Source organism: Coffea arabica, chromosome 3e, assembly GCF_036785885.1.
Source record: "Coffea arabica cultivar ET-39 chromosome 3e, Coffea Arabica ET-39 HiFi, whole genome shotgun sequence".
Lineage (NCBI taxonomy): Eukaryota > Viridiplantae > Streptophyta > Magnoliopsida > Gentianales > Rubiaceae > Coffea > Coffea arabica.
This window is the reverse complement of record NC_092315.1, coordinates 12,627,718-12,699,806: the sequence shown is the minus strand read 5'-3', so window position 1 is coordinate 12,699,806 and position 72,089 is coordinate 12,627,718. Positions and strand designations below refer to the sequence as shown.

General features: G+C 34.6%; 5 protein-coding genes and 1 pseudogene across 11 annotated transcripts; all 6 read right to left on the bottom strand.

The window, feature by feature from the left end:
* Positions 1-2,239: 2,239 nt before the first annotated feature.
* LOC113736513 (putative late blight resistance protein homolog R1A-3) lies at positions 2,240-8,708 on the bottom strand. 4 transcript variants are annotated; one of them, XM_072084755.1, is made up of 2 exons: positions 4,890-8,708; positions 2,240-2,675 (listed from the first exon to the last, which is right to left on the bottom strand). In XM_072084755.1, the coding sequence occupies exon 1, from the start codon at positions 8,596-8,598 to the stop codon at positions 4,915-4,917; it is 3,684 nt and encodes a 1,227-aa protein (XP_071940856.1). In that variant the 5' UTR covers positions 8,599-8,708; the 3' UTR covers positions 2,240-2,675; positions 4,890-4,914. The 4 variants fall into 4 exon arrangements, with proteins under 4 accessions (XP_071940856.1, XP_071940857.1, XP_071940858.1 ...); XM_072084756.1 differs by lacking the exon at positions 2,240-2,675 and having other exon boundaries at positions 4,797-8,286; positions 8,371-8,708; XM_072084757.1 differs by lacking the exon at positions 2,240-2,675 and having other exon boundaries at positions 4,797-8,168; positions 8,371-8,500.
* Positions 8,709-20,041: 11,333 nt separating this feature from the next.
* On the bottom strand, positions 20,042-24,543 carry LOC113736512 (putative late blight resistance protein homolog R1A-3). 2 transcript variants are annotated; one of them, XM_027263531.2, is made up of 2 exons: positions 20,629-24,543; positions 20,042-20,418 (listed from the first exon to the last, which is right to left on the bottom strand). In XM_027263531.2, exon 1 carries the CDS (start codon positions 24,335-24,337, stop codon positions 20,654-20,656), a length of 3,684 nt encoding a protein of 1,227 aa, XP_027119332.2. In that variant the 5' UTR covers positions 24,338-24,543; the 3' UTR covers positions 20,042-20,418; positions 20,629-20,653. The 2 variants fall into 2 exon arrangements, with proteins under 2 accessions (XP_027119332.2, XP_027119334.2); XM_027263533.2 differs by lacking the exon at positions 20,042-20,418 and having other exon boundaries at positions 21,252-21,387; positions 21,498-24,543.
* A 7,883-nt stretch (positions 24,544-32,426) lies between these two features.
* On the bottom strand, positions 32,427-36,820 carry LOC113736511 (AAA-ATPase At3g50940-like). Its single transcript, XM_027263529.2, has 2 exons — positions 34,934-36,820; positions 32,427-33,238 (listed from the first exon to the last, which is right to left on the bottom strand). Exons 1-2 carry the CDS (start codon positions 35,948-35,950, stop codon positions 32,600-32,602), a joined length of 1,656 nt encoding a protein of 551 aa, XP_027119330.2. The 5' UTR covers positions 35,951-36,820; the 3' UTR covers positions 32,427-32,599.
* Positions 36,821-36,905: 85 nt separating this feature from the next.
* LOC113736510 (ras-related protein RABA5c-like) lies at positions 36,906-45,897 on the bottom strand. The gene is made up of 2 exons (XM_027263528.2): positions 45,149-45,897; positions 36,906-37,454 (listed from the first exon to the last, which is right to left on the bottom strand). The coding sequence occupies exons 1-2, from the start codon at positions 45,480-45,482 to the stop codon at positions 37,132-37,134; spliced, it is 657 nt and encodes a 218-aa protein (XP_027119329.1). The 5' UTR covers positions 45,483-45,897; the 3' UTR covers positions 36,906-37,131.
* A 1,818-nt stretch (positions 45,898-47,715) lies between these two features.
* LOC113736499 (transcription factor bHLH128-like) lies at positions 47,716-59,908 on the bottom strand. 3 transcript variants are annotated; one of them, XM_072084754.1, is made up of 7 exons: positions 59,165-59,908; positions 58,869-58,964; positions 53,338-53,621; positions 52,659-52,790; positions 52,105-52,170; positions 49,503-49,571; positions 47,716-48,454 (listed from the first exon to the last, which is right to left on the bottom strand). In XM_072084754.1, the coding sequence occupies exons 1-7, from the start codon at positions 59,667-59,669 to the stop codon at positions 48,377-48,379; spliced, it is 1,230 nt and encodes a 409-aa protein (XP_071940855.1). In that variant the 5' UTR covers positions 59,670-59,908; the 3' UTR covers positions 47,716-48,376. The 3 variants fall into 3 exon arrangements, with proteins under 3 accessions (XP_071940855.1, XP_071940854.1, XP_027119319.2); XM_072084753.1 differs by having other exon boundaries at positions 52,659-52,796; positions 59,165-59,906; XM_027263518.2 differs by lacking the exon at positions 58,869-58,964 and having other exon boundaries at positions 52,659-52,796; positions 59,165-59,898.
* A 2,809-nt stretch (positions 59,909-62,717) lies between these two features.
* On the bottom strand, positions 62,718-70,377 carry LOC113736671 (uncharacterized; annotated as a pseudogene).
* Between the last annotated feature and the right edge of the window lie 1,712 nt (positions 70,378-72,089).

Here is a 72,089-nt window from a genome sequence, read left to right as displayed (position 1 = left end):
TTTTCGTATAATCATCGTGTGGTAAAATGTACACGACTCCACGCTTTGAAGAACAGTGTCAAAATGATTATTTATATTAAAAGCCTAAAATGATTTTATTAACTAACCTTGAAATTCTAAGATATAAAAGTCTTGGAATCTAATTCTCCTTCCTCCTCTCAGCATTTGAAAAAAAAATTCCTACTTCTTCCTTGTTAAAATAATTTTAATATATATATAGGGTAAATTACACTTTTGTACCTTATAGATTTTTTTTATATACATAACTCACCTACACCTTTAAAAGTTATACATAACCATCAGGCCACTTTACCATCCTCTGCATTAGATCTCCATCGATTCTAATATTAATTTTCTTGACTAACTTTATATCACATGAATTTCTGCTGGAATTTGACCTGTTAATTGGTTGTTGTTGTTGTTGAGTAGTAGGGTTTTTTTTTTTTTTTTTTTTGTCAGTAACGATACATTTGTATAATCTATTCTATCCTAATCTAGGGGGCCTAAGAAAACTGTTGTAAGGGCTAGTAGGTATACAGACCCAACTAGATCAAGAGAATGTTATGGCATAACTCTTAGATTTTTTTCACTATAGACCCTCACCTACAGCCTAAGGAGGGACTTAAACCCCTCTCTGGTGGTCACTGGCCATTGGCCCAGTGGTTGAGTAGTAGGGTATTTAGAAATGTACAATTTGCAAGTTTACAGGAATCTCACCTTTTATAGAAACAGATCTCACCCACTGCAGAGCAAGCAAGTATTGAATATTTCTTTTGGAGTTTTTTTTTATACTCAATAGGCTGTTGAGAAGAAAGGACCTGCACCCCCCATTTGCGTTTCGTTTTGAAAGATTCAAGGCAAGAAATTTTTATTGTTTTTGGACTATTTATCCTCATATTTCTGGGAAGGACCCTGCATCCGCACCTGGGCTCTGTTTTTTTTGTGATTTGAGACATTTTGATGATTTTACCGTCCAAAGCGTGTAGAATAAAAATTTATTCCACTTCTTACCATGATGCAACCATTGAGTAGGAAAAATAAATAAGGACTTTAAGTTAAACAGAAATTTCCGACGTCACAAAACTGATTCCGTTAATATGCTTATATTTTAACGTAAAGTTATGGATTTCCACACAATTTTTCTTAAATTAAAATTTTCTTTATAACTCCACACACTTTTAATGTAAAGTTATGATTAATGTGCTAATATGCACCATTATATTGGATTTATTTCCAAACAATGTATTATCATAGTTACAGAAAATGTACACAAAGTAAGTGACAATGAATTATGTCTATATATAAAGCCATCAAATTCGAACCATCCTGATGCTAGAACATATGAAAAAGAAAACCTGATAAACTCACACTTCTGAAGACCAAGAGTTCGAGTTATTTAGCAAATTGTAGGATAAATTAGATATAACTCCCCTGATGCAAGAACATATGAAAAAGAAAAGTAGATAAACTGCACTTTTGAAAACCAAGAGTTTGAGTTATTTAGCAAATTGTAGGGTAAATTACATATAACTCCCTTATAGTTTTGCACAATGTCAGATAATCCATCTAAGGTATCAAAATAGTCACGTAACCCCCTATGATTTTATATAAAGCGGAAAATGGACGAAATGCATAATCAGTTACAGCGATTAGACCACACTTGCTTTAAAAATGTGTATGATAAAATATTACACTGTTCACTTAACTCTTTTATGATTTGCATAAATATCTATTTTATCCCCTCATGATATTCGTATTTATCCACGTAATCCCCCTATAATTTTATACAAGGTGAATAATTCGTTGTTTGATTTAACATTTAAATAAGGACACTACTAGTACTATGCCCTCGGGGTAATTTTGGTATTCAAGTTATTATAGAACATAGGCTTTGGATCTTTATGTCATCTTTAACCAAAAAAAGGGACAAGTGTGGAGTACCTAAAGCTTTTCTGAAGTCCAAATATCATTTGCTTTTTCCAAATTAACCTCAACTTAGTAATTAAGTGACAATGAAGTTTTTACATTTCAATACGGTTTCTTAAGCAATGTACTGAGTAACATAATTACTTGGGTATATGATGACAAGCATATTGCCTTGCCCCCACGTAAATGTTAATTTTTTTTTTCTACTGCAAGATTTAGAGGAAATAAAGTCTTCTATTAAGCTGAAATACTACTTGATTGTGTTTGGATAAAAATATATCGTAGTTAATTTAGATAGGAGCTTACAACATCGCAATAATAATTTCTTTAGCACGAGTAATGAGTTGCTTGCTTAGTAAAAGGGCAAAATACACAAGTGATAAGTTTCTCAATACAAATTATCTGAACAAAAAAAAAAAAAAAAAAAGAAAATTCCCTCGAAAAAGTTGAAGGTAGCACGGCATTATCAAATTGTCATCCATGATCCATCCACTATAATAAGGGTATATGGAGGCATATCAAAGTGGTGGGCTCACTGCTTCCGAACCTTTACAATTGCCGCATACCTTTCCCTCACAATTGGGCATTGGTTCCAGGGAAGAATTTGATTCGTGTCCCTGTTTTCTTCGAGAAGAATTATGCTCTTTCCTTGTCTTTACTTTCTCATTTGACTAAAAGTTAATCTCTCGAGCATATGGGCCGAGCAATGACTTTGCCGAGGATAGGGATAAATGAGCTCCAACGACAGGCTAAGAGTCAAAAAGTTAAAGAGGAAGAACGATGTCGTGAATATACTTTTGGTCGCATATTTAACAAATCACCGCTGAAAAGCCTATAAAAATTATCTTACATGGTGTTTTTAAGCTTCAAATGAAAATTGATAAGTTTATAACTAAAATTTATAAGATCTATTCTGATGAAATTAGCATAGGAGCATAAGCGTTGCACATAGTGGGCATTCTTTAGGAATACGTACTAAGATATAATTTTTTTTAAAATTAAGTAAAAAGAACAGAAATTTAACTATTTAAATTTCATATTGCTATCAATTTTCTCCTCCCACAAAACATATAAATCATTTGTTTAACAAAACCTTATCGATGGTACGTCTTAGTAGCAAAGTATAGAAATGGGTTAGCTATATTGTCAAAACAATTATGTTCTTGCCAGAGCAATTTCACTCTAAATAATAGTAATGCCCTCACAGATCAAGAGTAATCATGTTTTGTATTGTAAAGATCCACCGAATAAACACAAGCGCCAAAATTGAAAACCAATCTAAAGTGGGACTTGGCTCATCTCTAGTTGATTCTCTCTCCATTTTCTGCAGTACTCATCTAGATGTATGACAGGCATTTTCATTTATTAACAAGAGTTAGAATTAGTTAAATTTAAATTGATCATGTCCTTTTTTAGTAATTGAAAACATGTGTCATACATCTAAATGTGCATTATACGAAATGAAGAGAGAATTCATTAGAGAGAACCCAAATCCGTCTAAAAAATCATAATCTCAACCTTTGGAAGTTCTGTAAAAAGATAACATACTCATTTATAGTCTTGATATACTAGCACAAAGTGTTATAGTCTTGATTCGCAATAAATAGAAGGCGAATTTACCCTAAAGAGAAGCAAAAAATAGACTACGAGTTGAAGCCCATTCTCATCAATTCATCACAAATATTCAGAACAAATCATAGTTGAGATTAGAAACTAGAGAAATGCATCCGTGAAACAGTTGCTAAAATTTGGGCCTTACAAGATCAATACAATGTGGGTTGAGGTGAGAGAGAGTCCAAAATATCCCATAAACATTAAGGGTCTGTTTGGTTGGAAGTAAAATGTTTTCCTTGGGAAAATATTTTCCGTAGAAGTAATTTTCCATGAAAATCATTTCCCTTTCATCATTTTCAGGTGTTTGGTTAGCTTATTGAAAATATTTTCTTACTTCATTTTTCTGGTGTTTGTTTAACTTTTGAAATATTTTCACTTTTATCTCTATCTTTACTTTCTACACATTATAACTACATACTTCTTCCCATGCAAAATAAAAAAATTTATCTCATTGTTTAACTTTAAAAAATCTTGGAGAAATGTATATATGAATAAAAAATATTTCCTTAAGCAATAAACAAATTGCTGGCTATTTAGTGTCAAATATCAATCACATGCAATACTTATTGTGACATATATCTTGCACTCTCACTGCTGAAAGTTTCTCTAGAAAAGAATGTCCCTATTATACGTTATTAATTACTAGCATAGGATGAGCAGGATGAGGTTTTTTTATTTTTATTTTGAATATACTAGGGGGAGGGTTGGGTTGGGTTGGGTGGTACGGGGGAGGGAGTGTAAGGAAGAGATCTTGGGTGGGTTCGAGTCCTCCTGTTTACACTAAAAAAAAAAACCATACTACAAGATGTTTTCAGTAAGTTTGGAACATACTACAGGCGGGATGCATGCATTTCCAAAAACAACTTCAGTAAGTTTGGAAGGGAAGTTGTTTTCCATAAGATGAGTGAAAATATTTTACATAGGAAAATGTTTTCAGTAACTTCTGTGCAACCAAACACGGGAAATTAGGAAAATATTTTCCCGGAAAACATTTTCACCCGAAACAAACGGACCCTAAATGAGTCTATTTTTCAGCTTGAGAGGAGCATATGGGCTTACTGTTTGTTTTGATAGTTTCAACGTTTAATCGTTTATGTTTTTACTTTGTTTTAGGCCCGATGTTGGCAAAATGTGATTCCTATTTTATCCAATTAAATTTCATTCATGTATTTAGAAAGAGTGAGATTACTTTTTTGGTTCTTCGCATCACAATGTGCTCGTGCAAGCATTACAGGCAACTACTGAAGTACAAAAAAGCTACCAAATGGTAAATATAATTAAACTTGCTTAAAAAAAATGAAAAGCATGATTATTTCTACAAGCCAATTGATGGTGATGACAAAACATACCAGATATTGCACCAGCTGATGCCCTTCAATCTATGATGATGATCTTCAGATTCTCGTTTCCATTATTATATTCCTGTGCTGCTTCAATTTCCCGTACTAAAGATTTGACGCCATCTCCGCAAGAACTCACCTTAATTTCTTCAAGAGTAGATATACTCTCTAAACAAGCAGGCATCATTTTCAAATTAGAAATATCGTGGAGCTTTAATTGCTGAAGGCACGGGAAGTAATCATCACTGTCAGGGTCTGCCTCTGTCCACTCCGCAACTTTTACACATTCCAAAGTCAAGACCCTGAGTTTAGGGAATCCTCCTTCCATCAGCTCCCATTTTTGGCCCTCCATTGACCGCCATCTTAATTTTAGGACTTCAAGGTTGGGTAGTCGTTCAATCAATGACATTTTACTACAGGGAAGACCCAGATCGTAAAGACACAACTTCTTCAAATTCATGGGAAGGGGAGGCTCAACATGTTCCCATGAACCTGAGGAGTAATTGCCCCGCCAGGTGAGTGAATCTAGGCATTCTAGTCGGCTCATGTTCAACACTCCATTTCCAGTCTGACGATCGGAAATTTTAAGTCGGCGAACGTTGGGAATCCTTCTCAATAAGTTCTCTCCCTCTTCATAAAGACGCAAACAAGAGAGTGTGTCTAAATTGGGTAAAGTGGAGAGGTTTTCAACACCGTTGTCATTGGAAGGCAGACGAATAACGAAGCCAGTCCACAAACATACATGCCTCAACTTCTTCATGTTCCAGATGCTATCTGGCAATGAAACAATCTCATCAGAATTTAGACAAAAGGTTTCCAAATGTGAGAGCTTGGCTATAGATGGTGGAATGAATCTCATGCGCTCTGCTACAAGGGCTAAGTACCTCAAACAAAGAAGTGATTCGACTTCAGCTGGAAGCTCCTTCAGCCTTAGGTTAATGCCCTCTAAATTCAGAACGTTAAGATGTTTGTAGATGCAAAAAAGGAAGGAGATATTAAGCAACTTAAACTTCTTATATCCTGGAGTAGCATCAAAGAATAGCAGACTGGCTAAATGCGGACAAAATAGCCTTGACTTTATAAAATCTTCTTCACTGGAGCAAATGGACAACCGAGGTAGGTTGGGAGGCTCATTAAAGGTAGAAAGCTCATCATATCCTCGCAGGACCTGAAGGAATTTCTTTTCTTTCGCCTCGCCCTTACAGAACTCAAATATCAAATCGTGAACGTAACAAGTTTTGACTCCACCAATGGATCTGTTCTTACCTACCATAACTAGGTTTCGGCCAATTAGGTCCATCAAATATTCTTCTGCAGTATCCTCTGATCTCTTTCCTTCAATTATTTCCACAAACCCTTCTGCAATCCATAGACGCATCAAACTCTTGGCACCAATTTTTTCATCTTCTCGAAATGCAGCAAAATACAGCAAGCATGCCTTCAAGTGATATGGTAGATGCTCATAACTGAGCTCCAAGGACTTCTTCCACTGGTCTGTACCAGACACCATGGTTGAAGTTAAACTTTCAGCAAACTTTTTCCAAACCAAAATATCATGCTCTATAGTTGCTAGGACTCCAGCTACAACAACAAGTGCAAGTGGCAATCCCCAGCACTTTTCAGCAATCTCCATTCCCAATCCATGCAATGCTTGAGGACATTCTTCTTCTTCTCCAAACACCTTCTTCTGCAGCAATTCGAAACTTTGTTTCTCACTGAGTGGGTGAAGATAGTGAGGTTCTCCACCATATTGAACCTGTGAAGCTACATTAGAAGATCGACTAGTGAAGATGATTCTACTTTGGTTTTTGTCATCTGGGAATGAAATTCTCAGCTCATTCCATACCTTAATGTCCCAGACATCATCAAAAATAACAAGATACCTCTTCCGCTTCAGTTTTTTGTAGAGCTTGTCAAGAAATTCATGTTCATTCAAGTTTTTAAGCACTTCATCCATCCTAGACTGCTCTTTATCAGAGCACAAAATTTGTGTTAACAAGCTTTTCTTGTTATATTCCTGAGAAACAGTACACCAAAGGCGAATGTGGAAGTTATAGATAATTGAATTATCATTGTAAACCTTTTTGGCTAAAGTTGTTTTACCAAGCCCAGCCATTCCCACAATGGGAACAATTTCCACATGTTCTGGTCCGCTTACAAGTCGTTCAATTACTTTTGCTGCCTCATCGTCAAGACCAACCATGATTTCACGAGCTATTGGCATTTTACCTTTTGATAGCATGCGGCTGGAAGTCTGGCTAACTTCTGGTGCTCTTAAGCTATGAGAGGAATTAGGAAGACTCTGTATAGTACTTGAGACACTGAGCTGATCCTCAAAATGCTTGATAAGTGGTTCAATTACTTTTTCTGCCTCATCATCAAGACCAACCATGACTTCATGGTCTATTGGCATTTTACCTTTTGATAGCATGCGGCTGGAAGTCTGGCTAACTTCTGGTGCTCTTAAGCTATGAGAGGAATTAGGAAGACTCTCTATAGTTCTTGAGCCACTGATCTGATCCTTAAAATGCTTGATATGGATGTTGGCATTGGCCAGCATACCACAAAAACCAAGAACCTGGGTGGATCTTGAGAAGCTAACTTCTCCTTCTATCACTCTGCTCAGAGTGGGCGCGAATATTATAATGCCTGCCTCACCCAGGAGAGCTCCAATTTTTTCATTTTGTTCATCCATCATCTCATGATGCTCCCTTAAAATGCTTCTCAAAAACCTCAGTCCTGCATAGAGTATTCGCATTTCATCTTTCATAGAATCCACAAAGCTAGAGCTGCAGCACAACAACTCCCAGAGACGACCTATCAGAGAATCATTGAAGTTGTTCAATATCCGCTCATCCATCACTGCTCTATGTAATGATGCTGAGGAGTTTGACGCTGCAAGTACTTCCTTATAAATCTCGTAGACATGAAAATCAACCGCTCTGATGCTGAGGAGTTTGAAGCTGCAAGTACTTCTGTAGTAGAACTGAGGATTGTGCATTTCCTCAGCATTTTTCCAAAAAGAACACATGTAAGAGAGGCGTGCTGCGGTCAAAGCCACCACTTCAAAGTGAGCCAATAGCAAGGCAGGAATATCTGCGGTTCCTCGCATTTTGGCAAAGGGAATGAAGCTTTTCAAGAATGTCAGCTTTGCTTCAAGATCTTGGACTTGAGCACTCAAAGCAGCAAGCAAAGGATCATATTGATTAATTCCCCAATTCATATAGTCATTTGTCAAATCTGCTAGATTTTGGAGGATGAGGTCTATGAATTCCAACAGTTCATCATCTGTCATACAAGAATTCGATTGAAATGACCTGCTGCTTGCCAAAGCAAAGTAAATTTGGATGATTTCTTGCTTGAGTGATATGATCTCTTTCTCAATTGCGTGTGACACTCCATATATCTCAAAAAGGGAAAGAGAGTGAATATCCTTCTCATATTTGTGAAAGGTATCTTCGATACAAGATAAGAAAGATGGAAGACTCACCTTCTTCACAACGTTGTCAGATTGCAAGTACAAATGAACAAGGCTCCACTTTCTAGCGCACATAAGAAATGTTTTGAGAAATTTCATGTGTTTGATTGCATCACGAAGATCCGAAATAACTCTTGGACCAACATCCGAAAGAAAAAAATTGTATAGGAATCGGTTGTTCAGAAGCAACTCTAGACCAAGTAAGACACGATCGACGCTGCAAGTGGAGGCCATCTCCATCTCTTATTTTAAGAGAGATTTTCGTCAGTTTCACTCTCAAATTTTAAGAGAGAAACAAATCTCACAAACTGCAGAGCTAGCAAAGTATTTCTTTCCTGAAAATTGCTTATTTGTTTCTGGTGAGAAGGTGAAGAAGAGTATTGACACAACCAACCATTCAAATTCAACCAGGTGGAATTGGCATCAAGGTGGACCCCAGGCAATGATAATCAATTATTCAACTAGGCACCCAAAATCCAAATTTATCTTGAACTAATTACAAATGGAGGAAATTGATAAACAAGATTAGTTGACTCTGTCATCAACATTTTATTAGGGAAATTTGATATTAGAGGTCACATAAAAGCCTATGTTTTAAGACAATAACATATGCGCGTCCCTGTTTTCATATGTTTGTTTTTTTGCTTCAAGCATCCACAGTTTAATATGTTAAACTTTAGGAAGAACAGAAAACAAAGAAACATCAAAATATAAATGATCCAAGAGACGTCACAATATAAATGATCAAAATATAATGAACCTTCAAGCTACTAGCTCTCTAATTTTCTTCCATTGTTTTCTTTCTTGAGCAAACCACTAAGTTCGATCACTTTCTCTTCTAATTATCTCGTTTTAATAATCATGACCATTGATCTTGGAGATTAATAACCATGACCAACAAAGTAAAAAGTATAAGAAAAAAAAAATTGAGGGCTTCTTCAACCCTTGAAATTGTGGCAGCAGAGAATTTGGGATTTCTGCAATTTCTAGTGTCAATTATATCATAAAATATATGCATTACAATAATAAATGTAAACTCTAAGATAATAAATATAAACAGTAAAATGATAACTTGCAAAATTAATGTTACCAATATACAATGGTCAAAGAAAATGATTGGATTAAAGAAGTGAAAATTGCTACTAATTAGTAGTAATACTTCTTTTCAAGAGTCAGGACTTAAATGCACGCTCATTATTGTACAAAATTATCTACTTATTTCATAAACACATTTTTCAATCACTTTTTTTATTTCATATATATCACATCAAAAAAATAGTATAATACTTTTTAAAAAAATTATTCCAAATAATCTCATATTCAAACACAAGTATATGCCCATTTCAATGTTACTTGGGCCACTGGAAATTAATTCTAGTCTTCTCATTACTCATTAGTCTTCCTTCCACATTCTGAAGGACCATTTGGAAAATGGGAGAGATGGGAGACTGGCTGTTCTTCGGGTCAGGCACGGCTAGGGAACCATCCCTTTCCTTGCTTTTTAATACAGGGTTCATCGGTATGATACCACAGACCTATTTTTAAATGTTTGATATCAATTCTCAGTATTTAAGTGGAAAACTTCCACGATAGTGGTATTAGTGGTAATACTCTGAAGAGTTAGAACCGAAATGCAGGCTAATTAGTAGTAATCTGGTCAAGCATGGCTAGCAGATGATCCCTTTTCTTGTTCTTTAATTCAAGTTTCGGCCTTCAATTAAAGGGCAATATTTTAGATGGGAGAAGATATCATTCACAATGTGTAACCGATACCTGGCCTTGTGATTCTTACTTGCTCCATTTTTTATATGTGGGCAACTCTACTCAAGTTTTTGGAAACTCAAATAATACAGTGAGAGAGGATTTGAATTCAAAATTTCATATTTATACTTTTTTCTCTGAACCACCCAATTCATCTATTTCCTCTTGGCCAATTGATATATGTCCCATGAATATTTTCATATTCTCTTTTGATTAAATTTAAGGAATAATTTCAAAAACTTTCCCTGAGGTTTCTAACAATTTCAATGAGATCCCTTGAGATTTTAAAAATTACACTTATCTTCCTTGCCCATTTAAAATGGCAATATTAGTTTTACCATTTTAATAAAACTCCCCTTGTTGGGTATGCATATCGAAAGAATGATATTTATAATTATTTTTTCTTTTTCTTTTCTCTTCTTATTCCTCTTTTTTTTTCATATTTTACAAGTAAAACCACAGAACTATAAACTATAAATATTGCTTCTAGTCGTTATCATTACCAAATGTTGAATTAGTGACCCCTTTTTTTGACAACTTTGAATCTGATCTAATTTTTTGTTGATCTTTTTTTTTCTTTGCACCAAAAACAACAGTGATTTAAAAAGAAACTGTCCAAAACTACTACTAAATTATTGATACCTCTAACATTCCAAAAATCTACAAACTCTAAAACAATTATGATAATACTTTCTTCTCCAACCTTCAGGGAATATGTATCCCTAGTAAAGCACTATGTACAGTAGCCTGTCATAGTGATAAAACTATTGTAATTTTTTATTAAATAATAAATAAAGGTATTGAAAATTTGATGCTTTTTTTTTATATTTGATGCTATATGTTTACAATTGTTTTGGAAAGCAATATAAACTATACAAACCAAGGACATTTTAGGATGTTCATTTAAATTTTTGACCAGTTCTAGGGTTTGATTACCAAATGTATCAAATCAAGGGCAGTAAGTACAATTTTTAATAATTCAAGGTAGCTCAGTGAAATTGTTTAAAACCTTAGAGGACGTTTATGAAATTATCCCTACTTATAATCAACTTTGAAGTGCTACAATCAACATAGTGGGCAACGAGAATAAACGCCTAACTATGAAAGTACATGACTTGGAATGATTATAACAAAACCATTAATATTCTTCACCTAGGTTGCTGAAAATTATTGGGCCACACAGGATCGGTTAGAGGTGGGCTGAAGTGAGAAAAAGTCCACAACACACCACAACTTTCAACCGGGGAAGTTTTGGACTTTTTATTTGGTGTTCGAAAGGCTTAGTATACGGTGTTCGAAAGCCGTACAATTTTGTTCATTGAACCCTAGTTTTGGCCCTTTTGGGGTCAAATATGGGGTATCCACAATTACCCTTTATTACACCCATGCATTATAAACTCTCCCATAGTAAGAATATAATGCCTATTACATGCATAACAGTCACTACATGCATAATTGAAGCAAAAAAAAGCTGAAAAAGTGGGTCTAATTTGTCCAATTATTCAAAGCTTTGCAGCAGTTTCATTTTATCCAATTATTCAAAACTTTTGCAGTGGTCCCTTGAATTGAATCCAATTTTCAACATGTTTGCAATGGTAAAATAATGGTAGCGTTGTTTCAATTTCACCAGTTTGCAACAGTGTTTTTTTTTCACTTTCAATTCTCGAAAATTTGTCTATAAATATTGTTAACATTTTCTCAATTTCTTACTCTCCCACTCCATCATTTCTTCTACTGTATCATTTGTTTTCATTAACCTCTTATCTAATTTTTTAAAGTGTTGGGTATTTGTTTAATAATTATCTAATTATTTTTAGAAAATAACAATGTATTATTTTTGAAATACATAAAAATATATACTATTAGTTTTCAAAAATTAATAATATTATTTTTTCAGAAAATAAAAAATTTTTAGAATGCAAAAATTTCAACAAAAGTTAATAAATTTGTTTTCCAAAAATAAATGAAATTACTTTTCAAAAAATAGATTTATTTATTTATGAGATATGTGTTGAGAACTATTAAGATAAATACTTGATTTGATTATAGGTCCATGCTATTATACTATGTAGAGTGTAATTTACAGTGAGTGATAATATAATGAAAGAGGGAATAATAAAGTGATGATATAGCATATGAATTGCACTCTTTAACTCTAGAGTGCAATTCATTGTAAATGCCTTATGACACCTTCAAGACTCTTTCTTGTTTTCATATATTTTTTTTGCGAAAATAATTCAAAACGTCTCTCATATTTTATAAGACGACTTTTTTCGTCCCTCACTTTTAAAAGTGTAATTTTACGTCCTTTACAAATTCACATTGATCAAATTTGGTCCCTACCTAGGTTTCCGACTAGTTTTTGGTCAGAATCCACCACGTGACTTGCATGTGATCATTTTTTAAGGGCAAAATTGTCAAATCAAATTTTTACATAATCTGATTCATAGTCCCTCACATTTCACAAAATAAATTTTTTTATCCCTAATATTTTACAAAATGAGTTGTTTCGTTCCTCACATTTGAAAAAATGAATTTTTCTATCCCTCATATTTTTCAAAATGAATTTTTTCATCCCTCATTGATCATGTATACGAATAGCTTTTTTTTTTTTTTTTATAAACCCACTTATATGCCTATTTATTTTACCTAAACAGTATGAATGACATATAATTTATCACTATTGGATTTCATCAAAACATGCTAATCGTAGTTATACACATGCTATTCAATAGATATATGTATGGGTGATAGGGCATTATTTGATAGTAATTTTATTACTCATTTCCCCTGTTATACCTATCAAATATTGTGTTAATTGCCAATATTTACTTATATTTGGTACTTGGGTCTAATTCCAGGAATGGAGTAGAAAACTACCAAAAAGAAAGGGAACAAAAGACAATTGGGCTAAGGGCCCACCTTGTGTACTTCATTGGCTCAAGTCTTACGGGAGAGAGCATTAGTAATCTCCTATGGCTTTTAAGAGGGACATCAGCGGGGACCACGAGGAAGAAAAGGCTTTTCTTCAATTGGGCTTTTGAGAGAAACACACGAGGAGAAGCTTTTTCCTTGTAATCTTTTGCTTGTTTCCCAATTGCTGTGGGATCAGAGACTAGATAGTTTTTAGTCAACTTCCTTTTTGTTTCTCTATACAGAAGCAAACGGGGAGTTTTTTAGCTTTTAGTTCAGTTTTTAGTTTTCTTTCTTTTTCTCTCTGACTGGCCTCTGACACACGCCAGGTGTTTGACAATATTCCCCAACGGGGAAACATCTTTTATTCCTTGCTTTCTAGTAAAAAGGCAATGTTGTTGCAATCATTTAATTCGTGTGGTGATTTAATTATGCGGCGTGGCTAAACCTTCAATCTAGTCAAGGGTCAACTCGACGGCGCAGTCCCGAAATTCTGTGAGATCTAATTAGTTTTCACGCATTCCTCAATTTATTAATATTTGCATGCTGTCTGCTTGAATTCTCATGGGATTTATTTATTAATTGGATGTCAATGGCCCGATGTTCAATGTGATTTATTAATCTCGTGCCAATTTAGTCAATTCAATCCGTAATTGTTTGATTGATTAATATTAGTGGCAACTAGTGTGTTTACACATCAGGGGGGCGTGCAATCTAATTTAAATAACCCTCGTAGCGTGTTATTGATTAGGGCTAGGTTTTTCTAGTTGTTAATGCAATTAGGAAATTAATTCCTATGGTCGTACCTAGGAGTATTTTCTGATTAGGGGTAATCAACGGTCGTACCTTGGTTATCAATAAATTAAGGAAAAATTGGTCGTCAGACTTCGTCAACGGCTATAACTAGCCTATTAATACATTAAGTGAACCTCTCTTGTATCAATGATCGGATAATTGGACTGTGCCTGAGTAGTTGTATCCTTGGTTAGAATTTTTATATATTCTTGATTTAATTCCTTTTCGTATTCGTGCTAGTTAATCATTTGTTCCAGTGAATTATTTAATTATTTTTAGTTTAATTCCGATAAAATCCCCCTTATTCCAATTGGAATTTTAAAAGAAACAAATATCACCAGTCCCTGTGGATTCGACCCTACTTATCACTGTCTACAGAAGTTATATTTTGCTTGAGCAGGTATTTATTATTGTACAGGTTCGGCACCTGTCAATTTTTGGCGCCGTTGCCGGGGACTGGCGTTATTTATTTGTTCCTTTTTAAATCTAATTTGTTTTTGCTTGCTTTCTTTCTTTCTTTCTGGTATTTTTCTAGTTTATGCCTCGTTCTTCTCGTACATGCGACTTAATTTTTGACCCTGAAGTAGAGAAGACTGCACGCCGAACTAGGAAAGAGACTAGACAGCTCAGAGAGGAGCAACCCAGTGGTGCACCTCAAGGACTGGATCCGGAGGTGGAATCGTTAAATCTGCATAGTGATCACTCGAGTGATTTGGACCAGGAGGAAGTCACCATGGCAAATGCACGGACAATACGGGAGATGGCTGCTCCAAACTTGACCGAACAACCTCTCTGCATAACTTTCCCTCGCCTTAGTGAGAATGCAGCTTTTGAATTAAAACCTGGTCTAATACATTTGTTGCCTACTTTTCATGGTCTGTCAGGTGAGGAACCCCACAAACAATAATTTTTATGGGTTTAAAACTAATAATTTTGTATGAAACCCATGTCTATATTTATATGATTTCACCAACCTATTCAATATTTGTGACATTTCTCTTTTGGTAATAATTTATTTATTGAGTTGTATAATAAAGTCATCTAATTAATGGGTCCTAACTCGAATTCTATAATTGTGCTAACAAATTTCAGTTTAAATCTAAAATTTCTACTCGACATTTTTAAGACTAACAGTTGAATTACTTGCCTTATGATTGTGTTAAAATATAAAAGTGTCAATCACTTATTTCTTTTTGTCATACTTTTCCTTTGTTTATTTTTTCTATCCAAATTTAATTCGATATAAACACTCGATAATATTTAGGATTAAATGTCTTCTTTATTTTCAAATTTCAAGTAAAAGAAAATAAATATAAGTGAAAAACCAACAATTTTTTTTAAACTCATGTATATATCTATTTGATTTCACTTGAGCAATACAAATAGTGTGTAATATATCTCTATTTGATTTCACATGTTATTCGTACTGTTCAGGTGAAATCAAATAAATATATACATGGATTTAAAAAAATTATTCACACACATGATCAATAAAAGATGAAAAAATTCATTTTGAAAAATGTGAAGGATGAAAAAATTCATTTTGTGAAATGTAAGGGACGAAAAAATTTATTTTATGAAATGTAAGGGATTACAAATCGAATTATATAAAATTTGATTTGATAAATTTGTCCTTAAAATATGATCACGTGCAAAAGCACGTGGTGAATTCTGATCAAAAACTAGTCGGAAAGCTAAGTAGGGACCAAATTTGATCAATGTGAATTTGTAAAGGACGTAATACATTTTTAAAAGCGAGGGACGAAAAAAGTTATTTTGCAAAATATGAGGGACGTTTTGAACGATTTTTCCATTTTTTTTGGGGTTAAGCATCCAGATTTATCTTGCGCTACTCCTATATTGTGGGAAGGAGAGTGCCCAAAGGAGTTGTGTGAAGGCACAAGAATATAGATACACGTACGATCATTATTACAAGTACATGAATTTAGAAGTTATATGAAAGAACTAGTAAATTCCAAGAGATACATGAATCTAAGAATGAATCTAAAAGGGAATGAATGTATTAATGAAGCTTAGGAAAAATGCATGGAAAACACTTAAATTTAATGCACAATTTCCAACACAAATATGTTATAATCAATAGGAAAAATGACCGGTTTCATCCCTCACCTTTCACAAAAATATTCTTTTCATCCCTCACTTTTAAAACGAAGCAATTTCATCATTAACATTTAAAAATTGAAGTTATTACATCCCTGAACCCAATTTTCAATCTAAATCAAATCACTTATCAACTTGATTACAAATTTTGGGCGTATAATTGGTAGATCATTTAGTTAACTCAACTTGATATTCAATTGAAATTTAATAAGCCACAAAAATAAAAAATTATAACATAAAAAAGAACAATTAATTTTTTCCTACATTATCATTTTATACACTGACGGGTTTATGTACCTGTCACATTATTTCAATTTAAATTTAAATACCAAATTTTGTATTTGTGATATACATCTAGACTCGCAAACGTATATACTAATGATGCATGAAAAGATTTATCCAAAAAAGAAACCCTACTATTCCAGAACAAAGAATGACCTTTTATGTTATAATTTTTTATTTTTTTTGGTTTAATAAATGTCATGTGAATGTGATGGAGTTGACTGAATGATCCATCAATTCTAACTCCAAAATTTATTATAGAATTATTGGATAGTTTGATTCAGATTAAAAATTTGGTTCAGGGATGTAATAGTTTTAATTTTTAAATATTAGGGATGAATTTGTTTCGTTTTAAAAGTGAGGGACGAAAAGAATAATTTTGCAAAATGTGAGGGATGAAATAGATCATTTTCCCTAATCAATATGCTTGTTCACATTATACACTTCTATCTAATTTGAATGTCTAACTTCTCTAGCTATTTCTTCCATAAGAATATTAACTCTATTTAAACGAAGATTTTAAACTAGAAATATTCGTTTGTACATTTTATACACCAAAAAATGATGGTCATATGTTGTAAAATCTTTTTTGAGTTCACTGGGCTAATGTAGCAAAGTAAGTTCCTCATTTTCTCTAAAAGCGAAATATGTTTTCAGCTTTCTCTTAATATCTACATTGAAATATCTATAATTGAGTTAATTAAGATACTCGATAATTACTAGTATGAAACAAAATGAAAGTTAAAGCTTTACTTCAATAAACGAGTTGAAATATATAAAAATCATGTATCAACTATCAAGCTTTATTCTAAGCGCAAAGGGTAAAGAACATATTGATGGATAGAGTACGAGTAAAAATTGCAGTTTTTAGTCCTATGTATGCTTGGCTAGTCTTACTATAGCTTAGTATGTTTCACTTTAGATAATATTTTCTTCCTTAAGAATTGCATACTTCTCATTTAGATCTTCAATTCTTAATTTTTCTTGACATATTTGATCCCTCTTATTTCTAACATTATACTCTTGAAAGGCATGTTGGATGCTGGAGGAGTGGACTTTTAGTGCAAAATTCATAAAGATAAGAGACCGAATTTAAAAATTTAAAAGGTAAGGACTAAAGTTAAAATATTTATACCTTAAAGAATCATGTATGGTAAAGATGCAATATGGGGAACTAACAATGAAATTATTTTGTCATACGAGGAACCAAGACTGGTTCTTCCTACATTTTCTTTAATTTGTACTTTGCCCCATATGTGGTAGACAAATCACATCATAGTTTTCTGCCTCCAGAGAATTTGAAATGTATCACAATGTGGCTTGTTATATAATGAGAATTTTAGTGTATCAAATGCTCTTGAAAGAATTGTAATATACGAAATAGTTATGTTCGCATTTCTATTTTTTTGGAGTTTTTTCTTGAAAAATGTATTATAGCAATTTAATGTATGTATCAAAAAAGTAATTGAAAAATGTATTTGCGAAAAACGTAAATTATTTACACACACTAATTTGCTTGCATCATCAACACATTTTCCAATTACCTTTTTATCTCGCATACATCATATCAAAAAAATGCTACAATACTTTTTCACAAAATTATCTCAAATAATTTACAATCCAAACACAAGGTTAGAGTAAAAAAACTAGGTTAGAATAGATTATACAATAATTATTGTCTCTGAAAAAAAAGACTAGGTTAGAGTAAAAATGTTGAAGAAGGATGTCATGAATATACTTTTGGTCACATATATAACAAAACACCATTGAAAAGCCTATAAAAATTATCTTACATGGTGTTTTTAAACTTCAAATGAAAATTGTTAAGTTTATAACTAAAATTTATAAGATCTATTTTGATGAAATTAGCATAGGAGCATAAGCGTTGCACATAGTGGGCATTTGTTTTAGGAATAGGTACTAAGATAATTTTTTTAAAATTAATTAAAAAGAATAGAAATTTAACTGTTTAAATTTCATATTGCTATCAATTTTCTCCTCCAACAAAACATATAAATCATTTGTTTAACAAAACCTTATCGATAGTACATCTTAGTAGCAAATTATAGAAAAGGGTTAGCTATATTGCCAAAACAATTATGTTCTTGCCAGAGCAATTTCACTCTAAATAATAGTAATACCCTCACAAACCAAGCGTAACCATATTTTGTATTGGAAAGATCCACGGAATAAAACAAGCGCCAAAATTGAAACCCAATCTAAAGTGAGACTTGACTCATTTCTAGTTGATTCTCTCTCCATTTTCCGCAGTATTCATCTAGATGTATGATACGTATCTTCATTTATTAACAAGAGTTAGGATTAGTCAAATTTAAATTGACCATGTCCTCTCTTAGTAAGTGAAGACGTGTGTCATACATCTAAATACGCATTTTATGAAATGAAGAAAGAACTCACTAGAGAGTCAGCCAAATCCTTCTAAAGTTATGTCAGCAATTTCTATCATATTTTGTATTGTAGATTCACAATTAGACAATTAATCATTTCATAGTTGAGAAGGGTCCATCTGACGTCGTCTTACAAATTTGTTCATTTTCATTAGGTAAGACCTACAGCTTGGGCGTCCTAGTTTTTGCAAGTGGAACCACATTATTGTTACTTGTTACCCTTACTTTCTCATTTGGCTAAAGTTAACTAAGCATTAGCCAGCATGTGTGATGAAAGTGGGGCATGACTTGAAAAGATTATTAACTGACAGTTAATATCCCTAACCTATAAAAGACTAATTGAGACCTGATTTGCTGTAAAAAATCATAATCTCAACCTTTGGAAGCTCTATAAAAAGATAACATACTCATTTATAGTCTTGATATACTAGCACAAAGTGTTATCAAGTAGTAGTAAAGAGAAATTTACCCTAAAGAGAAGCAAAAAATAGATTACGAGTTGAAGTCCATTCTCATCAATTCATCACAATTCACAAGTATTTAGAACAAATCATAGTTGAGATTAGAAACTAGAGAAATGCATACGTGAAACCGTTGCTAAAATTTGGGCCTTACAAGATCAATACAATGTGGGTTGAGGTGAGAGAGAGTCCAAAATGTCCCATAAACATTAAATGAGTCTATTTTTCAGCTTGAGAGGAGCATATGCGCTTACGCATCGTCCCTAAGAGCCCAGTTTTTTAGGACGCCGTAGAACCCCATTTCCTGTTTGTTTTGGTAGTTCCAACGTTTAATCGTTTATGTGTTTCCGTCCGATGTTGGCAAAATGTGATTCCTATTTTATCCAATTAAATTTCATTCATGTATTTAGAAAGAGTGAGATTACTTTTTTTGGTTCTTCGCATCACGAAGAATTTAGTTAGCTGCACTTTTTTTTTAACTATGAAAATATCCAAATCCCATTTTTTTTTCTTTTGATTATATGTTAATTAGCCCAAAATTCATTGTACTCACTCGACATAGCGTATAAATAAAGGCATTGACCCATTGTACAATTGTGAAATTTATACTCATTTTCCCTCCAATTTGGGTATTTTATCCCTAGCTCTATATATCATCTAAAACATATGGTGTGGAATTCAAAAATGGAAAATTAAATATTCATACAAACATATCACATTTAAAGCTCTTTGGAGAATCAATTATTTTACTAATGCCCTTTCGAGCAATTAGCTCAAGCAGCAGAAAAACCAAGTTGCAGACATCCTTCTTAAAGGAACTCAAGTCTCATACTTCATTCTTTGCAAAAATTCTCTTACTTGAAGAAGTAAAATGTGATTCTGAAAATTTAGCAAATCTAAATCCAAACCTAAGATTGAGCAGAAAAGAGATGATCATAGAGGTTTCCAAATTGGGCTATCATATTCTTCCAAGAATCATGAGCTCAAACATAAATTGTCAATCCAAAATGATGGAGTTTGAACCTCAAATAGAAAAAAAAAAAAAAAAACAAAAGATAACAAAGTTCCTTGACGGCAAATTGAAAGAAATAGCACAAAACCATCATTAAATTCAGCAAAACGAAATTACACAAAATAGGCCAACAGCAAAATATCTGAATAATCTCATTGATTGTTTCCACCATATCTTGACAAGAGAAGAGCCATTGATCCTTTCCAACTTTTACCTCCATCTTCCACAAAAGTATCAAAGAAAGCCAGACCGCACAGATGGAACAATTACAATCTCAAGAGGAAAAACCACCGTAGCATGCACTCCCCTGATGATCTCATTAAGAAAAAAAAAAGAACAATTAATAATTAGTTGTTTGCTCATCAATTTCAATGTGCTCGTGCATGCATTACAGGCAACTACTGAAGTACAAAAAAGCTACCAAATGGTAAATATAAATTAAACTTGTTTAAAAATAAAAAGCATGATTATTTCTACAAGCCAATTGATGGTGATGACAAAAAAAAATAAAAATTACCAGGTATTGCACCAGCTGATGCCCTTCAATCTATGATGATGATCTTCAAATTCTCATTTCCATAATCTTTCTGTTCGGCTTCAATTTTCCGCACTAAAGATTTGACGCCATCTCTGCAAGAACTCACCTTAATTTCTTCAAGAGTAGATATACTCTCTAAACAAGCAGGCATCATTTTCAAATTAGAAATATCGTGGAGCTTTAATTGCTGAAGGCACGGGAAGTAATCACCACTGTCAGGGTCTGCCTCCATCCACTCCGCAACTTTTACACAGTCCAAAGTCAAGACCCTGAGTTTAGGGAATCCTCCTTCCATCAGCTCCCATTTTTGGCCCTCCATTGACTGGACTCTTAATTTGAGGACTTCAAGATTGGGTAGTCGTTCAATCAATGACATTTTACTACAGGGAAGACCCAGACCGTAAAGACACAACTTCTTCAAATTCATGGGAAAGGGAGGCTCAACATGTTCCCATGAACCTGAGGAGTAATTGCCCCACCAGGTGAGTGATTCTAGGCAGTCTAGTCGACTCATGTTCAACACTCCATTTCCAGTCTGTTCATCGGAAATTTTAAGTCGGCGAACGTTGGGAATCCTTCTCAATAAGTTCTCTCCCTCTTTATAAAGACGCAAACAAGAGAGTGTGTCTAAATTGGGTAAAGTGGAGAGGTTTTCAACACCGTTGTCGTTGGAAGAAAGACCAATAACGAGGTGTGTTACATGTACATGCCTCAACTTCTTCATGTTCCAGATGCTATCTGGCAATGAAACCATCTGGTGAGAATTTAGACTGAAGGTTTCCAAATGTGAGAGCTTGGCTATAGATGGTGGAATGAATTGCATTTCCAAAGCTCTAAGGGCTAGGTACCTCAAACGAAGAAGTGATTCCACTTCAGCTGGAAGCCACTTCAGCCTTAGGTTAATGCCCTCTAAATTCAGAACATTAAGATGTTTGTAGATGCAAAAAAGGAAGGAGATGTCACGCAACTTAAACTTGTCATATACTGAAGTAACTTCAAAGAATAGCAGAGTACCTAAATGCGGACAAAATAGCCTTGATTTTATAAAATCCTCGCCACTGGAGCAAATGGACAACCGAGGTAGGTTGGGAGGCTCATTAAAGGTAGAAAGCTCATCATATCCTCGCAGGACCTGAAGGAATTTCTTTTCTTTCGCCTTGCCCTTACAGAACTCAAATATCAAATCGTGAATGTAACAAGTTTTGACTCCACCAATGGATCTGCTTTTACTTACCATAACCAGGTTTCGGCCAATTAGGTCCATCAAATATTCTTCTGCAGTATCCTCTGATCTCTTTCCTTCAATTATTTCCACAAACCCTTCTGCAATCCAGAGACGCATCAACTTCTCGGCACCAATTTTTTCATCTTCTCGAAATGCAGCAAAATACAACAAGCATGCCTTCAAGTGATATGATAAATGCTCATAACTGAGCTCCAACGACTTCTTCCACTGGTCTGTACCAGACACCATGGTTGAAGTAAAACTTTCAGCAAACTTTTTCCAAACCAAAATATCATGCTCTATAGTTGCTAGGACTCCAGCTACAACAACAAGTGCAAGTGGCAATCCCCAGCACTTTTCAGCAATCTCCATTCCCAATCCATGCAATGCTTGAGGACATTCTTCTTCTTCTCCAAACACCTTCTTCTGCAGCAATTCGAAACTTTGTTTCTCACTGAGTGGGTGAAGATAGTGAGGTTCTCCACCATATTGAACCTGTGAAGCTACATTAGAAGATCGACTAGTGAAGATGATTCTACTTTGGTTTTTGTCATCTGGGAATGAAATTCTCAGCTCATTCCATACCTTAATGTCCCAGACATCATCAAAAACAACAAGATACCGATTCTTCAATAGCCTTTGACGGAGCTTTTCAAGCAAGTCATCTTCATTCAAGTCATCATCCATCCTAGAGTGTTTTCCATCAGAGCATAAAATTTGTGTTAACAAGCTTTTCTTGTTAAATTCTTGAGAAACAGTACACCAAAGGCGAATGTGGAAGTGACATTTTACTGAAGTATCATTGTAAACTTTTTTGGCTAAAGTCGTCTTACCAAGCCCAGCCATTCCCACTATGGGAACAATTTCCACCTGTTCTGATCCCCATATAAGTCGTTCAATTACTTTTTCTGCCTCATCATCAAGACCAACCATGACTTCATGGTCTCTCATTTTACCTTTTGATAGCATGCGGCTGGAAGTCTGGCTAACTTCTGGTGCTCTTAAGCTATGAGAGGAATTAGGAAGACTCTGTATAGTACTTGAGACACTGAGCTGATCCTCAAAATGCTTGATAAGTGGTTCAATTACTTTTTCTGCCTCATCATCAAGACCAACCATGACTTCATGGTCTATTGGCATTTTACCTTTTGATAGCATGCGGCTGGAAGTCTGGCTAACTTCTGGTGCTCTTAAGCTATGAGAGGAATTAAGAAGACTCTCTATAGTTCTTGAGCCACTGATCTGATCCTTAAAATGCTTGATATGGATGTTGGTATTGGCCAGCATACCACGAAAACGAAGAACCTGGATGGATCTTGAGAAGCTAACTTCTCCTTCTATCACTCTACTCAGAGTGGGCGCGAATATTATAATGCCTGCCTCACCCAGGAGAGCTCCAATTTTTTCATTTTGTTCATCCATCATCTCATGATGCTCCCTTAAAATGCTTCTCAAAAACCTCAGTCCTGCATAGAGTATTCGCATTTGATCTTTCATAGAATCCACAAAGCTAGAGCTGCAGCACAACAACTCCCAGAGACGACCTATCAGAGAATCATTGAAGTTGTTCAATATCCGCTCATCCATCACTGCTCTATGTAATGATGCTGAGGAGTTTGAAGCTGCAAGTACTTCCTTATAAATCTCGTAGACATGAAAATCAACCGCTCTGATGCTGAGGAGTTTGAAGCTGCAAGTACTTCTGTAGAAGAACTCAGGATTTTCAATTTCCTCATGATCATCCCAAAAAGAACACATGTAAGAGAGGCGTGCTGCGGTCAAAGCCACCAGTTCAAAGTGAGCCAATAGCAAGGCGGGAAAATCTGCAGTTCCTCGCATTTTGGCAAAGGGAATGAAGCTTTTCAAGAATGTCAGCTTTGCTTCAAGATCTTGGACTTGAGCACTCAAAGCAGCATAAATAGACCATTTATTAGTAATTTTCCAATTCATATCGTCATTTGTCAAATCTGCTAGATTTTGCAGGATGAGGTCTATGAATTCCAACAGTTCATTATCTGTCATACAAGAATTTGATTGAAATGACCTGTTGCTTGCCAAAGTTGCCAAAGCAAAGTAAATTTGGATGATTTCTTGCTTGAGTGATATGATCTCTTTCTCAATTTTGCAGAACACTCGAGCCATCTCATCATGGGAAAGAGAGTGAATATCCTCATATTTGTGAAAGGTATCTTCGATACAAGATAAGAAAGATGGAAGACTTACCCTCTTCACAACATTGTCAGATTGCAAGTACAAATGAACAAGGCTCCACTTTCTAGCACACGTAAGAAATGTTTTGAGAAATTTCATGTCTTTGATTGCATCACCAACATAGTAATGAACATAACTGTTTCGGAATAGGTTGTTCAGAATAAACTCTAGAACAAGTAAGACACGATCGATGCTGCAAGTGGAGGCCATCTCCATCCCTTTTGGAGGGATTTTCGTCAGTTTCATTCCCATATTTTAAGAGAGAAACAAATCTCACTAACTGCAGAGCTAGCAAAGTATTTCTTTCCTGAAAATTGCTTATTTGTTTCTGGTGAGAAGGTGAAGAAGAGTATTGAGACAACCAACCATTCAACTAGGTGGAATTGGCAATGATAATCAATTATTCAACTAGGTGGAATTATTGAAGGCACCCAAAATCCAAATTTATCTTGAACTAATTACAAATGGAGGAAATTGATAAACAAGATTGGTTGACTCTGTCATCAACATTTTATTAGGGAAATTTGATATTAGGGATCACATAAAAGTCAATGTTTTAAGACAATAACAGCAGTGGTTAAGACACTTTGATGATTTTATTGTCCAAAACAAGAGTGGTCCAGACGGAGCAGCCCCTTCTCTATTATACATCTATATTATTGCCTCAATAAAGTAGTGGGTCCAATTTCATAGAATTATTGGGAATGATTAATGTATTCCATTCCCACACAATGGGTCCCTTTTCTTATTGCGCGTCCCTGTTTTAATATGTTTTTTTTTTTTTGCTTCAAGCATCCACAGTTTAATATGTTAAACTTTATAATTAGGAAGAACAGAAAACAAAGAAACATCAAAATATAAATGATCCAAGAGACGTCACAATATAAATGATCAAAAAATAATGAACCTTCAAGCTACTAGCTCTCTAATTTTCTTCCATTGTTTTCTTTCTTGAGCAAACCACTAAATTCGATCACTTTCTCTTCTAATTATCTCGTTTTAATAATCATGACCATTGATCTTGGAGATTAATAACCATGACCAACAAAGTAAAAAGTATAAGAAAAAAAAATTGAGGGCTTCTTCAACCCTTGAAATTGTGGCAGCAGAGAATTTGGGATTTCTGCAATTTCTAGTGTCAATTATATCATAAAATATATGCATTACAATAATAAATGTAAACTCTAAGATAATAAATATAAACAGTAAAATGATAACTTGCAAAATTAATGTTACCAATATACAATGGTCAAAGAAAATGATTGAATTAAAGAAGTGAAAATTGCTACTAATTAGTAGTAGTACTTCTTTTCAAGAGTCAGGACTTAAATGCACGCTCATTATTGTACACAATTATCTACTTATTTCATAAACACATTTTTCAATCATATTTTTATTTCATATATATCACATCAAAAAAATAATATAATACTTTTTAAAAAAATTATTCCAAATAATCTCATGTTCAAACACAAGTTATATGCCCATTTGAGTGTTACTTGGGCCATTGGAAATTAATTCTAGTCTTCTCATTACTCATTAGTCTTCCTTCCACATTCTGGGGGACCATTTGGAAAATGGGAGAGATGGGAGACAGGCTGTTCTTCGGGTCAGGCACGGCTAGGGAACCATCCCTTTCCTTGCTTTTTAATACAGGGGTCATGGGTATAATACCACAGACCTATTTTTAAATGTTTGATATCAATTCTTAGTATTTAAGTGGAAAACTTCCACGAGTCGACTAAGAATTAGTGGTATTAGTCTGAAGAGTTAGAACCGAAATGCGGGCAAATACCATTTACTGGGCTATTAGAAATCAAGTCGACTCTAAACGTTTGTTATATTCTTTCTTCCACATTCAGGGGGTCCATGTGAAGAATTTGACAGATTGACCGGATAGTGATCGGGTCAAGCATGGCTAGTTGACAATCCCTTTTCTTGTTCTTTAATTCAAGTTTCGGCCTTCAATTAAGGGGCAATATTTTAGATGGGAGAAGATATCATTCACAATGTGTAACCGATATCTAGCCTTGTGATTCTTACTTGCTCCATTTTTTATATGTGAGCAACTCTACTCAGGTTTTTGCCTTTTGGAGACTCAAATGATACAGTAGGAGAGGATTTGAATTCAAAATTTCATATTTATACTTTTTTTTTCTGAACCAGCCAATCCATCTATTTCCTCTTGGCCAATTGATATATGTCCCATGAATATTTTCATATTCTCTTTTGATTAAATTTAAGGAATAATTTCAAAAACCTTCCCTGAGGTTTCTAACAATTTCAATGAGATCCCTTGAGGTTTTAAAAATTACACTTACCTTTCTTGCCCATTTAAAATGACAATATTAGTCTTACCATTTTAATAAAAACTCCCTTTGCTAGGTATGCATATAGAAAGAATGATATTTATAATTATTTTTTCTTTTTCTTTTCTCTTCTTATTCCTCGTTTTTTCATAGTTTACAAGTAAAACCACAGAACTATAAACTATAAATATTGCTTCTAGTCGTTATCATTACCAAATGTTGAATTAGTGACCTTTTTTTGACAACTTTGAATCTGATCTAATCTTTTGTTGATCTTTTTTTTCTTTGCACAAAAAACAACAGTGATTAAAAAAGAAACTGTCCAAACTACTACTAAATTATTGATACCTCTAACATTTCAAAAATCTACAAATTCTAAAACAATTATGATAATACTTTCTTCTCCAACCTTCAGGGAATATGTATCCCTAGTAAAACACTATGTACAGTAGCCTTTCATAGTGATAAAACTATTGTAATAATTGTTTATTAAATAATAAATATAGGTATTGAAAATTTGATGCTTTTTTTTTATATTTGATGCTATATATTTTACAATTGTTTTGGAAAGCAATATAAACTATATAAACCAATGACATTTTAGGATGTTCATTTAAATTTTTGACCAGTTCTAAGGTTTGATTACCAAATGTATCAAATCAAGGGCGGTAAGTACAATTTTTAATACCTCAAGGGAGCTCAGTGAAATTGTCTAAAACCTTAGAGGACGTTTATGAAATTATCCCTACTTATAATCAACTTTGAAGTGCTACAATCAACATAGTGGGCAACGAGAATAAACTCCTAACTATGAAAGTACATGACTTGGAATGATTATAACAAAACCATTAATATTCTTCACCTAGGTTGCTGATAATTATTGGGCCACACAGGATCGGTTAGAGGTGGGCTGAAGTGAGAAAAAGTCCACAACACACCACAACTTTCAACTGGGGGAAGTTTTGGACTTTTTATTCAGCGTTCAAAAGGCTTAGTATATGGTGTTCGAGAGCCGTATAATTTAGTTCATTGAACCCTAGTTTTGGCCCTTTTGGGGTCAAATATTGTTTGGGGTATCCACAATTACCCTTTATAAACTCTCCCATAGTAAGAATATAATGCCTATTACATGCATAATAGTCACTACATGCATAATTGAAGCAAAAAAAAGCTGAAAGAGTGGGTCTAATTTGTCTAATTATTCAAAGCTTTGCAACAGTTTCATTTTATCCAATTTTCAACATGTTTGCAGTGGTAAAATAACGGTAGCATTGTTTCAATTTCACCGGTTTGCAACAGTGTTTTTTTTTCGCTTTCAATTCTCAAAATTTTGTCTATAAATATTGTTAACGTTTTCTCAATTTCTTACTCTCCCACTCCATCATTTCTTCTACTGTATCATTTGTTTTCTTTAACCTCTTATCTAATTTTTTAAAGTGTTGTGTATTTGTTTAATAATTATGTAATTATTTTTAGAAAATAACAATGTATTATTTTTGAAATACATAAAAATATATACTATTAGTTTTCAAAAATTAATAATATTATTTTTTCAGAAAATAAAAAATTTTTAGAATGCAAAAATTTCAACAAAAGTTAATAAATTTGTTTTCCAAAAATAAATGAAATTACTTTTCAAAAAATAGATTTATTTATTTATGAGATATGTGTTGAGAACTATTAAGATAAATACTTGATTTGATTATAGGTTCATGCTATTATACTATGCAGAGTGTAATTTATAATGAGTGATAATATAATGAAAGATGGGATAATAAAGTGATGATATAGCATATATATTGCACTCTTTATCTCAAGAGTGCAATTCAATGTAAATGCCTTAGGACACCTTCAAGACTCTTTCTTGTTTTCATATATTTTTTTTGGAAAAATCGTTCAAAACGTCCCTCACATTTTATAAGACGACTTTTTTCGTCCCTCACTTTTAAAAGTGTAATTTTACATCCCTTACAAATTCACATTGACCAAATTTGGTCCATATCTAGGTTTCCGACTAGTTTTTGGTCGGAATCCACCCCGTGACTTGCATGTGATCATTTTTTAAGGGCAAAATTATCAAATCAAATTTTTACATAATCTGATTCATAGTCCCTCACATTTCACAAAATAAATTTTTTCGTCCCTAACATTTTACAAAATGAGTTGTTTCATTCCTCACATTTGAAAAAATGAATTTTTCCATCCCTCATATTTTTCAAAATGAAATTTTTCATCCCTCATTGATCATGTATACGAATAGCTTTTTTTCTATAAATCCACGTATATGCCTATTTTATTTTACCTAAACAGTATGAATAACATATAATTTATCTCTATTGGATTTCATCTAAACATGCTAATCGTAGTTATACGCATGCTATTCAATAGATATATATAGGGGTTTAAAACTAATAATTTTGTATGAAACCCATGTATATATTTATATGATTTCACCATTTGAACCTGTTCAATATTTGTGACATTTCTCTTTTGGTAATAATTTATTTATTGAGTTGTATAATAATGTCATCTAATTAATGGGTCCTAACTCGAATTCTATAATCGTGCTAACAAATTTCAGTTTAAATCTGAAATTTCTACTAGACACTTTTAAGACCAACAGTTGAATTACTTACCTTGTGATTGTGTTAAAATTTGAAAGTGCCAATCACTTATTTTTTTTGTCATACTTTTCTTTTGTTTAGTTTTTCTATCCAAATTTAATTCGATATAAACACTAGGATTAAATGTCTTCTTTATTTTCAAATTTCGAGTAAAAGAAAATGAATATAAGTGAAAAACTAACAATTTTTTTAAACCCATGTATATATCTATTTGATTTCACTTGAGCAATACGAATAGTGTGTCATATATCTCTATTTGATTTTACATGCTATTCGTACTGTTCAGGTGAAATCAAATAAATATATACATGGATTTAAAAAAAATTATTCACACACATGATCAATAAAAGATGGAAAAATTCATTTTGAAAAATGTGAAGGATGAAAAAATTCATTTTGTGAAATGTAAGGGACGAAAAAATTTATTTTATGAAATGTAAGGGATTATGAATCGAATTATATAAAATTTGATTTGACAAATTTGCCCTTAAAATATGATCACGTGCAAGGCACGTGGTGAATTCCAACCAAAATTAGTCGGAAACCTAAGTAGGGACCAAATTTGACCAATGTGAATTTGTAAGGGACGTAATACATTTTAAAAAACGAGGGACGAAAAAAGTTATTTTGCAAAATATGAGGGACGTTTTGAACGATTTTTCCATTTTTTTTCGGGTTAAGCATCCAGATTTATCTTACGCTACTCCTATACTGTGGGAAGGAGAGTGCCCAACTAAGTTGTGTGAAGGCACAAGAATATAGATATACGTACCATCATTATTACAAGTACATGAATTTAGAAGTTATATGAAAGAAGTTCTTTCAAAGAACTAGTAAATTCCAAGAGATACATGAATCTAAGAATGAATCTAAAAGGGAATGAATGTATTAATGAAGCTTAGGAAAAATGCGTGAAAAACACTTAAATTTAAGGCACAATTTCTAACACAAATATGTTATAATCAAAAGGGAAAATCGTTCAAAACGTCCCTCACATTTTACAAGATGACTTTTTTCATCCCTCACTTTTAAAAATGTAATTTTACATCCCTTACAAATTCACATTGACCAAATTTGGTCCCTACCTAGGTTTCTGACTAATTTTTTGCCGGAATCCACCACATGACTTGCATGTGATCATTTTTTAAGGGCAAAATTGTCAAATCAAATTTTTATATAATCTGATTCATAGTCCCTCACATTTTACAAAATGAAATTTTCTATTCCTCACATTTTTCAAAATGAATTTTTTCATCCCTCATTGATCATGTGTATGAATAGCTTTTTTTCTATAAACCCACGCATATGCTTATTTGATTTTACCTGAACAGTACGAATAACATGTAATTTATCTCTATTGGATTTCATCTAAACATGCTAATTGTAGTTATACACATGCTATTCAATAAATATATATAGGGGTTTAAAACTAATAATTTTGTTTGAAACACATGTACATATTTATATGATTTCACCATTTGAACCTATTTAATATTTGTGACATTTCTCTTTTGGTAATAATTTATTTATTGAATTGTATAATAAGGTCATCTAATTAATGGGTCCTAACTCGAATTCTATAATTATGCTAACAAATTTCAGTTTAAATATGAAATTTTTACTCGACACTTTTAAGACCAACAGTTGAATTACTTGCCTTGTGATTATTTTAAAATTTGAAAATGCTAATCACTTATTTCTTTTTGTCATAATTTTCTTTTGTTTATTTTTTTTGTCCAAATTTAATTCGATATAAACACTTGATAATATTTAGGATTAAATGTTTTCTTTATTTTCAAATTTCGAGTTAAAAAAAATGAATATAAGTGAAAAACTAACAATTTTTTTAATCCATTTATATATCTATTTGATTTCACTAGAGCAGTATGAATAGTATGTAATATATCTCTATTTGATTTCACATACTATTCGTACTGTTTAGGTGAAATCAAATAGATATATACATAGATTTTAAAAAAATTATTCACACACATGATCAATAAAAAGATGAAAAAATTCATTTTGAAAAATTTGAAGGATGAAAAAATTTATTTTGTGAAATGTAAGGGACGAAAAAATTTATTTTATGAAATGCGAAGGATTATGAATCGAATTATATAAAATTTAATTTGACAATTTTGCCCTTAAAATATGATCACGTGCAAGACACGTGGTGAATTCCGACCAAAAACTAGTTGGAAATCTAAGTAGGGACCAAATTTGACCAATGTGAATTTGTAAGGGATGTAAAATTACATTTTTAAAAGTGAGGGACGAAAAAAGTTATTTTGCAAAATGTGAGGGACGTTTGGAACGATTTTCCCTAATCAATATGCTTGGTCACATTATACACTTCTATCTAATTTGAATGTCTAACTTCTCTTGCTATTTCTTCCATAAGAATATTAAATCTATTTAAACGAAGACTTTAAACTAGAAATATTCGTTTGTACATTTTATACACCAAAAAATGATGGTCATATGTTGTAAAATCTTTTTTGAGTTCACTGGGCTAATGTAGCAAAGTAAGTTCCTCATTTTCTCTAAAAGCAAATATGTTTTCAACTTTCTCTTAATATCTACATTCAAATATTTACAATTGAGTTAATTAAGTTACTCGATAATTACTAATATGAAACAAAATGAAAGTTAAAGCTTTAATTTAATAAACGAGTTGAAATATATAAAAATCATGTATCAACTCTCAAGCTTTATTCTAAGCGCAAAGGGTAAAGAGTATATTGATGGACAGAGTACGAGTAAAAATTGCAGTTTTTAGTCCCATGTATGCTTGGCTAGTCTTACTATAGCGTAGTATGTTTCACTTCAAATAATATTTTCTTCCTTAAGAATTGCATACTTCTCATTTAGATATTCAATTCTTAATTTTTTTTGACATATTTGATCCCTTTTATTTCTAACATTATACCTTGAAAAGCATGTTGGATGCTGGAGAGTGGATTCGAAGTGCAAATTTCATAAAGATCAGAGACCGAATTTAAAAAATTAAAAGGTAGAGGACTTAAGTTAAATTTTTTATACCTTAAGGAATCACATATGGTAAAGTTGCAATATGGGGAACTAATAATGAAATTATTTTATCATACGAGGAACCAAGACTGGTTCTTCCTACATTTTCTTTAATCTGTGCTTTGCCCCATATGTGGTAGACAAATCACATCATAGTTTTCTGCCTCTAGAGAATTTGAAATGTATCATAATGTGGCTTGTTATATAATGAGAATTTTAGCGTACCAAGTACCCTAGAAGTTTAGTGTATCAAATGCTCTTGAAAGAGTTGTAATATAGGAAATAGTTATGTTCGGATTTCTATTTTTTTTTGGAGTTTTTTCTTGAAAAATATATTATAGCAATTTGATGTATGTATCAAAAAAGTAATCAAAAATGTGTCCGCGAAAAACGTGAAAATATTTTCTTAGAAAACTGCAATCCAAACAAAGGTAGTTTAGCACCAGGAGACACGATGAGCTTGGTTTCGCACCAGGGGACATGATCTGCGAATTTTGTTATCCTCCTCTAATCAGGTGCTCCCGCATTTATGCCCACCTTTCCCTTCAAATTCAGGTCAGGGAGAGTTTCTCAGCAGAAGATCCTGAGTCTATTTTCAGTACTTGAGTCTCCTTTCTCTCCAGAAGCAATTGAGTCAGGCCTCTCAAAATAATATCAGCCTCATCCTTCTTGATCACTTGAACTTCATCAGGAGACACTTTATTCATCTTTACCAGGTCTTTGATTGCTTCAAGGCTGATTACGTTTGTCTCTCCCTCATTTCCGCCTTCTTCCTCAAGCTCAAGGGGAACTGCAGCTTCGGGTGCTTGTTGATTACTTTTATGATTTTCAAATTCGACATTTTTCTTTTTTTCCTCAAGGAACTCAATCAGGCCTTCTAGTGCAGTTTCAGGCTCACCATTCTTCAATAACTGCTCCCCTACCTCTGCAGGAGTCACCTTTGTAACTTTCATCAGCTGCTCAACAACCAAGAAGAGTGGATGATCTGTGATTCCAAGGTAATTGGAAGCAAGCAATTTGAAACCGCACGGGGTGCAATACGGCATGTAAATGTGCACATCCATACGACCAGGGCGCAATAATGCTGGATCTAGCTTATCTTTATGATTAGTTGTAAACACTATGATGCGCTCATCCCCACAGCTCGACCATAGTCCATCAATGAAGTTCAGCAATCCAGACAAGGTAACCTGGAAAGATGGTGAGTTAGAAAAGATTTTAATTAGTGCTGACAATCTAATTTCTCCATGGCTGTAATAAATATGTGCATCTCAGGGAGAGATGACTGCAATTACTCGATTCATAGTGAAAATGGAACCTACACTGTCAAATCAGGCTACAAGGAACTGTGAAAAGGGTTAACTGATCAAGAGGAGAGAAGAGGAGCTGAGGGAGAAACCAGCTCAGCTAAATCTGGCAGGAAAAGCTGGAAGGTACTGTGGAAACCGGACATCAAGTGCAAGCTAAAACACTTTATTTGGAGGTGTATCAATGGAGCATTACCAGTCAATGGACTAATACATTGAAGAACTCAGACTGGTGATCCAATCTGTAAAGGATGAGGAGAGCAAGAGGAATCTATTGATTCCATTGCAGAAAAGCTCAAGAGGTATGGAAAATGTCACCAATACAATGGGATGGAGTAGTAGAGCATACAGGGAACTTTTTAGCTTGGTGGAATGCTGTTATGGGAGCAACAAGCAGGATAAATTGCATGGCCCATATAGAGTTGACAGCCAATATACTCTGGCAAATCTGGAAAAATAGAAATGATTGGAATTTTAATGCCAAACAAAGACATCCAATGAAAGCTGTTCAAAAGGCACAACAGGAATGGCAGGAGCAGGTAACAGTCAGAAGAAAGAATGAGAGAATGAGCTCTGCTGATATCAGTGGAGCCAGGGAAGAGCCAGTAGCAGTAGAAGAGGGGAGTGCAGATATTCAAATCCGAGTAACAACTCAAGTGCAGAAAGATTCAAGCAGAGTTGGGATGGGGATCATTGCAACTAACAGCAATAAACAGGTGGTAATAGCTTGGGCACTTAATGACAGAAGATCAGGAAGTCAACTACAGGTTACTGCTAAAGCTGTTAAGCTGGCCATCATCAAGGCCAAAAAACAGCAGTGGCAGGAAATTAAAGTACGTATCCCCATCATCCAAGTGCTGAAGGAGATAACATCAAGGAAAACCAGGGACATCAGAATGGCAACATTAATCGATGATATCAACAATCTGAGGTCCTTATTCCAGAAATGCTCCTTTTGTTTGGATAGGATTATAGATCATAGATGTAAATTGATTAATGATTATGCTTTAGGCATCTTTCAAGATGAGGAATGGATTAATCCTCAGTGTACTTTGCACTTTGTATAGCATCACTTGAGCCTTTGCTCATATAAGTGTACATCTTTTGCCCATCAATACAAATTATATCGTCGCTGAAAAAAAAAAGTAATAAATATATGCAAGTATCTAAGTCAGACCCCAAGAGACTGACAAGGAATTCTGTGAATCTCCAGCCCTTGGTACTTCACTAACGAGAAATGGCAACTGGCATTTGGGTACCTGGCTAGGAGTCTAAGACATACCGTTGTAGATGGAACTTGTTTAGACATTCAATTTAATCGCCTTAAACCGTGATTATCACTTTCTGCCAACTTGTATGATAACATATATGCTTGATAGTCTTCTGGTATATGGTATTTGCCAAAGCACTCTAGTTTGTCTATGTGTCAAGAGTTCATCAAGCAATTTCAGCTCACGCAAAGGAGAGAGTCATGCAATGGGCAAAACTGAAACAATATGTATACCCTCGTAATAAAGCACACTGCAAGATTTAATGCTATGTTACTCCAAAGCAGCACAAATCACGTTGGAAACTTACCCTGTTTTCTTGACCATATTGGTGAGGGTGCACAGGTGCCCTCGATGCTTTTGGCCGGTTGTTCGTGAGCTCAATCGAGCAATCAATGTCCTCCACGACGAGTATCGACTGATTAGCTGTTGAAATCAGATACCTTCTCAGATCAGAGTTGGTCCTGATATCAGTGAGCTCCAAGTCATAGATATCAAATTTTAAATAATTGGCAATGGCTGCAATCAAACTTGATTTCCCTGTTCCTGGTGGCCCAAACAGCAAATACCCTCTTTTCCATGCCTTCCCAACTTTCCTATAAAGCTCTTTCCTTCGGACAAAGTTCTCAAGATCATTGATAACCGTCTTTTTATCATCTGTATCCATCGCCAACGTGTCAAATGTGGCTGGATGATCAAGATTAACTGATTGCCACGGATTACCCCTATGTCCCATCATCCGATCATTTCCCAACATAAACAATTTCAGTGTCTTCTTTTCAACTTCAACAGCCTTGGATCTTTCCAAAACATAAGGCAAGTACTCACCAATAACCATTTCCTTATGCTTCTTGTGAAAGATTAATTCATAATACCGGTGTTCAGATATCATTGTCGAATTGTAGTCACCAGGCATCGTAACGTATCTCGGTTGAATCTGCTTACAAACCATCCTCCATTTTAGCTGGATGCCGTTAAATTGTTGGGTGAGTTCTTCATTGCTTTCCATGTAAACGTTGATTTTCTTTTCTTTTTGAGGCAACGTGGCTCGAAGCCTTTTGGTGGACGGACTTAGAATGGATCCCAAGTAAACTTCTGCAGCCTTGAAGAGTAGATTTTGGCCGAGGCCATCGTATTCATCGATGGCTAAGATGACTTCATTGGAGAATGCTGTGAAAAGCTGGTGAACCTTGGTGAAGAAGAAGTGTCTGAACTCCTGGGGGATGATATCATTGGCGAAGGACCTAATAAGCATGGCTGTGGCAGTTACAGAGGCTGCAGCAGAGATGATTGCTTTGGTTGATGGTATTTGGATGTTTGAAGGCATGGCTGACTGTTGAAAAATTTATGCCCTTTGGGGAATTGTTTTCAGGAAGGCAGATCAATGGGGTTTGATGTAGCTTAAGAGGGTTCCAGGTACTCCAAATATAAACAAAGAATCAAGAGGAATGACGCTGAGATTCAGTGGAATTCTTCTTGGAATTTTTTTGTTTCGAATCTGTGAAGCTGGAATGACAAGGAAATTAAGCAGAAATAGAAAAAGTCTCGAATAGTACTATTATTGGACAGTAAAGATTGAAGATTTTTGGTAGACTTTAGGAAATGGGGTTTTCTCAAGAATTAAATTATGGTGTTAGTTGGGGAAAGACTAAAGAAAAGGCAACTGATCACTCAATCAGCAAAGACTTCTACCAAGACTCCCAAAGTCTTCTTCCCCTTCTAGATGACGTTTCTGACCAGCAACGCCTGTTTCTTCAGCCAATTAATGACTCCAATCTTCAAGTGATGTACCCTCCGAGTTCTTTTCCTTTCTTCATATTCCAGACTTAAGATTAAACTCTAACAGGCCTTTTTTCCTGTATACCTAATAGGTTTTAAGCTAGCCAGAAACAGAACATATCCAATAAATTCGTTTATTGCACAATTTCTAATGCAACTAAAATTGGATTTTCCTGAGGAATACAAAAAACTTGAACAATTGCTTACCTTTTCAAAAAATTTGGTTATTGCAATCCTTCTAATGTAGTCAAATCTTCAATTTCTTGAGAACTTCTGAGATGACCTTTTCAAAGAACTTATACTGACTAGTGGTCTAAGAAGGAAGTTGCTTCATTTAAATAATAAGTGTCCAAAAAGAAGGGTAGAAAAAGTATAGAAAGGCAATGATCAAAGCATGTCTGAGTGATCAAAGAAATGTTCTCTAAAAGAAGACTGTTGGGAAAGCTGCTTTTAGCTTTTAGCCCTGAGAACAATGCTAAGGATTGAGCACAACAGAACAAATATAACAGAAAATAAACACTCTCATAAAATAAGTACTGGTACAAAGAAAATTTAAATTTGACCTTTCACTAATTACCCATTGTCCTTATGGTATCCAAGAAAAAAAAAAAAAAAAGGAACAGCAACCCCTTGATAAATATAATATCCGCCAATAAATGAAAAAATAGGGAAATGAACAGACCGTTTAAGGTAAATAAATAGAAACCATTTTACACATCTTAATTTCAATCATCTGGAGCAACAAGAATATAAGCCTTGTGTCTGCTTTGTACCGTCACTCCCATCGTTGACAAGGCTAATCCGATTGACAGATAATTCCGCTTTGTAAGAATCAGAGTTCAGTACCTTCCTGCTAACGTTGTTGTAGATCTCTCGAATAACCATCTCAAAAGCTGTTATAACGTTTGTTGAATCTAATGCAGATGTCTCCATGAAGAACAATCCTTCTGATTCTGCAAGACTCTTGCCTTCCTCCACGCTCACATCCCTTATATTCCCCAAATCACATTTGTTCCCGACAAGCATCCTTGCAACAGTCGTATCAGAATGAGCTGCAAGATGATAACTTAAAGGTCATTGGAAACGCAGAGGGTAATTATACGATGAGAATGATAGACCATGAAATTGATTCCGAAAGCAAGAGACCGTAGCTTGAGAACCATACCCATGCACAAAAGATATTCAGTGACCGCAACTTCCACAACATACCAAGTGGAAAATGAAATCATCAATGTCATTGTTTAGGAGAAAAATATACTTCCCTTCTGACAGTACATCCGTTTTGACAATTAAACAAAGAAGATAACTATCTTTTCTGCCTCCCTGATATAGGCGTCCAACACGCATTCCTCTTAAAACCCCCAATAGCACTTTCCTCAGGCTTGTAGAGGGGCATTTGATCATGGAATGATAAAGAAATTGCTCAAAGAATCCCCTTCGAAAATATCTTTGCAGGAAAAAGATTGAGAAAGGGGTAGAGGTGCAGGCAGGCAAATATCAACATAAACCACAACCCAATATAAACAATGACATGGGATGGGTTGAATCAAATTAACTAAACAATGACATCAACAACAGCATTAAAGTAGAAAAAACAAACAAGCACAGGACAGCATCACTTGTAACTGTGGCAAACCCAAATTGGAAAAAAAAAAACCGTGGGACCTAATCTGCTAAAGAATCTCCACTGCAAAAACAATTGGTATGCGAAGGTGTCTGCAAGAACACGTATATGATCACAACATTAACTGTAAAGTGTATCTAATGCAATTTCCTAACCAAAAGTTACAATTTCAAAGGAAGTGACTCGAGAAGGATCTTACTAAACAAGAGGAATATGAAATTATAATCAAAACATTGTAGAGTTGGGGATAAAATTGCATGGCTAAAATGTAGTCACAATCGGACTTACTTCACCATTCCACGACTTCAAAATTACAGCTTATACTTTCTTTACCTTTACCTCTTTGTCCCAATATCAACTGTGTCTCTCTTTGTTCTTCTTTCTTCCCTATTGCATTCTCTCAAGCAAAGTTATTAAACCCAACCCGACCAGACGATTGAATTGGTCAACTCAGTGACCCAACCATGGGACTGGGATGGCAGACTAGACCAACCACATAAGGACAGCAGCCATTTGGACCCAGTGAAACCTACTGGTAAATTGGGAGACTGGGAACTCAGCTGGTTTGAGCAAACATCCCAAAATGACTTCTTTAAGCCAAACTTTTATCATTCAGTAGAGAATCATATCACTTTCCATCTTTTTGCTCTTTATTTCAAACTTTTCAATTGATTTCTTATAGTTCACAAACATACTTCTGCTATTCTACAGCTTCTAGCTATCCAATATAAAACCAGAAGGACAACAACAACAAACTTACATTTGGAACAAGTACATTTTGATTTAGAAATTTGACCATGCAACTTATTACAAGTTGGAATTATCAAAACAGTTGGTTTGTATCTTTCAAAATCTTAATAATTTGAATGTTAATAACTGAATTATATTGTTGTACTATGTTATGGAAACCAAAAATTCAACCAGTGATCCATCGGTTGAAAAATTAATCCGCTGACCAGCCCCATGCCTGGTTGATGGTTGGATTAATTTTTTAACCATTTCTAACTTGACTAGCCTCACTGTGTTTCCTTTCCTCAAGTCAAAGTTGATTAAGTTTAAGTGATTTGCTTTTGCTTTTCTTTGGGCCACCCAAATGGGATGGACCCAAGCCCAACAATCTCCTCCTTCAACTTGTACGAGGGCACCAGCAATCTTGCTCCCCATCTGCAAAACAAGAACTCCTCTCTTACTCAACATTTCAGCACCATCAACTACATGTGCTTTTTCAAGTGACAATAGCTTGAATTGCTAAGCTTGGATCCATCTCACTTGAGTGGCCCAAAGAAAAATAAAAGTTCATCACCTAAAAATAATCAATTTTGACTTCAGCAAAGGAAGGTCAGGTGAGACTAATCACTTCAGAGAACGCATAAGTAGTGTGAGCACAAAAATAATGAAGAGAGAAAATTGACATTGGCATATGAGCTCCAGAGATAAATTAAAGCAGCAACTTTGAATCCATGATCCAAAGGTGAAACAAAGACCATTGAAATGAAATTTTAGTCACATAATCCTCTCATCAAACTCTACACATGTAACCATTCCAATCTTCAGATTCCTCTTTGTTGGTTAACATACTTCCAAACCCTCTTCTTTTGAAGTTGTACTTTTTGGAAGAGAAATTGTAGTAGGTCCATGATGTTAATGTTTTTGTCATCTAATTGTCCCAGATAGACCTTTGTATCGTGTTATTTTCAATGTGGAGAACTTTTAGCTAGACTAGGTCCAATGATTTTTCCTAGAATGGGTTTTCCATAGGTTCTCTCAAACTCTTGATATGATGATGCCTCAAATTTGACAATGGAGTTCTGTTTAAGAGATGCTTTCTGTGATTCATCAAATGCCATATGAATCTTTAGGAGTTCATGCTATCTCATTATCTCTTTTCTCGATAGTTATCTATCTACTGCATTAGACAGCTAAAAGGCACAAAACAAGGATCAGAGAATTTTGGTGACCAGACAAAAGCAATAAGGATACAAACCAGTTAGTGGAGAAGTGGTCAGACCTCAATTTGAAAGGGGACTGGCCTTGAGAGTTAGAGGAATAGTATAATGCTAACTTGAAGAACTATAGGGGGATTTCTAATTAGGATGGGGGCTCTCTCTGTCTCAGACACACACACACAAATGATGGTTTCAAAACCCATCGTAAAGCTGCTCCTTAGATCCTCCATCAGTCGATTCATTTATTGTCTATATGTGTGTGTGTGTGTATCTGTAAGACAGTCAAGCTTGGATCCTGGGATTCTTGATCATGGCTCAATTATAAGTCTGGTTTCTTCTCTTTGAAAAATACCTAGTCTTACATCCTCAATTTCCTTAAATATTGTTCTATGAAAATAGACAATCCCAGCCAAACAACTCTCGCAGGTTGGTAAGAAGTTACTCTTCTTTGGTAGGGCAAGATTCAACAAAGAAAAGAGAGTGCTCGACTAGAATAACAGCTTTAGAGACCGTAACTGCATAGATAACAGCTTCCCCCCTTCTCTATATTTAAGCTGAACTGTATGGCTGCTAGAAAGAAAGACGACCACACCTTCTTGTAAATGGTGTCAACAAGAGGCATTTTAGTATCCCCCATTGACCTTTTGTATAAACAATTTCAATGAGTGGAGACAAGCAATCTTATTTAGAAAGGTGCTCGTCAAGTAATGTCGGCTTTCGAGCCCAAACCCAACTTTTCAATGTTGGGTGGTTAAGTGCATCTTACTTATATCAAAGCTTTCCTTTGGTTTTTAAAAAATAATAGGACATTTTACTTAGGATTGGTAACGTGCACCCTCACGTTTTCTTCGCTTGCTTTGTAGTAGTGGAAATTGCCAAAACTTAATCTACAAAAAAGAGTTCGATGCAGATAATACTCGATTGTTAATCATGCATTTAGGGGAATATAATTTAAACTTGAACAATGGCTTTATGGTTTTGAGAAATTTTATTGTCTGAGTCTTGAGGATGAAACCGTGGAGGGCAGAATGGAATACCTAGCCCCAAACTATAATTGTAGTTTGGTCCTTTAACTATTAACTGGGGTTTATTATGCAATAAGCTAACAATTTAGAGACTTATTGGTAAAACAATAGAATTTTCCATGCCTCACTGAACCCATCAACACACACTCTCCCCTTCGTCATTTGTTTTTCCCCCATTTTATTTGCTTTTCTTCTCCTTCCATTTTTCTCTCAAATGCACTGAAAGTTGAGGCTCAATTCATCATTAACAAAGCCTCAATACTATGCACGCAGCCCAAAGTCTTCTTACGCGTGACTTGAAGTAATAACTCCTCAATTATGATGATCTTTGGTCACCGGATGTACCCGCGATTGACAAAGGTAATGGATTACTATTAATAGCAGTTTTAATATTATCAATATTTCTCTGAATAAATTCACTAGTTGGGGTTTATTGTATATCTAATCCAAAAAACTTAATTAATTAGACATAATATTAAAAGCCTAGTAAAATCTCCATTAACCTCTCCAAATCAATTTTATTTGTAATCCAACTACCCCAATTAAAGCTAAGCATGAATACCAATGTATAACAGGCTTAAGAAGGTAAATAACCTCCAATCTACCAAAACTAATGCAATCAACGTCTAGAAATTCTAAATTGAGAGAAATCTTGAAAATACAGAAAAATGTTGTGAAATAGCAACTTGTCGTCTTTGACAGTTGATTGCGGACATGTCTAGTGACCAAAAACTGAGAAGTGAGGAAGAGATTCTTCGAGTCATGGGAAAGAAGGATTAAAGGCACATGCACAGTATTGAAGCTCCAGTAAATACGAATTGAGCCTCTGATTTTTATCCTTTTAAGAGAAAAAAATGGAAGCAAAAAACATAAAATGGGGAGCAAACAAATGAGGAGGGGGAGTGTGTTTTTGCCCAAAAAAGGGAGAAAAAAATTTGATCTGTTTACCATTAAGTCCCTCAATTTCTAGCTTATTAGATAATATAACCCAACTAATAGATTTTTTTTTTTTTGGAGTATAGACCCACTGCACAGATGCAGCATATCAGAAACATATGGGCCTGCATACCCACATGTGGGCCTACATATTTGTGCGATGCTGCATATGTGCAATGGGTTCATAACAGAAGGTCCCATAGATTAAGGACCAAATTCAAGTAACACTTTGGGCTAGGAATTACGTTTTGCCCTCCATATAAAAAGTTTCATCCTCGAAAGTCAGACAATACAATTCCTCAAAACTATAAAGCCATTGTTCAAGCTCCGAACACACGATTAACAATTGAGTATTAATTACTCTGAGCTACAGGTTGTTTTAAGTTTTACCGTTCTCAAAGCCTCCCTTGTGCCCAAAACATCACTTGAAGAATAGTGTTTTAATAGGCTAATGCAGCTGGCTACAAGACTTGTCAATGAAACGACTACTTTATAAGGGTCTAATTCCAGTAATGAAACAAATCATCCCCTCTACCCTTTCGCACTGCTATGAATATTTCAAAAGATTTTTTCATGTTTTTAGTGACAGGTGCTTTGCCAAAATATCGTAACATACTCTATGCAAATTACATACTTTTATTTTGCAAGAGTAAGCAATTCTAAGGAAATGTGCTAGTTTGATAGCTTGTTCAATGTTGCAAATGAACTTTATAGTTGGACTTCCAATTTTCACAATTTATGTATGGACTAGCAATGACAATTCACTCCCTTTTCTAATTTCTGGGCATGAATGTTGACAAATGGCAGCTTTCAAGTTTCAAACATCTCACTAGCTTATTCGTTTATAGATTGAAAGCAGTTCCACTGTAACTTGACCATAGATTCCTCCTTAAATTAGTTTTATACCCCATCCTCATCTAGCAAATCTTTGTGACTCCTTAATTACAAATTATCTTCTATTGGGCTTCACTAGTAGAGAAGATTGTAGTGACATATAAATTAAAATATATACTCATGACCTTTATCTTGAATTCAAAAATAACATCATTTTCCTATGAGCATTCCTTAAAAATTAATTTTGTGTGTCAATGAAATGCTTTATACTAATTAAGTCTTTTAACCATACACTGCTACTTTGATGTGGAAGATGAAACATTATGCTTAAAGCTTATCCTGTTGCTTTTTTCGGCGAGCCAAAAAGTTAAGAACAACTATATACAGACATAAGCTGATTTCAATAAACGAAAAGTTAGTCAAACATCCTACTGCTTTTGGAGGAAACAATGCACCCTCATACGAGGTATCAAAAACTAATTAGAAAATGAATAAGAACCTAATTAGATTATATTGGCAAAAAATTATATGCGTATAAATTATGTGTACACACACATATTACACAGCATAAATGCATCCATCTTAGCATGATCTTCAGAATCCAAATTTCCTACCATTTGGAGTACTCTGTTATACAGGCAGGTAAACATGGAGTATTTTATCTTATATCACATATAATAATGAACAAAATTAGCCATTCTAATGTAAAAAAGCAAATTAGATTTTTGTCTTATTTTACTAATTATCAAGCAGTTAGAGGATTCAATTAATATAAGATGTACAGGATGTAATTGAACAAAATCTACCCCATAAATCATCCAAAATTATGTGTTCCCTTCTAATTTCAGGACCTCACATAAGAAAATTCACTGCTTTCCAGAGAAACACTTTCACGTTACTCATTCATTTCAATATGTGTCCTCAACCTCCACATCATTTGAAGATGAACATAGCAATTACAGCTTCCAGAAAATGTAAATGAGAAAAAAATGGTGCGAAGTATCAATCTACAATGTCATAACAAATAAAGAAGAAAATATCTTTCTTAGTTTTTGCCCTCTTTTCCCAGTTATAGAATGTATATTCTTATCAATCTTTTCTGTCTGTCTTGTGCTCGAAAATTATTTCTATATCATCCATCAATGTAAATTTACATTGGACTGAAACACAGAACTTTTTTAACCCTGATTTTGGAAGCTACTTTTTATCTCCAGCCCCTGTATAATTTGTTTGCTTTCGGAAGTTCATATGTAATTGATTATGAAGTCGTGTTACCCATGATCACCTTCTTGTTGAAACTATCCAAACTATCCAATCATTGAATTAATGCATGCATTTCCTTCATTGTTAACTTGCACAAATTTCAATCTCCATAAAGATGGCAGAGATCAATAGGTAACATTAATCACTATATCAACCATGTGTTTCATACTAGTAATCACACATATAGTCATAAGATCCTGATTCCACCTTAAACAAGTGCAATAATTCAATCAAATCTAAACACTAACCACTTTTCACAATTATCTCTGATCTCATGTCAATATCGCCTAATCTACTTGGTCAAGGTTGGTACAAATCTCAACCACAACACGCAAGTCAGGTGATCTGCACATTTGACATCTATGATACTTCCCTTTTCATTAAAGGGACACAAATTCAGCTTAAACTATCCAACTACATCCTTGCCCCCATGCCCCACTAGTTACAATCTGAAATGCACCATGTATAAAACATGAATGCATACATTCTGCACCAATGATCTTATATTTTTTCGTTGGAACAATAAAAATTAAAATCTCAAATGGATCTAGGATTCCACAATTGACATTTCCAAGACACTTCCAATTTTTTATGCACCTCTATCAAACACAATGACGGAGCCAAGGGGGGCAGAGGGGGGCCATGGCCCCCCCTAAGTTTTGAGAATTTTAATTCATAATATGTAAATATGTGTGTAAAATAAAATTGGCCCCCCCTAAATTTTTTCAATTTTAGTTTATATTATGAGAGTTGATATATATATATATATATATGAATTAGTCATCTTTGAATGGAATTTCAATTTTGGTCCCCCCCAACAAAAAAATCCTGGCTCCGTCACTGAATTCAAACATGTGTACTACTGCTCATGCAGGACCCACCAACTTTTAAGGGATGTGTCAAACAATCAATACCACCACCCAACAAAATTCAAATGAGTTGATCCCAACCATCAATCCCAGGTGCAATTGCTAGATTTTGTATTAGCAATTGCAAAGCCTATCACTCTAGTTTTACATGTCACCAATAAAAGTACCAATACCGATGCATGAAGTACAACACACAATAAGAAACATATATTCAAGAAAAAAAAAGTTTTAAGATTTCGAAAAACGTACTCTTAAGTTCATCAAGCCAGCGAGGAATGCTTTCAAAGGTGGTCCTCCGACTAATATCATAAACCAAAAGCGCACCAAAGGCACCACGATAATAAGCAGAGGTGACAGCCCGAAAGCGTTCTTGACCAGCAGTGTCCCAAATCTGAGCTTTAACTTCTTTCCCATCAATTTCAAGGCTCTGGGTCTGAAACTCCACCCCAATTGTGGCTTTAGAATGTGGGTTGAACTCGTTTCTTGCATATCTAGACAACAAGTTGGATTTTCCCACAGCTGAGTCCCCTATTATCACTATCTTGAACAGATACTCCTCTCCCTCTTCATCTGATGAATCCATGCGAAGAAACTGTGAGCTTGAGGGGAGGGTGGTGGGTTTTTTGAGAGGAGGAAATGAGCAGAAAGATGTGGGATGGTGGAGAAGAGGTGGCTGAGGAGACAGGGTGGAGGCAGGGACAATGACCAGAGAGGTAACAATGAATGATGATAAATAGTGCTGTGTTGCGGTGTGTGCCCACGACTCTGAGTTGGTCTATCATCAACTTGTCGGTGTTAAATGGCGTTTGACTGGTTTTTCCATGATTGAATCAACGAAGGATCAACGGTTCTTTTGGTAAAAGATAAAACAGGAAAAGATTTCTTACCGAAAGAGAAAACAAGAGGAAAAAGGAAAGAAGGGATTACGTGCTTTTGGTTTGGAAATGTGCGCCTTTTCTTCTTATTTTAAGGATACCAAGAAACGCTAAAGGCGATTGACGCTGGAATTTTGGTGCGAGCGGCATCATTTGTATTTATTAGTAGATCGGATTGCAAGAGATTACATGGATGCAATAATAAAATAAGGATAATATCAGAAGCCTCCCCTTAGGTCTTTCTTAATATCACTTAGCACTTTTAAAGTTTTAAAAACATCACTTACCTCCCTTACTTTTGTTATTTGTGCAATGAAATTCATAAAAATTCCAAACTATCCTTTTCCTTATTTTGCTAAATAAAAATACTTCTAGGACACTTTATTTACTCTTAAAAAATCACCACCTAAAAAACGATAGACCTGATTTTATAGATCTAATGGTCCAAATTTTGTCACATCTTTAATACTTGAATTGGTGAGATGGTGTGATAAATTTTGAGCCACTAGATCTACATAAATCAGATCCATCCAATTATTTGCCCTTAAAAAATAATCTCTAGTTGTACTAATATATCTGGAGATTGCAAATAGGCAGGATGGATGGGATTTGGATGGGACTTCAATTTTTTTTTTTTTTCAAATGGCAAAAGCAAGTTCTATTAAATAAACCCAAAGGTTTTATAGAAGTAAAGCCATTGCTCTTGTTATATCTGCTTGAACAGCCTCAAGTATCCAAGCTGGGAAGCTAGACTTCCATTCAGTAACATTCTTTAAGTTTAAAGCAAATCTTGCTAGTTTGTGGCTAACTGTGTTGTTCTCTCTTCAATCATAGCAAATTCATCGAAGATTGCAACCAATTGTGCCACCTTGATTGTTGATTTATTCATTTGTGATCTGTATCTCCTCCGGAAGTGATCCAATTAGGCAAAGAACAATTTGAGAAATAATACCAGTTTCCATTGATTCAATTGTTTTTTGCCCCCATTGCATTCCTTGAGGACAAATAATCTTTGAAGGGAGAAATATTGTCATAATCCAAATGTGTAGATTTAATATACCAATTGCTTAGTCTTTAATAATTGAAAATGTAACCATGAGGTATCCTTGTGTGTGGTTCAAATGGTAATATATTGAGGGGTCTACAAAAACTTGTAATTGGGTAGAGGGGTCTCTTAGGAATAACGGAAATCATTTTGCTATGTCTATCAATTACTCTCTGGTTTCTCTTGTTTTTATCTTCGTCTTCCTATTCTTCCTTGTTCGTTCTTGCTTCTTGATTCTGCTTCTATTTCTTCCTCTTATTCTTTCTACAATCTCTCCAATTCTTAATGATTCTCAAGAAAAATAACTGAAATCCAATTGGGATTTTGACATGTTTGTTTGTTGTCACAATTTTCACCAAATGGTTCACGAGCGCTGTCTCATCTCACTTAAAAAAAAGAGTAAATTACATATAGTTTTTCTGTGGTTTTGCATAATCCAAATGACCCATTTGAAGTTTTAAAATAATCACGTAATCCTTTATGATTTATGTAAAACAAAAAATAGACAAAATGCATAATCAATTATGGTGATTAGACTATACACATTCCAAAAATATGTGTGATGAAATTATAATATCCACTTAATCCTCCTATGATTTGTATAAATATCTACTTTACCTTTTATAATTTTTGCATTTTTTTACATAATTTCCCAATGGTTTTGTACAAGGTGGTTATGTCATTATTTGATTTAGCATTTAAATAAAAACACTACATGTATTTCAAGTAACGGCGTTACATAAGTTGTTTTCAGTTAAATTTTCAATTTACATGAAACCATAGGAGGTTAAATGCGCATTTTAAAATGTTGAAAATTATGTGTCAATAGATGAAACTACAGAAGAGTTATTAATAATTTACACTAAAAAGAATTCAAATACTTGTTTGGTTCTGGGTTTAGCTAACTTCAACATAATCAAACATCCTTAGAAAGTAGAATAGTAATGAATCCAAGTACAAAACAAATATGCTAAAATTATCATCTTTTCCCAACTTCACATGTTCTAAATGGACAAGTAATTGGCCACTAACTAAAAGTTACAAGCCACCAAGATGGTTCTGATTAACAATAACATAGCCTGGAAATTAAGCATCCGAAACGAAAATACAACAAAAGAGAGAACTGGTCATCACCATCTACTTGGACATTTTCGATACACTAAGAACAGAACAAAAGTATGTGGTATATACAACCGGTATCTAGACACCAATGTATTGAAACATCTGAGATGAACAAAATTGAGCTCCCAAAACCAACTATTAGGTCATCTCTACAAATCGGGAGGACAAAAGATCGAAAAGGATCTAAGTAGTTGTTAAGAAATCCCCTTAGAAGCATTATTTGGAATTTAGAAAGCAAAAATAACCAGACATCCTCAGCGGAACCATGAGAGAGCCTCATTATATACAACTCTGGCAACTCTAGGTTTCATTCTGGCTCATTTGCATGGCTTGGAACTTAGGTTCCACATTTGAGCCCGGCAAAGGATGCTATCCAGTCAGATATGTCTTGCATTACCAACAAAAATCTTTCTATCAAGCTTGACTGTTCTTGCTTCAGCTCTTTCCTCCTCGACAAGAATCTTGTGGTTTTCTACAGCCACATGTGCAATTATCAAGTTCCTTGTGGAGCCTCTGGAGAAGGTGGTGGAAAGAAAAAATTTCAGACTTTAGAGTAAGAATGAGTTCTGAATGGAGGGCAAACACATCTAGCCATTTAATGATGGTCATCAGAACTTCATTTAAGTTAAATTAAGCTAACACCAGCCACGGTTAACCTAGTACCAGACTTGCAACTATGCACTGTAGACCACATTAGACGAGCAAATTGCTGATTACAATTGCATCAGTTGGAACTTTGCTATGAACCATGCATGCTGCAGTCTAAACTAATTTTTGTGCTATACAGAAGAGATATAAGCTTTTTACACAAATCAAAACCGGCTAAAACATATCATGCCAGTTTCTTCCTTTCATGTTGAATACACAAAGCACTCTAGTTTAACATAGAATTTGATGTGGAATTCAAAAGACAGAAGGGCTTGAGTAAAGTAACATTTAAAAAGATCTTTCCAAGTGATGTGCTTAATTGTATCTCCTCCTTGAATTCAACTCGAATCTATATGCAGGAGTCATGCAAGATAAGTGCAGAGAGCTTTTCGGTACTCCGTATACATTCCTGCTTATTTTATTTAGTTTTCTTCTTTAGAATTCTTTTGTCAGAGTTTCTATTCTTTAATTAAGATTCAATTCTTTGTCAATTGCCTCAAAAACTTTCTTCATGCCTTAGAGCATACCCAAAGAGGAGGAAGAGTCCTATATACTGAATGATCAGTAATAATTTTAGCAAGTCATGAATGCTGGTCATGTTTCAAGTCTCGAAACTTCTGTCATAATTTTGACATTGACTAAAGGAAAATGTTGTTTATTTATAATCACCTGAAACTCACGAGCAAGTACATATCTAAGATGCCAGCATATGTGCAAGGTATGCAGGTGCAACTACATAAATCATCAACTAGAAGCATGTAAGCGTTGGAACCAATCTCCAGTGTTCTTTCTTGAAAACCTCAGGGTCTATGAACTTTCTTTTTGTTCTTGTTATTTTCTCCTTTGTCTTTCAGATTGAAGAAGAAACATAGCAAAAAGGGAAAAGATAATGAAGAGTTGTACAAGTACTCACCTGAACCTGATTCTGAAGGCCTTTGATATGTTGCACCGCCAAATCCAGCATATCAGCATAGCTAGTTTGCTGCAGAAAACAAAATATTATGTTAGAACAGGTAATAAATGAATCTGACTGTGTATAGGTTTCAACTGGATAACCACTAAAATGACAATCTGATCTTCAGATGAGACCAGTCTAGTTTAAGCCATAGGATCTAAATCAGTCAAGTTCAGATGATAAACTTTACATAGTTAAAAGCAAAGAGATAAAGAAAGGAAAAGCAAAAATAGAGCAGGATCTGAGGTGTATAAGCTAGTTTGCAGAGTTATCTAACAATTAAGCTTCTAATCATCCCATTCTGCAGCATTAAGGCAGCAGCTGGCATGAGAAAAAAGTAAGCAATTTTTTTACTCTTAAAGATGCTGCCTCATTAACAAAGAAAAGGACAGATATTAGAAGACTTTTACTAACAAAGAATGTACACAAGCTTAAGGTTAGATAGTGGCATGCTTCTCCTTGTCTAAACTTTTTCTTCCTAAGATTGGAATGAAATGGCTAATGATATAGCTGATTTTCTTTTCAATTGTAGTCTCTTTTATTTGCTTTCTCAAATTGTTTCCCAGTTTTCCTTGCTTATCTTCAATTATGATAATCCTTGCATTGATTTGTCCAAATGAATTTCAAAGAGATGAATGTCAGGAGGCTTAGAACATGGCTGCCAAGTCTATAGATGAACTAGAGAGAATAAGATTCTTAGCTTGAAAGCTCTGTTTCATATGTGCTCTTTTTGTGCTATATCTAAAGTTGATAATCACATTAGCATTAGAGTTGGTGATTATGCATTAGGCATTATACATGATGAGGAATGGTTCAATCCTCTGTGCCGTTGAGCACTTTTTGTAAAGAAATGAGGAGCCTTTGCTCCAAGTGTAAAGTTTAGATGATGATCAATATATTATTAATATCGTTTCGGGAAAAAAAAAAAAAAGATAAAGTATGGTGATGCAACAAAGCCAATAAAATCAACTGCATAACAACAGACTCTATCTATAGGTTTAGGATGAAAAGATAGTCTAGTATGGCCCAGGACCATACAACCTAGGATACCAAATACCAACCAATTGAACTTTCAGTCAAAACTGAATGCCACATATTAACTTGAGTTCAGAAACTGAATGCTTTGAAGCATGTTGACGAGCCTTTTCTTCTTCTTTCAAGTAAATAGACTTGTTAGAGCGAGATGCCTTTTATGCTCTCAAAGGCATCACTGCAAGCAACCACATGCTCTGGAAAAGATTTCCTTCACTATGTCACAAGACCACAGCAATATATACAGAAAACCTGATTACAACACATGCTTTATTACCCAAAGGAGGATTCGTAAGTGCTCATCCAAAAACTACATCCAGGTAATATTTTTAGAAAAGGTATTATGAATTTAACAAGCACACTGACGTAAAACTTTATTACTAGCTTTCTACGAGGGATGTGTAGCAAAAATAATTTTATCGTAAATGAGCACCCGTTTTGATAACAGGGAAGTTAAATATACCACAACTCAAAGCAACTACTCTCTTCTTGGCAATGGATATGGCTGATTACTTTATCCACAAAGCTAAGAATGATGAAAAGGAAAAGTGGCACTGTTGACTGAGCTAGTTCACTTTCATTTTAAACGGTGAGATAAGCAAGGGCAGCTATTAAGATTCTGGTCCACAAATATGGCAAGGTACTGTACTACCAGATTGATCATATGATGTACATCTCTTTAAACGGACTTCAAAAGTTTCACTTTGCATATTTTTGAAAATGTTCTCTTCATATGGCTTGGTGTCATTGCCAAAGCTCAAATTTTAATGCCTCGGAAAAGTTTGTTAAAACACCAAAATTATCTCTGCAACCTAACTCAAATACAATCATGAATCATCAATTGAGCTGAGAGGTTGACATTAAATTTTGGTTGTCGCATTATCAGTTGCCCCTTCATATAGGACACATGCTACACACTAGAACATCATACTAAGGCTGCTCTGGACTATCTTGCTTAATCTTTAGGTAGACCAGGTCTACCATAGACCATGCATTAAAGGCTTGTATCATCATGTATTAAGTATTTGTACCTTTCTGAAGTGTTGCACTTCATTATGGAGTTCAATATATAACTTTCACAATAAATCAGATCTACCTAAGGAGTTCAATATATAACTTTCAGTATTCTACACATCTCATTTTGCCTTATTTGCCACCTGATACTTGTCACATGCCTTCAACTCTTGCTGAGTCTTGCATACCAGATACAACATTTAAGAGAGTATACAAGTAATTTTGGTTACATAAAAGCGGAACATTTTGAAATGCTATTCATACTGTTCTGCGGGTTGCAGTTGAAATTTTTGCAGTATCAAAATTGTTGGAAAGATTAACGAAGCCTATAAGATATTAGTAAAGTTATCATTGTGAGTTTATTACATTCTCTGCAAAGGAAAAAGGGAAAAGAGGTGATTATTGTTTTGTTCTTTAGTTCTATATTGAGTTGATATTAGAACTCTAAAAATTGAAGCTTTAAACTCAAATATATAAACCTAAATCAATAGGAAAAAAAGGCGTGGTATATTACCTTGTCCATATTAGGAACAAGATCCTGTAACTTCTTCAACTTCCCACTTATTCTCGTTCTCCTCTCCTGCACATAGGTAGAAAAATACTACTTAGGGTAATAGCATTACATCATAGCAACCATGGCCAATTTGTCATTACATTTTTATCTATCACGCTCCATGATGAAAAATTTTACCCATAGATATATGATTACCAGAGTAACAAGGAAATTACTGAGAGACTTGGCAGAAAAAACTACAAACTCTATGAAAACATCCATGTAACTAGCTACAGTTAGATGAGTTGGAAGAGATTAGCTGAAATGCAAGAATAAAAGATAGACTGAGGACAATGGACTTTAACTGGAGGTGCTGTGCAGTTAAACCTCATTGAAATCAAATTGAAAAGGGAAAGGACCCTCATGTTACAAATGCATATAGTTAACATTAAGACCTCATAATAAAATACAAGAAAACTATTTTTTTTTTAAGTTTTCGAAGAAAAGAAACCTCTAAATATCTTATTTTATCAAAACATTATTTATAAAACAGTAGGTCAAATTCTAAAGCTCACCCTTTCTGCAATGCTGCGGGGATGAGTAGCACAACCACGCTTTGCACGGATTTTACAAGGCACAGAATCTTGAGGGATGTTGAGCAACTTATCCATGGAGCTCATATCCAGCATTGTCTGAGGCATGCCAAACTGAAACTAAAAGCCCAATTAGGTTAAAGAAGGAGAGAGTTAACTTGTCAACAACTTATGGAATTAAGAACATATAATTGGAGAAAGTCAGAAAGTTGTCAAAGGACTCTCTATAGCAGTAACTGAATACAGCTCATTTAAAAAATGAATCAGAGTACAGGAGCATACTCATTCAATTTACGGAATAAAATGTCAATTAATGGTTCATCAATTTTCTTTAATACTACGTTCTTAACATACTAACAAAATGTTTAGTAGAACCAATTTTCTTTTTACTTTTTCAGATTTTGAGTAAGATCTAGGATTTACTGTCCTTCTTGTTCCTTTTCTTTAGGCGCAGCAGTAGGAATGGGTGGGGAGAAGGGTGAATGCCATAAAACAAGTCTAGATACCTTTATTCACCAGGCATTCATGTGGCGCAGAGAGATATTTGATTTCACATAGAAGGATGTTAGCAGAGAAGTGATGATCTCTAATTAACAGAATGCTTAGATTGTCCTTGTCATGAAAATTGCTTCACAAGTTGCTCAACAGATATGTTTGGTACCTGAGTTTCCATGCTGTTCAGATTGACAATGTCACCGCTCATGTTCTTAGCTCTTTTGCTTGTTGGCCCCATCGAAAACATTATCGTATTGGCATCTTCCCAAGGACCTACTCCATAACTTACATTGCTGTAAGTATGAGCAGATTTTCTTTTCTCATTCTCTGCATTGAGGCCATTATCAACATTCTCAGTCTCTTCAGAGATCTGGGAAAGAGTTTCTTGATGCGTAAAGCTCAGCTGAGAGTTCAATCTTGAGATATCATGGGTCCTAGCAATCGGAAAACCTAGTTTCATACCAAAGTTCAATATTTTAGAGTTGAGGATTCCGAAAGAACGGGAATATTAACTTTTGATGCTAAACCAGCGATTAGTACTTCACATTGTGTTTTCTGAGCTAATCTGATAAACAGAATGATAGCACTACACTTTTCATGTATCATAACATCGACATTTTATAATTAAACTCCTAAAGAATGAGACCATTAGGTGCATGGCCAGGTATTTGCTGTGAATGAACAAAATCACATCTTCAAGTTGCTTGAACATATTCATCTAGAACATGTACAACTACAAATGACTATCAAACATTCCATCTGGTATTCAAAGCAAAAGTATTAGGTTGATTTTTACATGAGGTTGGATAGATATTCAAAGCTTCATGGATCGCAAAAGTTTACATGAGCTTAAAACAATCTTCTACTCTCTGCATTATGAAAAAGATTCATGTCTGTTTCCTTAACATGCCTATTGTAGCTTTTTTGTTTTCTAATAATAATTGCATTTTTATTCCTGCATTACATATTATTAAACCTATGATAATATCTTCTTGGTTTTTTGTTGGAAAGTACAAATAAATGTCAGTAGGAAGAGTATGGGACAAAAGAAGCCTGCTATGGTAGAGTTATTAGGTGCCATATTAGCAGATATGTTGGGGCAAATATTTATCAACCAAAGTGATTATCACAGCTCTCACTAGTTGCTTGGAAGCTTGGGACCTCTGAGAGGTTGAAGCTGCCTCTGGAGGTAATGAAAGTACCTTATATTTGGATCAGAAACAACATTTTCTTGTGACTGAATATTGTGATAGCTAAGATGATTATTGGATCTTCTGAGGAATGAAATTTTTTTTCAAAAAGTTTTCCGTTGCTTCATAAATACATTTCCCAATCACTTTTCTGTTTTTCTTCCGGTCATCTTTCTATCTCACATGCATTACATCTCAAAAAGTGCTACAATATTATTCTCAAAAAAATTTTCCAAATTATCTTCAATCCGAACAAACCCGCTATCTCAAATTTTTGGATTACATCGGAGAGATCACTAACATTTTTTTTTCTTTTATAAAGAAACCACAAAGAAAATGAGGCACATCCACACAGGTTTTTTGTCATTTCAAAACCAGTCTAATTTGGTATAAACAAGAAAAACAGTAATCCTGGGGAATTGGGCATGGGAAAAAAACAGTAATTTCATTTTTCAAAACAAAAAAAAATTCATATATTCTGAAGGTTGCAAAACATGAGTAGCACAGTTCTATATCAAGTCTCCAAATTTCATGGTCTACATCTGGTCACAATCAAATCAATGGCCTGCTCGTCTCTTTTAAAATTAAAAAGGAAAAAAAATGCTCTAACTACGTGCAGCTCGATCGAGATGGTTTCTGACAAGGCACATATCGAGCCACGAATTTTGGTTTTCTTTTTTCTTTCTGATAATTGAGGATTATTTAGGGCTGGATACAAATTCTCTGCAATCAGAGTCTTGATTGCATCAAAACAGTTCACGGTGAAAGATTGATATATTTGAATTTGGATGGTAGGATTGAATTTTAAATATAAATTTTAATAAGTTAAAAAAAGTTATTATATATATTTTAACATATTTTTGTTTTAATATCTACATTTGTTATTTTAACGTATGTATTTGTTCAGTCAGTGTTTACACTACACGATATAATTCATTTATAGAAGCCCTTGATCCGATATAGCCTTTCAGGACCTAATTCCAGTATTTTTGCACGATACATGAGGTGCATAAACTCTATTCCTCCAAAGTTGTACTCTTTGTTGATTTACGAACTTCACAGTTAGTTCCAAGTTCCAACCAAACTTGTGTGTTTTTCTTAATTAACGATGGATCCGGAGCCTCACAATTTGTATTTTGAACAATTTCACACAAGTTGACCTCTGATATAAATTAGTAGGATTTCAGTACGAATCAAGTCTAGTTTGATATAAATCAGGTGCAGTTTAGTGTATGTTAATTTGTTGTTATTTGATGTAACTCAGATACACTTTGGCATATAAATTGAGGGTAATTTGATGTAAATTAAGAGTAGTAAATTGTTAATTTACACCGACGTGTGTGAAATGTAACTTGTGACTTGTGAGGGCCCCTTTCCATTAATGATCTCTATAGCATCAAAACCATTCATTGGCTGCTGCTTTTGCTTTTGGCACAAGTAGTAGATTTTTTATTATTATTATTAACAATTATTAGAGTAATCAGAATAAACCAATGGCTGAAGGAACATTTGAAGCTTAGGCATGTGACATCCACCAGCTTACTAGATAGGTTTTGTCTGCTGATTCAAGGAATCTGGCCACCACTAGTCTTCTTCTAAAGTAATCTAATGGGATATATCTTTCCAAGGAGAGCTAATTGTAGTTAGAGTATTAAATTGTCAACTTGCTTCTTCTGCAAGTGGGAATAATGAAATATTCCACTCAACCAAGTTGAAGGCTTCAATAGTATATTAATGATGTGTATAAAGTCATACTCTATAGCCAGAATATGAATATGACGGCACCCAAATATGGGAAATGTAAATGTAATTTTTTTTATATATATTTTTTCATACTAATAAAAGAAATAATTTCCACAAATGCTTTTTGTCACAAATTGAATTGACCTAGTAGTATACCTGCAAGTTAGTATTCTTGATTTAGGATATAGTTGGGTTGACTTGTACGTGTAAATATTCCACCCGTTTTGTAAAGGGATAAAAAAAATATGTGGTATACTTTTGTGGACTATTATTTTTCTTTTTGATTAAATAATTAAGAGATTTTCTCTTTTTATTCAATATACACCAAAGAGTCTTAAGAGCGTTGTACAATGATTAATTTGCATTTCAATTATTAGTGTATAAGTTCTTTTTATTTTAATACAGAGTGAGATAAAAAAAAGTACAAAATTGTACTAATATTAGATAATTAAATTATCCCAAAGTGAAATTCTTGCCCAATAAAAATCTGAAGATTGATTGGGAGAATAATTAATTATGGCGGCTCGAGAACAAAAAGAAAACTTTAGGAACCTAATTCCATGACTAGATGTGACATACAACTAGATCGGCCACTAAAACTCAAAACCATATAAATGATAAATTAGAAAAACTTTTGCTCTCAGATCATTTGATGCCCAAAAAAAATAGAATAATTCACATATATAGGAAGAACTAAAAAATTGAAAAAAAAAAGAACTAAAAAAATTAACAATTGGGTACATTTCGTGTCAAAATCTAAAACCAATATTAACATCTCTATCTTTGGAAGTCAATGCCCCTAGCCCTAGGGGTTAGGGCTGTCTATAGAAGGAAAAAAAAGAGTGAGATTCTTTTCTTTTTTTTTTTCAAGCACAGGATATTTTATTCTTCAAGATAGATATTCTTAATTTATCAGCGTGGTTTTTTGGCTAAACAATGGGCGCTTCAAACCTAGGGTGCCTATTAATTGGCCCCCATGCGGGCTCCATTCCCGGTTGGAGAGAGTGAGACAGGAGGGGGCCTACCCAATCTTCTTAAACTTCCGATTTTGCCCATTGATGATTCAGATTATCATTATCACGCTAAATTCTAATGACCTGACCATTCGTATTTTATGGGTTAATATTTTTAGAGTTAATTTTATATATACTAAAACACTATATACACTGTTACAGTTAGATATATGATATATGTGCAAAATTTAGATTTTAAATATAAATTTAAATTAATTTTTATACGTCTAACGTGTCAAAGTATAGAAAATTAATCCATACTTTTAATACTATCAATAAATATTGCAATCCCCACTCATAAGAAATCAAAATGAATTAGACTTAGATTGGCACTTTTGTCAACTTTATTGTACATACAAAATTTACCTTTATGAGATAACTAGATACCTTAGGTTTAACACATTTACCCTTTAACTTCAATGTTTAGTTAATTATTTAGGTGTCCAATGGCAAATTATGAGGCTATCTACACGTGTAACCTACAAAAGTGATAAATTGCAAGTTGTAATTTTGTTTTCTAAAAATCATGAGTTGTAGTAGAAATGTAGGATCCACTTTTGTCAAGTAAATATTTTACTTAAAAAGTGAAACGTTCATAGATCATATCTCTGTAAGATGTCACGTAAATCCAATACTTTATTGAAAAGTCAAGGCCTTGTTTGAATTGTCATTTTTTTATAAAATATTTTTCTATTTTCATAATTATTTCTTTCACATAGTTCTCGATCACATTTTTATGCCATATATATCATATTCTAAAAAAATGCTGTAATAATTTTTCCTTAAAAACTCTTTAAAATACAAAACAAACAACCTCTAAATGTTCACAGAACACTGCTTCCAATTTGACATTAAACTTCGGATTGCAGAAAATGCCTATTATACTTCAATTAAAGTTCAAACCCAATTAAACAACATCAAACATCAATGACCTTTCAATATGAAATCCAATAATCATAAAGCCAGAATTCTAGAAATCCATCCTATTTCACCACTTTTATGAAGCCAATTGAACTTCTTCCTAAGCTATAAAATACCAAACAGCTTGTAACAATACAACCAAAAAAAAAAAAGAAAAAGAAAACTGAAGGAGTCAAGTTACAGATTTTACCAAAATGACTAGCAAACGGGAGTACACAAAAAAAAAAAAAAAAGGAATAGAGCAAAATATAGGTGAAACCTTCATTGACTTTTAATGTTTTAACCCAGAGCTAGGTTTCAGACTAGTAGAACTGTAGAAGAAACATTTATTAAGGTCAACAGTTTTGGAGAAACAGAAACATACAAAAAAAAGAAACAAAGAAACAAAGAACAGGAAAAGAACACTTAACCCCAACAAGAAAAAGGAAGATGAAAGGGCAAACCAAAAAAGAGAAAGGAAACAACTAAAACAAGAAGGTGTCATCCTGGAACCAAATTAAAATTGCATCATTTAGCCGTACATAAACCAATGACAAGGCAGAAATTACTACCAAATTACGTGTAAGTAGAATAAGTGCCCCCTAATTACTAGTACTCTATCAATTAAACGACAAAAGTCTCTAGCCTTATTTATGCAATTATACTAACTTCCTTTTAGATCTTGTATTATCAATTGTATTAAGAACTTAACAATCACCTCGATGGAATTATTATTAGATAAAGAATTTATCTAACGGGCACTTGATGAACACTAGCTGTTAGAGAATCCATGTATTAACTTTCTTGAAAAAGTACACTAAATCTTAGGGAGGAAAAAAAGAGAAACTTACATTTGATAATAACAATAAATTTGAGAGTGTGGTAAATGACAAATTGAGTATTGATTAGACGTACTAACTCGTAACTTTGAGCACCTGTTAAAAAATCTTGAAAGAAAAGTTGAAAAGGTCACCATAATTTACTAGTACTATATCTAAATCCATACTAGCAAACAATAATGCAAGGGTAGAACAGAAATTTCATTCAAACAAGAAAAAGAAAATATTATTCTCTCCAAACTCCACCAAACAAAAAATGCCAAAAAACAAAAAAAAAAATCAAACAAGAATCAAGAAAATGAACGTACCATTATCTTCATTGGAAGCACAAGCATGAGTAAGATGATTAAGGAAACCAGGAGGCGAGCTGCTATGACGAACCAAAGGCGAAGCAGTTGTAGCAGTAGAAGAAGAAGATGAAGATACCATACCCGCACCTCCAGCACCACCAATAATGGACCCTTGATGATTATCTTGCTTGAAACCGAAAGCTCTATGCAGACCACTGCTGATATTTGGACCCTTTTCTCTGGGATTGCTGTTGGATGTTTTGCAGGTGGATTCAGAAGTGAGGGAGGATGTTTCTGAAGAAGGGAAGAATCTTGATGAAGATGATGATGTAGGGCCCATGTGGAGGTTGTGGGAGGATCCAAGGGCTGAGAATTCACGTGAGCTGGGATTTGTAACTGAATCAGCGGCTGTAGCCAGGAGGGAACTTGGAGCTGAGCCGTACCGGATTAGCCCACCTGTGCTGCTCCCTCCATTTGGACCCATTGAACCTTGTGATGATGAAGAAGTTGATGATGGATACATGGCTTTTTTTTTGCCTTTTTTAGATGAAAAATGATGGACAAAGTAAAGCTTTTTGCTGTGAAAGAGAGGGGGAGGAGGAGGGAAAAGGAGAGAAGAAACAAATGTTTTATTATTTTTTTTTCTAATTTTCTGTTTTTGATATATAGTTCATTTTTTAATAGAGGTGTGTGGGATGCTAGTTGCAGGTTGCAACTTGGTGAGGAAAGATCTAAGCAAGCTTTTGTACTGCCAATGGTTTGTAGTGGTGTTTAAGGTTTGCAGTTTGGACCCCATTTGGCAAATAGTGGTCTTGTCTTTTCTCTGTAAATCTCAAATTTCTCCTTGTAGAAAATAATACTCAACCCTTTGCCCTAAAGCTTTACTTCCATCAATTTGTCCCCTCTTAAGATTTTAACTGGAAACCGCTCCGTTTGAATTAGCTATTTTTGGAGGTATTTTTCAAAAATTTTACTGTAGCAGTGTATATAAAAATTTTTATTATAAAATTTTTTAAAATATTTGATATATTATATGGATGAGATGTTTTTTGAGTTATTGTATATTACTTTAACATTATATTTGAAAACGTTGTTTTTGAAAAATGGTCAATCCAAACGGTTATGAAGTGGCTGACAAACAAACAGTTGTCATTTTGGAAATCAACAATGATTTTCAATTTCATGTTCTAGTAGGATGTAATGTAATACAAAGTCAATTTAATGATCATTATTTAAACTTTCACAAGAAAGTAAATGAATGTATCAGTTTTGAAACCGTATATATTTATAATAGTCATAAAAACAATTTTGAAGCCGTATTCATAGATAAGAGCTGCCTTTGATTGATGCAGTGATTGTATCATGTCACTAATATATACATATGTACAATCATCCTATACCATCCAAATCGAGATTTCAATAAAAATTATGCAAGATTTAAAAAAGCATTAATCTTGCATGCACTGAGATATGTACATTAATAAATATGATTTTATCTCATCTAGTTTTGAATCGTATTTAAATTTCAATTATTACATATGTAGTGTACATCTATACTCAATCATGTATATATCGTAAGTATATATAAGATTAACTCTTTTAAAAAATTGAAAAGTTTAAGAGGCATAGATGCTATTGAACAAATCAAAGGCAGAGTGATACTCTATGATTTACAGGGCTAACTGGCATTTTCATTAATCTTTTCATGTCATTTGGTTTCGTCTATATACCATTAGTTTTTGCTTGGTTTTGGAAATTGAAGGAAAGAAACCGTGGTGGGAAATGGGAATTATTATTGTGATTTGTGAGTCAAAGGCAACTTGATAAACAAAGTCAATAACAATCCACATTATTAGTCCTAATCAAGTCTTAATCAATTTTAACCAATACCTGGGTGAGGATACTTGGATCTCATGATTGTCATGAAATATGGTCATTTTACTGGTAGAAAGTATTATTTTCTGACATTTTAACGGCCTTATTATGGCTTGATTTGTGGTTGTTGACGTCCAGTATCATTACCTTTTTGCATCTAAATTACTTAATCAGCTAGTGTCTAAATTTTCACGGGACGGCCATTTGAGTTATTCAAATATGTTTGTACCAAATAGATGATGATGATGATGATGATGATGATGATTATTATTATTATTATTATAAAAACGTGTAAGATGGTGGTGACTATCACATCAACCCACAATTTAGCTTCTAAATAAGCATTTATTAAGTTGGTTGGGATTGAAGCCTTAATTGAAAGGGCCATAGTTTGCATCTTACTCCCTTTGCCCCACTTTCATAGTTTTGTTTTCCTTTTTCACCCATTCCAAAATATAATCCATCTTATAATTGAAAAATATAATTAATTTTTAATTTTTCTAAAATACCCTTATATAATATACTTTATTATCAGTAAATAAAACCTACCGTATTTAATACAGTTAACATTTTTACCAATAATTGCTTTAATATATGTCTTGAATGGTACAATATACCATCATTGTTGTTGTTTTAAGTAATGTAAAGATATAAACCGATGAGCTTGAGGCAACTTATAAGCAGCTTGCTAATGCCAACGAGGAGGTTGTAAGTTCAACTCTTGCATGTGACGCCTTGAAAAGTTCTGGGTCATGCCTTTACTCCCGAATAAGAGTTGAACTTTGCAGGTGCTTCCTGGGTTGCAAGTTCGTCTCTTGCATGTGACGTCTTAAAAAGTTTTGGGTCAGACCTTCACTCCTAAATAAGAGTCGAATTTTGCAAGCGGTTCTCAAACCGAATCCGAATTAGTCTCACTAAGGGTGGGGATACCGAGTCCTCAAAGCAAAAAATATATATATAAAGATATAGTGTAATATTAATGAAAGGATATTTTAGAAAAATATTAGGCTAGATTTATTTTTGCAACAAGGTTAACTAATTTTACTTAAATTATGTGAAACTAAAAACTAAAACTATCAAAGTGAGATGAAAAGAGTAATATCAAGCAAAAGGACCTAGAAAATCAATGAACATCTATAGTTTGCAGTTCACACAATTTTTGAGCATGGAGCGTGAAGATCAAGAGCATACATAGTCTTGTGTAATATAGGATTAGTTGACACTTATCAAGTAGTAGAAACATAATGATGGATCAGCCCAAAGACAGAATCTAAATCATTCTAATGGATTGTTAGCTAAATTTAAAAGAAATGCACTTACCTACAAGGCTACAAGTTCATTAAAATATGGCCATTAAATCGTGGCTATTTTGATAGAATCAACCAAACTTATCTTGTGTTCTTTATCAAATTAAGGTTGAAAATTTTGGTTTTCTATTTTGCAGTCCTATAAAGTATGTAATGAAGATCTTCAATCTTTCCTCAATAATAAGAACTAATAAACTTATCATTTGGCTTGATGTTATTATGCATAGATCCGTTAAATTTATTCTCTATTTACATTTGCAATTAGTTTTCAGAAAATTTCTTAAAAGACGTACTCTTACAACCATTTTATTGCATACATCTATAAAGTCCAATACTTTGACATTGTCCTTAACAGATGATGATGATGATGATAGTAGTGGCGGTGGTGATAAATAAATAATGCTCTAAAGGTGTCTTTTTGTGTTCAAAGAGATCAGTCTTCTGATGCCGAAAGCATACTATAAAACTTTCATGAACAATTAACCATGCTTGGACTTATCTATTTCTTCTTCTAACTTCTCTATGATCATATCTTTCTCCACAATAATTTCCATAAGTCTTGCATTTTCATGCTTAAGTGCCTCAAATTGGCAAACAATCAGCTCAATCTGTGCTTCAATGGCCTCATCACTAAGCTCAAATGCACTCTCCACAACCCTCAAAACCCTCCACAAACTCATCACCACAACCAATCCTCCTCCTTTTCTCTCCAAAAATGCTTCCAAAATTAGAGCCACCATCACAACAATACAATCAAGAACATAACCAGGCCTTAGAATAAATGACCTTCCTAGCCCCACAAAAAGAGCCAGACTTTTCACACACAGCAAACTCAAGATTGCAATACCTACCCAATGAAACCAAACTTCTTCTGCTTCAAAATTCTTCTTTTTTGGGCATGAGACGAAGAAAGTTCAAGACTAGTCAATATGAGATCTATGACAAGTAAAAAAATTGTAAAAATTCGAAGGTAAGTTGATTCTAGGAAATTAGACAAATGGGCTCTCCATGAAGATCTTGATACTTCTTGCTTTTCTCCATTCTTGACGAAAATTCGCCATTTTTGTCTTCTATTCCAGCTTTTGATGAGGGTTTGTAGCGAAATTTCGATGTTTCGAACTTGTGAGTCTGAACTCATAGATGATTTTTTGTGCAATACTTGAGAGATTGATAAGCATTTTTAAATGAAAAAAAAGCAAAGTAGTTGTTAGGAAAAGGCATGTCAAACGTAACAGTTATAGTTTTGTTGTGCTTTAAGGTCACGTTGAGAAGCAGAATTCAGTTATTTGATGTTGCAATTCGGACATGCTTCAAGATTCCTCATGCAGCGCAGTAAAACTCCAGAGGTTTTCATTAGATGCTTTAGCTTCAAACAAAATCTTTGTAATTCTAATTCACGCTTGCGATGCCAAAAGACTTGCAGTATTAGTATTAAGGACTTAAATATGTATGAATTTTGTGTGAATTTAGGATGAAATGGACTTTTTTCTTATTTTTCAGCAGGAAAAGAGTGAGATTTAAGAAAAGGGGGGAAAGGAGAACTAGAAGAAATGGATTTAATTTAGCTTTAGAATTCCTAGTTCTTTGATTTTGTATTGGTAGGAAACTGCATGAGTTAGTCACACCTTGTAGTGGGCGGAATTATTGAAGGCAAAAAAGACCTAAAAAGTGCATAATGAGCAATAATCCACACAGAACCTAATTTTCTTTAGTAACATATTTCAAAATAAATCAAATTCTAAACTTTTGTCGTTAGCACTTAAAACTTCGCCCACCTATCAGCCAATGTTTCCCTAATTTACTCACTTAGTTAGCATCACAAGAATGAAGGAATTATTTTGCTATTACTCTTTTGTATTTTTATTATTTTGCTATTACTTTTTTGTATTTTTTCTTACATTTTAGTATTTATTCTTGGCACTTAGAAGAGCATTTTAGCAAAGGATCTCTGAAGAATGAAACCATTTTTAGTATTTTCTACCAAACGGCAGCTCAAAAAGAACATTCAAAGAAGATGTGATTCATCGATTCCTCCATACCACTGCACAACACACATTCAACATTACCACTTAATCTTCACCACTTTTTCATTCTATCCTTGGTATGTAGTCTGTTCTTGCATAACAACCAAAGGATAAATGAGAATCTTGGAATGAACCCCTTATTCCATACAAGTCTGTGCCAAGAGACTTCTTGTGAAGTGAGCCTAAGAACCTTCAAAGCAGACTGTGCACTGTATGTGCCAGAACTACTTCGGAACGGGTTAATTTCACTTTGTCCTCCCAAATTTTGGATGATTACCCATTTCAGTCCCTAAACTTCAAAATGGGACACTTAAGTACCTAAACTTATAAATACCTCCCACTTAAATCCCTAAACTTATAAAATAGGACACTTAAATCCCTAAACCCTTATAAAATGGGACACTTCGACCACCAACAGCATTTAGTATTTGTTAACAATTTTCCTTAAGTGGGAGGTATTTATAAGTTTAGGAACTTAAATGTCCTATTTTGAAATTTAAGGACTGAAGTGGATAATCATTCAAAGTTTGGGGGGACAAAGTGGTATTAACCCCTTGGGAACCAAATCGTAGTATCTCCTACATGGCCATCTCCATTCAACACCTTGCATACACTTAGCAACAAGGTCATATCTAGTTAATCCAAGACTTGACAGTAGAGGCACACCAAAATTCTGGTATAGTGGCCCAACAGGATGCCATTGATCATAGCCATTACCTATCACCTGCTTGATATGATGTTGGGCTTTGTGCCTTAGTTTAAGGATTTTCCTCTAGATCCAAGAACTGTCGCATGGTATTTTGGCACCCCAGAATGAAGTCTTCTTAAGGTGAATGGTGTGCACCCATTTTACCCATGTATTGTCCTTCTTGGAGCAAATGTTCTAGATCTGCTTGAGTATTAGACATTGGTTCCATATGATTAGATCATGCAGTCCCAACCGGCCTTCCTTTGTAGGTTTACATATATCTCCCCAACAAATATTTTTTGTTCCATAATGCCTCTTTACCTCCCCAGCCCAAAGGAAAGAAGACATGGGACTTTCTATTTTTTTTTATCACTCCCTTTGGTAAAATAAAAGCACTAGCCCAATATAAAAGTGACATAATTTTCTCATTGAAATTGAAATAGAAAGGAGGAAAAATTCTCAATTTTCTCATTGAGTTGTTTGTTTTACATTTTAACTAAATGGTTCAAATCGGATCAAATTGTCCGTTCCTATTTAGTTCAACCGGTTTGACTGGCTGGTCCGTGGTCATGAGGGATGATGTGATGTGATTTTGTGAGAATGAAAATGAAATCAAAGTAAAAAGTAAAGGTATAGTGCTAAAATAATAGTGCCACACCATTGGCTTGTAGGCATTTGGGATCGTACTGTGTAATCAATAGCGGTTTTCTTTTTCAATTCTTTGCTCATTTACTTATAATCAAATAACTAACTAATTTTATGAGAGAGCGAAAGAGAGTTTTGGAAAGCGGCCGGGTTTTGGCAAATGAGCCCCTTCCCAGTGAAAGTTCATTTGTATTACATTAGGCTCTGAGTTTAAGCTTATTACATAAATTCCATGCAAATGCAAAGACACCAAGCAACCTCAAAGACTTGTTGGGCTAAATGACGATGCAGTAAGGGTGTTGGGCTTGGTATCACAACTAGATATGCTTTGACCTTTAAGTTGAAACTGGCAAAGAAAAGGGCAAAACCCAACCGAGAGAGGCAATAAGTTCCTAGGAAATAGTAGAATATTATGGCCAATGGAACTCTTCTAACTTGCTCAACAATACTTGATGCAATAAATGATAACATAACCAGCGCAGTTCTTCTCTCAACTTGAAAAGGAATTTGTAAATCTTGCACATCTCCATTATCTTCTTCCGTATACAACCTAATACGAATGGAAATTTGGAATATTTCGTGCACACTAAGTAATTTACTTGATATTGCAATAAGGCTAGGCTACAAGACCAATTATTTAAGTAAACTTCGTGTGCATGGATTAGGGTTACAAATGAATCAAGCCGATTCGCAAGCGCTTGTAAATCAGCTCGGTTAAAGATTGACTCGAGTTTAGTGAACACTTGAATCGAGTTGGTTTGGCGAGGTAGTCGAGTCAAGTCGAGTCGAGTACACAGATACTTGACTCGTTAACTCGTCGAGTCAGTTTGAATTTATATATTATAAATATTTTATTTTTTAATAGTGAGATTAAATTTATGTTCCTTATATTTTTAATTTATTAGGATGAAATTGATATTTCATCCATTTTAGAAGAAACAAAAATTATTTTTTATTTTATTTGAGTTCGATTATTCTCAAACTTGAACTCGATTAGGCTTGACTTAGAGTTCGAATTTAAACTCGAGTTCAAGTTTTAAAATGAAAATTGGTCAAACTCGAGTTCGATTTTGAGCCTAGTCAAAATTGAGTCGAACTCGGCTAAACTCGATTCGATTGCGCTGCAACTTGCAGCCCTAGCATGGATATAGAGATACACATTAGTGCCTTCACACAAAGAAACACATTAGTAATAGGGTGTTAATTGTTAGTAATTTTATTGTTAATTTTCCCTTGTCCCTACCAAATATTGTTTTAAATTGTTAATATATACTTATATTTGGTATTTGGACCTATCTACAGGAAGTTGAACTGACAAATGCTAATAAGGAGATTTTACTGAGAAAAATTCTCCACACATTAGAGCCTCCAGCGGATTTACAAGTTGGGCCCACATGGTGCTGCAAGAGAACAAAAATTTCGGTTGCTGATGAGCAATAGAAAACAAAAGGAGAGAATTTGGCAGAGCTACTTTTGTAACTTGGGACTCTTGTTTTCGGTGGGGACCACGAGTGGAGAAAAGGCTTTTCTTCATTTGGCCTTTAAGAGAAGTAACGTACAGAGATGGGAAACAAGAAGCAATTCGGCAGGACCCACCTTGTGGACTTGGTTTCTCTCAATTCGGTAGAGTTCCCTTCTTGGACTTTGACTCTAAATTTCGGCGGGGACCACGGAGAGAAAGCATTAGGGATTAGTCATTTTGGCTTTAAAAAGGAAGAAACGTACAGGCGGCTAGGAGGAATAGTTTTAGCTTAGCTTTTAGCGTAGTTTAGTTTTGTTTCTTTCTTGGCTCTTTTGATGGCCTGGATCTCAGTGGAATTACTTGAAGATTTTCTCATGAGGCGTGGCTAAGTTTGTCTAGTCAAGAACAACGAAGGATTTGGTTCTACTAAATTTGTGAGTTCGAATTAGTTTTTATTTATTTCCATTATTCACTGGTATTTGTCTATCTTCTGCTTTATGTTCATATGGTTGTTTTATTATTCGATTATCCAGGGCCCGGATTCTAGATTAATTCAATAACCTGAAGCCAATTAGGGTAGTTAAATTCGTAATTGTTTAATTATTCTAAACTGGTGGCAACTGGCATGATTGGATTTGTGTCAGGGAGATAGACATGCTAACTTAAAGAGACCCTCGTAGCGTGTTGATTGGTTAGAATTAGGCTCTTCTAATTATTCATGCAATTAGGGAATTAAACTTCTATGGTCGTACCTAGGGTTGTTTCCTGATTAGAGAAATAGTCAACGGTCGTACCTTGGCTATCGACAAATTGAGGAAGAGTTGGTTGTTTATCGCGTGTATGACAACTATAACTAATTTATCAGATAGTAACTGGAATAATCCTTGCATCTGTGATCGAATTAAGTGAACCATCTCCGAAGTTGTCTCTTGACTAGAGTTCGTCCATTATTATTTTTATTGTGATAATTAGTTATTTGAGTTGTAGTTATTTTATTTTATTTTAATTTATTCCAAGTAATTTAGTTACTCTCATTTTCAAAAACCCCCCATACTTCGGACTCTAAAAGAAATAAATTATCCCCAGTCCCTGTGGATTCGACCCTGCTTATCACTATCTATAGAAATTATATTTTATTTAAGCAGGTATTTATTATTGCACAGGTTTGACACCCTGTCAATTTTTGGCGCCGTTGCCGGGGACTGGTGTCGGATTAATTTGTTTCTTTTTGAGTTCACCTTATTTTCATTTTTAATTTATTTCTCTTATTTTTTTTATTATATAGTTTATGGCTTCTAACACTCCGTATTTTGGTGATTTACTGGATTTTGTTTCCGAGGAAGGCAATGAGACTGATTTTTTTCTAAGTTTGCATATTTAGAGGCACTAAACTCTATTAGAGAAAGAATGGCTGCTGCAACCTGTGAAATTTGTTATGCCATGGATCATTCGACCGGTATGTGCCCCGAATATCAAGATAATCTGAGTGTCCCACTCAATAATTATGGAGATTTTTCACCATGGTCTCAAACGTGGTATAACCCTAATCCAAACGGGTATGATCAAGGATGGTGGGATAACTCCAGTTATAATTATACAACAGGGCCAATGAATTTTCAGCAGTATGAGTCTCAAGAACCGTCATCCATGTCAGGTATGTCTCTTGAAGAAATAGTTGAATTAATAGTTACTAACACATATCAAATTCAACAGGAGGTACATCAACTTCAACAGGAGACACAAAGGATGAGTAAAGAGATGAAAGAAGCAAGGCTTGAATGGGCATTTAAAATGAGCAAATTGATTTCACCAGTTTATGAAGAATTGCCCTCACCGACTATTATCGACCATGAGGAAGATGAGAGTGCAATTATTCTGACAAATGACATGGTACTGCAAGAGTCTCAAGAAGAAGAATCTAAAGATGTAGTTGAAAAGAAAGTTAAAGAGCAAGAATTAAGACCCCAACATCAAATGGTTCAAGTGAATGAATCCAGTGAACAATCTCCAAATGCGGTGACATCTCCTCCATTCCTTGATCAATATTTTCCTGACTCTTATTCTTTAATTCCTGTTAGTGAGATTGATTTTATTATACCAGACGATTTTGAATTTCATGCCAGGAATAAATTAAGAGTCATGATGGCAAAATATCTCGAACCAATAAGTGCTCTTGATGGAGGAGTGAGTGAAGATTTAAGATCATCACTTGTTTGTTTGGTGCCATTTACTAGTCCATGGAAGCCCGTAGCTCGTGTGCCCAAGAATTACTCTATTTACGAGGGCTATCAGGATTACATAGAAGATGAAGCACTGAAACGAGCCACAAGATTTTATCCTCCATGAATACACATGAAAATGTCTAGCCAAAGACAATAAAGAAAGGCGCTACTTGGGAGGCAACCCAAGATTATTTGTTTCAGTTTTCATGCATTTTTTAAGTTTTAGTTAAGTGTTAGTGTCAATTAATAGTTTGATGTTTGGTGGCAGGAAATTAGTAGTTAGACGTGCCCACGCCAGGTGGTCACGCCTGAGGGAAAGAAATTTTCGTTCAGGATCTGCGGACTCTATAGCAGTTAGACGTGCCCATGCTAGGTGGTCACGCTAACGGATCTAGAATTTTCGCCGGATGGTCAAAAGACTAGGGAGCGGTTAGGCATGCCCACGCCTAAGTTAGAGATTCTTTTCTCAAAAAAAAAAAAAAATTTAAAAGACCAAATTGCCCCTAAACGACAAAAGGAAGAAAGGAAAGAATTTTCAAAGGACCCGCAGCCCTACTCTTTCTTTCTTCCTCTCCCTTTTCTTCTTCTTTCTTCTTCCTTTTCTTTCTTTTTCTCCTTCTTCTTCTTCCTTTTTCTTGCTGTCTGCCACGAGCGCCTCGTACCACCAAGCTCCCATAATCTCTCATCCACTCTGCCTAAGCGCCGCTCCTCCCTCACGAGCTCTCAGCCGCGCCTCCCTCCAGCTCCAGCTTCACCTCATGTGCCACCAGCTCTTCGCACGCCGCCTCCTTGCTCCGCACAGCTCGTCCAGCCCACGGCGCACCACCACCGCCACTCTAGCTTTCCTCCGGTTCTGTCCGCTGTTCTCCGCCGCCACTGCTGTCGGCTATCTCCACCAGCGGTCAACCTCCTACTTCCTCCCTCGCGCGCAGCTTTCGCCCACAACCAGACCACCTCACGGTCCACTTCGCTGAGGAGCCGCACCGCCGCTGTCCGACGCTCCTCCATTGCTACGTCATCACCTGTCAAAATTGACAGGTGGAGGTATTGTAATTTCTTCCCCGATTAGCATAAATTTCTGGAATTTGTGTTTGGGCTTCTGATGAATAGAAGAAGGTGTTGTTTTGGGCAATTTCTAGGGTAAAATTTTGGACGGAATTGGGTTTAATTGCTGCCATACGTGGGGATATTTTTCTGATATTTATTGAGTTGCTGCTATTTGATTTAAATCCTCCCTGTGTATACACCAGTGGTACTGGTTGCATTGTTGCTTACAGTTTCTTGATCCTTAGTGCTTAAATTGTTTTTCGAATCCTGAACGGTGGTTGCTGGAATTGCCAATTTCTGTGGTCAATTGCTAATTTTAGCAGGTTGAATTGGGTATTTAACTGTCCAATTGGAGACAGTTGTTACGGTTTTGGGTCCATTTGTGTTTAAATTGTATAATTTGTGTCGAGTTGTGGGTAATTTGCTGCGGCTGTTGGTTAAATTTATTCTGAATTTGACTACATTTGGACCACAGGGGCTCATTGATTGCATTTGTTATTATTGTTGAGGTATTCGTATAACCTGTGGGTGATTGAATTGTGCCTATTGTTCATTGGGTTGGTTTTAAACAAAAAAAAAAAAATTTGTTATTACTTTGAAATTCCTGTTTCCATTATCTGTTGGCAATTGTAGTCCCTTGTGATTAGAGTGACATCTAGAGATCATGGTAAGGCCAAGATCCGCTTCTAGGTTTAGGACACCTAGACACTCGCAGCCTCCTCCTACCCCAGGGGCTAACGACTAGGTCCAACTCCGAATGCAAGTTGCATAACATGGTGCAGAATTTGGCAGCACTCCGCCTGACCCACTCCTGTTTTGACAATTTCAGGGAAGTACCGTTACCCTTCTCCTTTCTTTTGCTGTTAGTTTATCACATTGAGGGTAATGTGTGAATTAGGTGTGGGGGGGTCAGTTTGGGGTGCTAGTATTTTTGTTTTTAGTTTTTAAAGGCTGTTCCTTTATTTTTAGTTTGATATTTATCTCCCTTTTCGTTTATTTTCTTTTCTTTTTTCTAGTGGTCAGCTCTTCTATGACTACCAAGTTTTGATGCTGGATTGTTGCCTCTAATTATGCTATTGCCAAGTTTTATTAATAAAAAGGTATCAAGTTGATGTGGTTGAGTTCAGGGACATCTCTCTGGTGAATATCAGTAATTGCTTGACTCTTCTAATTTTTGGTTAACTTTTCTAGGCATAGGGAATGATTGTTGACATTTTCCATGTGAATTGGTCCAGTTATTAATTTTAATTCTCCATGTTTGGAAATTTGAGGCTGGCTGCTATTTTTTTTTTTGTTATTTTTAGTTTTCGTGCTATATGGTTGTAAATAAGAGTTGACTGTACTCCGCTAGTTGTTACTACTGAATAACCGGGGATCTTCACCTAAAGTGTCGATTCTCGCGTCAAAAGGTAGTAGTTACTATGAGTGCGTGGTCCTATGGCGATTGGAGCTGAGTAACCGGGCTCCTCCATCTATCAAATGTTGGAGTTCGCGTCAAAAGGCTCTAAGGGCTATAGACTAAGTCTTTTGTTACTTAAAACCAAAAAAAAAAAAAAAAGATTGTGTTAGTATGTGAATAAGTCAGCTTTCTGGTTTGTGATCTTAATGTCGAGATTTTGGTTAGTAGTTGGGCCATTTGCTGATAAATGTGAGTAACCATTCCTTTTTCTTAT

Excerpts from the sequence above, each read along its gene's own strand:
- LOC113736513 (XM_072084755.1), bottom strand. The coding sequence starts at position 8,598 with ATGGAGATGGCCTCCACTTGCAGCGTCGATCGTGTCTTACTTGGTCTA.
- LOC113736512 (XM_027263531.2), bottom strand. The coding sequence starts at position 24,337 with ATGGGAATGAAACTGACGAAAATCCCTCCAAAAGGGATGGAGATGGCC.
- LOC113736511 (XM_027263529.2), bottom strand. The coding sequence starts at position 35,950 with ATGCCTTCAAACATCCAAATACCATCAACCAAAGCAATCATCTCTGCT. Across the intron at positions 33,239-34,933 it reads AATATGGTCAAGAAAACAGG|GTTACCTTGTCTGGATTGCT; the intron begins GTAAGTTTCCAA and ends CCATCTTTCCAG.
- LOC113736510 (XM_027263528.2), bottom strand. The coding sequence starts at position 45,482 with ATGGATTCATCAGATGAAGAGGGAGAGGAGTATCTGTTCAAGATAGTG. Across the intron at positions 37,455-45,148 it reads CTGGCTTGATGAACTTAAGA|CTCATTCTGATACGACTGTT; the intron begins GTACGTTTTTCG and ends ATCATCTTGCAG.
- LOC113736499 (XM_072084753.1), bottom strand. The coding sequence starts at position 59,669 with ATGTATCCATCATCAACTTCTTCATCATCACAAGGTTCAATGGGTCCA. Across the intron at positions 52,797-53,337 it reads TGAACAGCATGGAAACTCAG|TTTCAGTTTGGCATGCCTCA; the intron begins GTACCAAACATA and ends TTGGGCTTTTAG. Across the intron at positions 52,171-52,658 it reads CCCGCAGCATTGCAGAAAGG|GAGAGGAGAACGAGAATAAG; the intron begins GTGAGCTTTAGA and ends ACCTATGTGCAG.